The following is a 69,280-nucleotide window of genomic DNA, read 5'->3' as shown; positions in this document are numbered from 1 at the left end:
GCACCCCTCATGGGCGTCCTTGCCTCTGCCCCATGTGCCCGGCACAGGTCAGGCTCCGGGAGGCCCTGACGATGCTGACTGAACTCAATCTGAGTTCCAGGTCCCTGCAACAGGGCAGAGTGAGCGCTGACTTCTGGGTCCGATGTGGGCTTCCCCCGGCAACAGAATGCAGGCCCCCTGGCCAGATGCCCATCCCAGGACTGGGGCTGGGGGCCTTCAGCCCTGCCTCCGGCCTCCTGAGCAAGGCACTCTCCCTCTCTCAGCCTCAGTGTCCCTCTCTGTCCAGAGACAGGTCCAGAAGCTCTGCTGGGGAACCGAGGGGGAGCAGGAAGTAGAGCCTCCAGGATTTCGGCCTTCTGGAGGCCTCTTTAGAAAGTCCCCAGTGACCCTTGTCTCTCGAAACTCCCAGATACGGAGATTGTGGGGCAATAAATCTGCATGGAGTTTTGGTCAGGGCCTGATTTGGGGACTAATCAGAAGCAGCCCTGGGGTGCTGCCAGGCACACAGCTCCGTTGCCCTGCGATCCCGGGTTCTGGTGTGTGCGGGCTGCAGGGCCCTCAGCCATCGTCCTCACGGGTGAGCAGGACAGGAGTGTCACCTGCCTTAGAAAACAGAACCTGAGAAGGGACGAGCTCTGCCCGAGGTCCTGGAGCAACTTGGCATCAGAATCAGGACTCTGCCGCCTGACCAGCATGCCTGCGGTGGAAGTGACAGGCGCAGCCCCCCGCCCCGACTGCCCAGAGTGGGCTTCAGGAGAGGCTGGCTGCGTGCCGGACAGCTCCGTCCAGGTCAGTCACCCCTGATGCTGCTCGTGGATCTGGCCTGAGTGTGGGCAGAGCTGACAGGCAGGAGCGTTTGGAGTTGACGGCCAGGTAGGGGATGAATGGACGGGCAGCTAGGTGCATGGATGGATGGAGGACAGAAGGAAGAAACAGGGAGCAGGGCGGGAGGAAGGGAAGGAGCGCCTATCAGCTGAGCTCTTACTTGGTAGCAGACACGTGCAAGGTAATTTACAGCCGTGATCTCATCTAAGCCTTGGCGAGACCCTGTGAGGTGGATATTAGGGTACCCTGTTACAGATGAGGATGCTGAGGCCCAGAGACAAATGGAGATCCAGGATTTGAACCTGTACCTCCTCTTTCCTTGCCTCGGGTTACCTCACAGGATAGAGAGAACTCAGGCCAGGAGCTGGGGACACTCCCTGGTGGTAGTTCTGTTTGGGCCCCAGAAGGTAGAGTGAGAGGAGGGCGTCCTAGGAGCCCAGCAGAGTGCCAACCCTGGACTCGCCTGGGCCAACTGGGCTCTAGGCAGAGAGAAGGGGCGTGAGCAAGGCCGGGCCGTCTGGGAAAACGCACTGCTCTGAGGGGAGAGCAGAAAGACCCGTATGGCTCAAAGGGCAGGGCCGTGGAGACAAGGAGAAGGCCGTCGGCAATGTGGGGGCCTCACCACCCACGTCCAGCAGAGGGCTTCATCCTGAGGACAGAGGGGACCCGGGGTGGGTCTTAAGGGAAATGACAGAGTCAGGTCGGGGCAGGATAGGAGGCCTGGGCTGAGCTGGGGGAGAAACCAAGTCACCGAGAGAAAAGGCTGCCCAAGCCTCGCACTGCTTACAGCAAGGGGGTAGAGAGCAGGGGCTGTGGGAGGCCACCATGCTGTCTCAGGGGTGCCCAGCCCCTCCTCGGCCAGCCCGGGCTCTGGGCAGTGTCAGATGTCAGGAGAAGGCACTCCCTCGGGCCTAATCTCATCAGGAGGAGAGAGGCATTTTCTCAGCTCCCTCTGCCTCCATCTGTATTTCCTGTGGGCCTGCAGGGAGGCATCTGTGCTGGACCAGAAGGACCAGAGAGCTGGAGGAGGGGAGGCGGGCGGAGAGCCTGGAGACAGGCGGCTCGACTTCCCGCTGCAGGGGGCCTTCAGTGGCCTGTGCTGCTGGTAGGGGCTGGCGCTGGAGGCCTGCGGAGGGTCCCCGCCTTCCTGCTGGGGCCGTGCTGGTGTCGCACACCAAAGGGCTTCCCTGCCCTGCCTGCCCCCGCCCCACCAAGAGCCCCTGTCCCCTCAGCACAGGGCTGAGCTGGGCTGCTGGCCTCCCCCTGAAGAGCCCTGCCAGGGTCTTTTTTTTTTTTTTAATTATTTTATTGAGGTCATAATGGTTTATGACTTTGTGTAAATTTCAGGTGTACATCATTATATTTCAGTTTCTGTATAGACTGCATCGTGCTCACCACCACTAGTCTAGTTACCATCCATCACTATACACATGTGCCCTCTTACCCCTTTTCGCCCGCCCCGCCACTCCATCCCCTCTGGTGACCACTAATCTGCTCTCCTTGTCCGTGTGTGTGTTTATCTTCCACATATTAGTGAAATCATATGGTGTTTGTCTTTCTCTGTCTGACTTATTTCGCTCAGCAGAATACACAAGGTCCATCTGTATTGTTGCAAATGGCACAATTTCATCTTTTTATGGCTGAGTAGTGTTCCGTTGTGTATATTTATCCATCCATCAGTTGATGGGCACTTGGGTTGCCTCCAAGTCTTGGTTATTGTGCATAGTGCTGCAGTGAACATAGGGGTGCAAATATCTTTTCGAATTGGTGTTTCCATGTTCGCAAATACCCAGCGGTGGGGTAGCTGGACCACCTGGTAGTTCTGTTCTTCTTTTCTGAGGACTCTCCATACTGCTTTCCACAGCGGCTGCACCAGTTGGCACTGCCCCCAGCAGCGTATTCAGCTTCCTCTCCATCAGCAGGGCTCGAGGGTTAGCTTTTCACGTGTGCTGTGTGTTCCTTCTGTCGCTGCGCTGAGCGCTGGGCCAGAGCTCTGCGCCCAGCTGGCTGCTTTGCACTTTCTGGTTTGGGATTTTTACTCTGCTCCCCGAGATGCTGGGCCCTCGGCACCTACCTGTTATACACTGAATCAAATCGAGTGTCCTGTAAGCATTGAGACCCCAACAGTCCTAACAGCAAACGTTTTGTTGAACGCTAAGTATGCGCCCAGCAGGGCCCCATGTGCTGTGTGGATTATCCCATGTCATCGTCAGGGCAGCCCTGTGAGAGAGTGTGGACGCGGTACTAAACAGCTTGGCTTTGAATTCCACCTCGGTCACCTACTAGCGGTGTCATTTGGGGCAAGTTACTTAACCTGTCTGTGTCCCAGTTTTCTCCTCTGTAAAAATGGGGTGCTAATAATACTCACGGGATTGCTGTGAGGGTCATCAGTACATGAGACGTACTTCACACCTAGTAAGCAATGTAAGCGTTAGGTATAATTTGTTTGTTATTGTGTCTAATAGACACGGTAAGTAACGTGCCCAAAGTCACACAGGTAGGACGGACACGTTCTGCAATGACCTGTTTAATTGGGTACCAGTTGCTACATAGGGCTGTTGAGTACTTGAAATGTTGCTCGTGCGGCTGAAGAGCTGAATGTTACATTTTATTCCAGTTTAACTTTGATTTAGAAGCCGCATGTGACTCGTGGCCCGTGTTGGCCAGAGCTGGCGCCTGGGTCCAAGCCCAGCGATGGGATTTAAGTGACTCTCATGTGCGCCCGGAGCTGCAGACCCAGCCCTGTGCTTCCGCAGCCTGTCAGGCTGAGGCCAGCTGTCTCCCCTGCTCTCCACCGTTCCCCTGAGAAGTGTGAACACGTGGAGAGCAGTGACTGACCCGTCGTCTCTGGCCCCCGTCCCCACCCCAGTTGGGCCCGCACGGAGCTCGCACTGAGCCAGGACTCGTGGTCGCGGGCTGGTGACTGAGTTAAATCAGTCGCCTCTCTTTACAAACCCCCTTGGAGTCTTCTGCTTTGAAATGTTCTGTTCTCTGGTTCAGGATGTTGAGCTTTTAAAAAGTCCGTTCTAGAGCCTTCTCTCTCACAGGCAAGTTGTCAGAGTCAAGGGTACTGGTGACTTACAGTGGAATTGTTGCCTCTAAATCAGATAAAAGTTTTCTGGAGACACCTGTGGTGGGATGACCAACTTGTCCCTGTTTGCCTGGAACTTTCCCGATTTTAGCGCTGGAGGCCCTGCATCCCGGGGATACCGTCCCGGGGACAGTTGGTCGGTCTATTTCTGTGGAGAGTGACAGGGCCTCTTCTGACTTTGAAGGAGGGAAGAGAACTGAGCTTGTGGAGTGCCACTCTAAGGTCCCAGGGACCTGGGTCCCGTCCTGTCGCTCTAGACCCTGGTGCTGGCCTGTCAAAGACAAAACTAGAGACACCTTGGGCCAGGAAGTGACAGCTAAACTGGGGCCTGGCCTCAGATGAACAGAATCGACCGGACGAAATGCTTCCCAGGGAGGAGTGGCTGAGACCTGTGGTTTCTCCTTTGCAAAGCCTGGTGACACAGGAAGCTCCGTGGCAAGCGGCTAGTCGAGCAGAGACCTGCCCTGACCTCAGATGGCCTGGGTTCCCCAGCTAGATTCCCCACCCTCCAGGGGTGGTCAGAAGCCCAGTAAGGATTCAGGACGAATTAGAAGGAGCTTTCCTGGCAAGTTTGGGGTCAAGGCCAGAATCAGGATAAACTCTACATGGATAATAGTCGGTCCAGGATTGGAGGCCAGGTGAGGGGCCCCCCCGCCATGATCAGGTGTGTATTGTGTTAATTCCTGGACTTTGTAGGCCACCTTCAAATAGTGTCCTTTACTCTTACAGTAACCTTTTCTCATTTTTTAGAACTAGGAAACGTGATTCTAGTCTCTCTACTAACTGCGGCTGACACACGTGCGAGGGGTCTTACTCTCACAGGGCATGTAGGGGGGCAGCTCACTGACCACAAGATCAGGTTTTAAGAGAAAAAATAACACTGCAAATATGAGCTGTGGAACCACAGACTTTCAAAGGGACGGCGGTAGCCACAGCGCCAGCCTCCTGTGCGTCCTGCACGTCCAGGTCCAAGACTAAATCAGGTGGTTCCATTCTTCCCCGAGGCCAGGAACAGCACAATTAATGAATAACCTTTTATGCTGCTTTGGGCCACACCCGGTGTGCGTTTGGTTTCAGCCACCCTGCAGCTGACCCTTGGCCTGCAGTGATTCAGGGCTGGGCTGGGCTGGGAAGACGGCCTTTGAGGGCAGGAATGTCTCAGTGTCTCTCTGTCTCTGTCTCTGTCTCACACATCAGATAGGAGCCCGTGGCAGGAAGAGGGGCGTCTGGACCAGGTCTGGCTTCTGTCTCCCACCTCCACTGCTCCTACGGATATGATCTTGGTCAAGTCACTTCCTCTGCACCAAATGGGGACAACAATCTCCAGCAGAGTAAGGGATGGGACAGGCAGCAAGCCATTCCACTGTCAGACATTAAGAAATAAACACAATGGGATGTTAAACCCAGAGACAACTAAATGCTTTTCGGGGGCGGAGAATTCGCAGCCCTTGGAGCCCCATCCTGTGGCATCAGGCCCGCTAAGCATGCATGAGATCGCAGTAGAATCAATGCCACCCCCTGCTTTGTGCCCCAGCGGGCTGGCCCGCCACGCCTGAGAAGGCCTGCTGTGGCTTTGATGTGGGCCCAGACGTATGGGACCGGGCAGGATAGGACAAGTGACGGGGTAAACCTGGCCCAGCCCATGGGCGAGGGCCTCGCAGTGGTGAGGGCCCGCCGTGGTCTGCATTTCCAGGCAAGTGTCTGCTTGTGGGGAAAATATGACTCCCGTTCTCTGAACTACCAAGTCCTTAGACTCATGTGTGCACTGATAGACACATGCACACGTTCATGCACAGATGCAGTTAAACACCCAGATGCACGCGTGTGTGCACATCACAGCAGTGCATGGACACATATGGACACCCGATGAATGCAGTGCTCGTGCACAGATTTGCACACACAGTGCACTCGTTTGCACAAGCTTCACCCACATGTATGCGTGCACACTCCCACACCTGGGGCAAAGGGAGAAACGTGCCACCTGGCTTGGCGCCGCCCCCACCCCCACGTCTCTAACTTTCCCTTCACGGCAACAGGTCTGGAAGAACCTTGGCAGTGGAGATAAGGTGCTGGGGCGGGGCAGGGCGGAGAGACGAGTTTGGGAAGGAGGAGCAGAAGGTCATTGATGTTCATGCTGCTTCTCGCAAACTTCCTCAGTGGAGGCCAGCAGCCCCCTTTCCAGGGGGCGCCCACTTAGCTTCCTGAGCCTCGTTTTCCTTTTCTGTGAAGTGGGGGTGATAATGGTCTTGATACCTCCCCTTCGGGGCCGAGGTGGGATCCAGGTGAGATGGGTGTGAAGGAGCTTTCATCATCCTGGGCGTCATCTGCGGGAGCCTGGGGTGGGAAGCCCCTGAGACAGGGCTGGGTCAGCTCCCAGCTCCATCACCCCCCAGCTCTGTGACCTCAGGAGGTTTCTTTGCTTCTCTGCCTCAACCCTCCCTCTGGGATGGGGAGCAGGGCGGCGCCTGCCTGCCAAGTTCACACAAGGGAAGCGCTGGAATAATGCCTGGCACATAGCAGGCACCCCCAAACTGAGTTGTTTTTGCCATGGAGGTGACTGTGAGCTAAAGGAGAGTCGTCACCAGGCCTCTCGAGGCCCCCTGCTTCCTCCTGGGCCGAGAGCCGTCCCTTGTCCCTCAGGTGTGGGTCCAGGCCCCAGGCTGCGAAGGGAGAGTGCTGGGCGTGGCCAGAGGGGCCAGGACTGCTGATGAGAGTTGGGTCCTGTTGACTCAGCAGCCGTGGCTGTGACCAGTCCCCTCGCCCGACAGCCCACCATGGGCCCTCAGCCCCGAGGCTGGTTTGTCCCACCCCTTGGTTTTCACTCAACTGTCCCCTCCTCTCCATCCCCCCTGCCCTCCTTCAGCCCAGGTGACCATCAGATGCTCTCCTGTCCCACCCTTCCTTCTCTCAGCAGTCAGAGGAATCCACCAGAAAGGGAAACTCGCTCCTCTGGCCGCTTTAACCCCTGCAGCAGCTCCCTGCTGCCCTCAGAGGCCGAGCTCTGTTACGTGGCTCCTGAGGGGATCTGAGTGCTGCCTCCTCGCCCCGCTCTTCCGTGCTCTGGCCTCACCCAGCACGGGCAGCCATTCGTCAAATGACCTCTGGTTGTCTCTACGTGGGGCAATGTGTTCGTCACGACAGGTAGGCTGTGCTCTATAAGAAAAAGCCCCACCAGCTCGGTGGTTCGCTCTCAAGTTTATTTGTCTGTCACACTATCTATCCAACGTGAGTCAGTGGGGGATATGCTCCGCTCCACACTGTCCCCTGGGGACCCAGGATGGTGGAAGCTGCGCCATCTGGAACATGTGGCCTTTGCATCCCTTAGGCCAAAGGCAAGATTCTGGGGGGTCACAGTTCAGGTCACAGCCTTCTGCCCAGGATCCTCTGGTTAGAACTAGCACTGTGGGGGCCTGACCGCCAGGAGGCTGGATGTGGGAAGAGCAGTGGAGTAGCTGATGAGCGTTACCACTGGCCACGGACGGGGCCCCCGCCCCGCTGCTGCCCAAGGTGAAGCAGGGTTGGGGGGCCTGGAGCTGAGCCTGCTGACTTGCTCCCTACTTGCCCATCCCCAGCCCAGGCCACCTCATGGCCAAGACCCGAGGCAGGTCATTGTCCTCGCTCTTCTTTTCACTCAGGACCCGGCGCAGAGAAAAGCCGTGCTGCTCCTTAGCAAGGGGTGGCCTTCATCGTACAGACGCTGACTGAATCCCTTTCCAATTCTGTTTCCCTTGTCGAATTGACCACTGGGAAGCTCGGACCCAAGTCTGAGGTCCAGCTCCTCTGTGTGGAGGACCTGACAGCACACCTTCCGTGGTTAACTCCCCTGCTTTTCAGGGCTCTCTGTTTGTTCCTGTGTTTCCCCTCTGTCCCCATTTCCTCACGGTGCCTTTTCCGTTCCCTTCTGTCCTGGGTTCTCTATTCCCATAAGGCTTCTTACGTCCTTTCTAGGGTCAGATGGACATTAGTCAGTCGGTCCCTCCGTTCTGTGCTGCTTCCTGTAGCTCTGGCAAGTGCAGGCAGGGTTCTGGGCAAAGCTCCCCAACAGAATTGAGATACCTGGGCTTCATGGGGCAGACGGGCCCCACGAGGCCGACGGGCTCTCTGTGCTGGGTAAATGGCTGAGTGCTGTGACCGCTTGAGGTCAACAGCCAGACCCTGTGCCTTTGAACTGAACACAGAGAAGAGCCTCGAGGCCAGTCACCCGGGCTGGGCAAGCGCCATCTTTGTCCTGACCACGTGGGCGCCCAGCAGACGTGCCTTCCCTGGGAAGTGCCTGGGGCAGCGGCCGCGGCCAGTGTTCCCCTGCTGGGCATCCCTGGAGCGGAGCCCCAAGCCTTTCTTGAGGAGGCTGCAAGCTGGTAGAGAAGATGAGAACAGACGCAGACTCCCAATCAGGACAGTGTCGGGGACACGGGCAGGGGGAGACGGGAGAGCAAGGCCCTGGACTCGGGGTATCTAGGAAGGGGGGAGGGGGCTTGGCGCTGGGGGGCAGGGAGCACATTGGGACTTGTGGAGACGGGTACAGTGGGTAGGGAGCTAGAAGGGCAAGCCAAACAGAGGGAAGCGCAAGGGCAGAGGCCCAGAGGACTGGAACTGCAAGAGCAGGGATGGGGAAGCTGGGTGGTGATCTTTATCTGTAAGGTACCATTAGAAAATAAGCAAGAAAAAAGTGAATCTTGCAGTATGGGGTGGGACCCAGCCAGGAGGCCTTGACCCTGTAGGGCAGCAAAGAATGGGGAGCATCGAAGGGTGGGCTAAGGTGGTGAAGAATACAGCCAGGCTTGGTGTCCAGAAGGTCCCTCTGGCCCACATGGGCAGGTGGATGGGGGCAGTGGGGTCAGAGAGACTGGGGGCTGTAGAGTGACCTGAGCAGCGGCCGGCAAGAGGAGGCCACCTGATGTCGCGTGGTGTCCTGCGTTCAGCCACTGAAGAGGCGTACACCCTCTTCCAGACCGTTAGTCACCTGGCCCCGCTGAGCCTGGAGCTGTGTTCTCTTCACGCACATCGGCTGGTTTATGTCTTTGTGTGTGTGTACATTTCTTTCTTTCTAACATCTCCCAGCTGATCTTACTAAACAATATGTAGTTCCCCAAACATCCATACTTGCTTCTGTCTCAGGCCTCTGCTCAGGCTGTTTCATCTGCGTAGGACACCTTCCCCCAGCCCTCCCTTGTCCTGCCTGCCTGGCCAAGCCCTACTCATCCTTCAGATCACAGTTCACATGTCACTGCCTCTGGGAAGCCCTCCCTGACAGCCATGCACTAGCCTCCATTATTACCTATGGTACACTGGGTCCCAGTGGCCCAGACTCCCTAGTGGCCTCGCTCATAGGACTCCCCATTCCTGTAAGGCTGGGCTCAGGCTTGCTGGCTCTGAACCCCGGGGCCTGGCTCAGGGCCTAGTCACACGGTGGGGCTCAGTAAATATTGGGTGAACAAATACAAGGCTGGATGAGGAGCAAGGGAAGCTCGAGGTGTCTGGATGAGAAGAGTGGTAGTGATTATTACTGTTGATCAAGGGGTCTTAGCGTCTCGTCTAATTTAATCCTCATGACAAGTCTGTGAGACAGATACTTTCGTTGTCCCCATTTCACAGGGGAAATTCAGAAGTTAAGTCACTTGCCCACCCGGTTGCCAAGAGGCAGAGCTGGAATCGGAGCCAGGCGGGCTTGCTCCAGAGGACACGGTGTGACCGCGTGGCTGGGCCGCGCGGGGCGGGTGGCTGGGCTGTCTGGTGAGATGGTGGTAGGGAGGGAACGTGGTGAGCTCGCCATGGTTTTTCTGCCTTTTGGGGTGCAAGCTTGCAGAGATGAAAAGCAAACCGGTCAGCAGCAATTATACGCTGTCTCACTAGGTCCATGGAACTCACCGCAATTGTAGCATGTACACTTGGTTGCCCTTCACAGCATGTCGCTGTCCGTGTGGGACCAACTGCTGTCCTGTGTTCTCGAGGTGAGCTCCCCTGTGTCCCGCTGTCAGGGCAGCAAGCCTCACGCCTCTTTGTCCCATCTGTCCCCCGCAGATGTCATGGCACCCCCAGTACCGGAGCTCCAAGTTCCGCCACGTCTTTGGCAAACCTGCCAGCAAGGAGAACTGCTACGACTCGGTGCCCATCACCCGCAGCGTCCACGACAACCACTTCTGCGCCGTGAACCCCCAGTTCATTGCAGTCGTGACTGAGTGCGCTGGCGGGGGTGCCTTCCTTGTCATCCCCCTGCACCAGGTAAGGACGCCTCGGGCCCAGGCAGCCCTCTGCAGGCAGCACAGAAAGAGCCAGGTTTTTGGTCTCATACGTGGGGTCAAGTCCTAGCCCTACGTGTGACCAGCCACGTGACCTGAGTAAGTCATTCACCTCTGTGAGCCTCGCTTTCCTCACCGGGAAAAATATATCCTCCCGGGATTTCAGCTTCTAAGTGTTGCCTTGCTACTCCTAGGGCCTCCCCTCCACCCCACTGCAAAATGATTTACCTCTGATTAAAAAATAATTTTTAATGCATTGCTGAGCTCATAAGACATTGGGGAAATTTCCAAAGCCAGCTTCTCTCACCCAAAAAGGAAACAAACCTTGAGCCAAAATCTAAGTCAGAGCGGTAAGCAGTAAGAGAGCAGGAAGAAGAGGCTTGTTCTGCAGGCACGTGTGGACGGGGAAGGTGAGCCATCTGCATCTGCTGATGTTTAACTGTTTTCCACCTCCCTGAGGGTGGTTTCACATAGATTAACCTAGAAGCAGATCTTGTCTGGAGCCTGAGTCTCTGCTAAGGCAGAACCTCCTGAGGGACTAAAGGGACCCCAGGCTGGTGGTCCCAGCTTGCCTCTGGGTCACAGCAGGAGCAGGTATGAAGTCTCCCAGAGGAGAGTGTTCCCCACGTGGACAGGATTCCCACAGAGAAGATCAGGGAAATTCGTAAGCAGAGACCACCAAGCATGTGAGCCAGCTCGGGTCAGAGTCAGCTGAGACAGCAAACAGCAGACTGAGACCCCAAAAGGACTTTCAAAGTTAAAATCATAAAGACAAATTCGAATCTCATAGGCCAGGCTTTCTGATCCCAATGAAATTGAGTTAGAAATCAATAACAAAAAATAAATTTTAAATTCCCGTTCATTTAGAAATGTAAAAACACATTTCTGAATAACTTCTAGATCAGAAAAGAAATCAAAGTGGAAATTTAAAAATACTTGGAACAGAATGATAATGAAATCCATCACAAAACGTATGGGGTGGTGCTTCAGGGAGAATGTCCAGCGCTGGTGCTTGTTAGAAAAGAGGAAAGGCCGGAAATTAGCAACTAAACATTCAGCCTAAGAAGTTAGAAAAGGAACAACACAATAAACCCAAAGAAAGTTTGAGGAAGGAGCTAATAAAGAGCAGAAATCAGTGAAGGAGAATCTGAAGGTGGATTAGAGAAGCTCAGAAGAGCCGAAAGTTGGTTTCTAGGAAAGACTGACAGACGGAGAAATGGTCAAGAATAAAAGAGAGAAGGTGCAAATAGCGTAAGGAACACAAGAGGCGACACAGCGGCACAGAGTCAAAATAGAAGCCACTGATGGGAGCAGTTTCATGACAATCTATTTGAAAACGTTGACAATATGGACACATTCCTAAAAGAGATATCACTTGTTAGTACAGATTCAAGTAGAAATAGAAAGCCTGAATAGTCCTGTAGCTATTTTTAAAATTGAGTAATAAAAGTCTCTCTTAAAGAAAACAGCAGAAGGAAAAGGCAAGCCATGGAGTGTGAAAGGATATTTGCACAATAAATGTGACAAAGAGCTCATTTCCTGAATGTATAAAATGGACGGGGGGGAAAATATCCTGAACAGGTTTTTTTCATAGCAGAAAAAAACAAAGTGGTTACTAAACATTTGAAAAAGTGCCCAACCTCATTAGTGAACCAAAACGAGACACGACTGCAGCCACCAGATTGACAGAAATGGAAAAATCTAGTAATAGTAAGTGACGGGGAGGCTATGGAGCTGCGCAGACTCTCAGACACCCCTGGGGCGGGGTAGACCAGCACGTGGGTTTTGGAACAAAGTGTGACAGTTTCTATTGAAGAGGAAAATACACACCCGCTAAGGTCAGAGAGTCCGCTCTAGGTGCACACATGTGGACGGGATAATGGTGACCCCCAAAGAAGGGAAGGAGTTAGGATTGCGAGGCATCCCGTGGGGGCAGGGGGGTCTCCTTTGTGCTACTAATAGTTCGTGTCTTGACCTGGGAGGGTGGCAGTTACATGGGTAATTTATTTTCCAGCAATTCATTAAGCTGAACCTTTACATTTTAGGCACTTTTTGGGGTTATATTTCACACAAACACATACATAAGGATGACGCTACATCCGTGTGGGTTTATAGGCAATTTCCATGTAACTTTTTTTTTAACTTAAAGCTTTATTTATTTATTTGGTGAGGAAGATTGGCCCTGAGCTAACATCTCTGCCCATCTTCCTCAGTTTTATGTGGGACGCCGCCACAGCGTGGCTTGACAAGTGGTGCTAGGTCTGCGCCCAGGATCCGCACCCATGAACCCTGGGCTGCCAAAGTGAAGCGTGCAAACTTGACCACCACACCACCAGGCTGGCCCCTCCATGTAACATTCAAGGAACTGATTGTTCCAATCTTTTGCAAACACTTCCAGAAAACAGGAAAAGAGGGACTTCTCCCTCATTCTGTGAGGCCAAACCTGACAAGGACAGAGCAAGAAAGAAAAATTACAGGCCAGTCTCACTCAAGGTGTATCCAAAATGACTAGCAAACATTATCTAGTAGTGAATGAAAAAAAGATACATTCTGACCATGTTGGATTTATTCCAGAATCTAAGGATGGTTTAATGTTAGTAAATCTATAACTGGAGATCACTTTATTAACGGATGAAGGGAGAAGAACCATATGGTCATCTCCACAGATGCAGAAAAAGCATTTAATAAAGCACAATACCCATTCGTGATAAAAATTCTTAACCAACCAGAACAAGGGGATTTCACTAACACATAGGAAACAGAATTTTTAGAACTTTTTATTTTGAAAGAATCTCAACCATACATAAAATATACAAAAATAGTTGAATGAACTGATTTTTCTTCACCTGGATTCACCAGTTGTTAACATTCTGCCAAATTTACCTTTGATCTATGTTTCTCCCCCATCTATACGTGTGTGTGTGTGTGTGTGTGTATAGAAATTTTGTTTCTGTTCGAGAATCCAACTAGGGATTGTGCACTGTATTTGGTTGTCATATCTCTCAGTCTTCTTTGTTTCATGATACTGACATTTTTAAGTGGTAAAGGCCAGCTGTTTTGTAGAATGTTCCTAAATTTGGATTTCCCAAATTGTTTCCCTGTGGTTAGATTCATGTTGCGCATTTTGTCAAGAATTTTACACAGTGACGCTGCATCCTCAGTTCATTCCATCAGGCGACACGTGATGTCAGCAAACTCATCACTGGCGATATTGGTGACGTTTGACCTCTGTTAATTAGTGCAAACATCATTTATAAAGAAGGAATGTCAGAAACAGCCCTTTAAAATCAGCAATAAGATAAAAGGTCCAGTCCTGCACTGTAAGACTAGAAAAATAAGTTAAAGGTATAATGATTAAAAAGGAAGATGGGCTGGCCCCATGGTGTAGTGGTTAAGTTCAGCACATTCTGCTTCGGCAGCCTGGGTTTGCTTGTTTGGATCCCAGGCGTGGACCTACAGCACTCGTCAGCCATGCTGTGGCGGCAACCTGCATATAAAGTAGAGGAAGATTGACACAGATGTTAGCTCAGGGCCAATCTTCCTTAGCAAAAAAATAAGTAAATAAAATAAAATAAAAAGGAAGAAATAAGGACCAGCCTCATGGCCTAGTGGTTTCTGGGTACAGACCTATACCACTCGTCGGCAGCCATGCTGTGGTGGTGACCCACATACAAAATAGAGGAAGATTGACACAGATGTTAGCATAAGGTGAATCTTCCTCAGAAGAAAAAAAAAAAAGGAAGAAATAAAACTGCAATTCTTTACAGATCTGATTGTCTAAATAGAGATCCAAAAGAACATATAGTCTAATTATTGGAAAAATAAGAGTGTTTGGAAGGTAGCTGGATACAAAAATCCAAATACAAAACTGAATTGCATTTTTACATATCAAGAAGGCATAGAAAATATAAACATTTGCAATAGAATAAAAGAAAATTGAATACCTAGGAATAAACAAGCAAAACTTAGAAAGAGAAAATTACAGTGTTATTGAAAGAGTAATATTAAAGATGACCTAAGTAGAAATATGTATCATATTCATGAATAGCCACTTTTTCTCCCTCCCCCAAATTTGCACAGCGTTCTCCTGTGTAGGACATATTCCACAGCATATTCCTTTCTTCGGATACCATGCCCTGAGTACTGAATCAGACATGTGTGTCCCTCCGCCAGTACCTCCCAATGTACTTGGAATAGGAGGGAAAAAAGAGCCAGGACTTTCTTTACTATCCGTCACTTTGTGGGCATGCAGTCGGCGCTCATAAATTTTCATTACTGAACAAATTACCTAATAATTGTTCATCCAGATAAACAGGGAGAGCGTCATTGCCAAAGGGAACAGCACGAGCAAAGGCATGGCAGTGGGACCGTATGTGAATCTTCAGAGAACAGTGCAGAGAGCAAGCTGTGAACAGGAGGAAGGAAATACCCTGGGGACGTGGATGGGGGCCGGATGAGAAAGGCCTTGAATGCCGGGGGTGAGAAGTGTGAACTGTATTCTAGAGAGAGGGAATTTTTCAAGCTGGGGTGGGGCAAGTGTAAAATGCGATTTACGGAAAGACTTGCAGGTCAGCGCTGGAAGGACCCCTAGACATGGCCCCGTTGGGCTCCTTGTTGCTCCCAGGCTCTGGGTGCATTTAAAAGATTCTGTCCACCAAAAAAACTGCATTCTTAAATAATTAACGTGTTTTCCTGATTTTTATTACTCAGGCTCTTTCAGGACTGTCACAGTTTCCAACTCACATGAACTACTCAGTATAAATAGGTACTAACAGCTGATATTAAGAAAATAAATTGGTTTGATGTGATGGAGTGAGACCTGGGTGGAGAGAGGGGACCTAGTTTAGAGAGGCTGATCAGAGAAGGCCTTTCTGGGGAGGTGACATTAGAGCACAGAGCCACTTGAAGCTCCAGGGGCAGAGTGGTCAGGCAGCATGAATAGCACGTGCAAAGGCCCTGAGGTGGGAATGGGTTTGGTATGTTTGAGAAACAAACTGTTGCGTTGTCACAGGGGCGGGGAAGTGGGAGCTGAGGTCAGAGAGAGGAGCAGGGCGGGCACTGTGAAGGCCTTGGAGGCCAGGGAAGGAGTCTGGCTCCATTCTGAGTCCAATGGGAAGCCACTGGAGGGTTGAAACTCAGTTGTCCTGTGCAGCCTGATCCTGGGTAAAATGTGCGATTCCTTTGGGCTTTCTGAAATGTCATAAATAGCTCGAGGACACATGTTAATGGCTACCATCATCACAGGCTCCTAGTAATTCAGCCACAACAGGAGCTGGAAGCCACTAATCAGGACTCACACCTGAGCATCGCAACACAGATTCTGACTCGGCAGGTCTGAGTGGGCCGGAGAGCCTGCCTTCCCACAAGCTCCAGATAAAATACGGGATGCCTGGTGAAATCTGAATTTCCGATAAACACCAAGTAACTTTTTTTGCTTATTTTTTTCTTTCTAATTAAACTTTTTGTTTTGAGGTCATTGTAGACGCAATTGTTAGACATCATGCTGGGGGCTCCTGGCTGCCCTTCACCCAGTTTCCCCCAGTAGTAACATCTACGAGACTGTAGGACGATATTGAAACCGGGATGTCGGCATCGCTCCAGTCAGGATGCAGAACACTGCGTCGTCAGAGACCCCTGTGACAGCCACCGCCACTCCCTGTACCCCCACCCTCTCCTTAACCCCGGACCCCGCTCACCTGTGCTCCATTCCTATACTTTTGCCATTTTAAGAAAGTCATGTAAATGGAACCGTCCAGTGTGTCACCTGGGCTTGACTTTCCGCTCAGCCTGGTTCTCTGGAGATCACCCCAGTCAGTGCGTGTATTGATAACCCACTGCTTTCTATGGCTGAGTGGTATTCCGCGGTGTGGACACACACAGCTTGTCTAACCACTCATGCCGTGAAGGCCATCAGGATTGTTTCCAGTTTGGGGCTTTTACTGGAAAAGCTGCTATAAACGTTGGTGGACAGGTTTTTGAGTGAACATAAGTCAGTCTCCGTTTCTCTGGGATAAATGCCCAGAGAGCAATCGCTGGGTCGTAAGTAGTTACAGGTTTCGTTTTTTAAGAAACTGCCACTCTTTTCCCAAATAATTTTTTAATATAAGTAAAATATTGCATGGAACATACACCAACGAAATTATTTGTTGTTTATCTGAAATTCAGATTTTACTGGGCATCCTGTATTTTTATTTGCTGAGTCTGGCATCTCTGCCCCTGGGCAGTGTGACGCTGTTGGTTTGTAATCTGCATTTCCAGAAGCTGGCTCTGATCGAGTTCTTTTCATAATTATGAAAGGATTTCAAACACAAAATATAATGAACTCTTCTACACCCAGATTCTAGAATTTTCAAGAGTTTACTACTCTTGCTGTGTCCATCCCTTTTTTTTCCTGAAGTATTTTAAAGCGAATCCTGGATGTTTTGTCATTTTTACACAAACTTCAATATGCAATTCTAAAAAATAGGGACATTTATGGCAGAACCACAATGCCAGGATCACGGCGTCGACAGTAAGTCCTGGGTCACCTGGTTCCCAGCCCATGTGGAAATGTCCCTGATTGCGCCATCAGTACTTCTTGTGTTTGGTTTGTTTGGGGTCCAGAAAGGCCCACGCATGGCATTTGATTGATACTTTCTTAAGTTACCAGATCCAGTGTGCTGGAGCAAGGACGAGGGGTGGAGAGAAGGGACCACATGCTGGCCCCTCCTGCAGCGCTCCCCCTGGGCAGGCGGACAGGCCTGCGGGACCTTTTCATGTCACCACCAGGGCCACTGTTGTGCTGATGCCTTCGTTAACCCATCTGGTGGGGAGTGTGGCCCCACTGTACAGACGAGGATGCCGAGGCTCAGAGAGGTGGCTTCCCGGAGGACCCTGAACAGTAAGGATGAGCACCCCAGTGTGGCCCAGACCTGGGGCCTCCCTCTCGTGCCCACCCGCAGCGCCTGAGGCAGCTCTGGGTTCCATGGCTCCTGCTCCGTTACCGGGGTTACGTGCCCTCCGGGCAGAGGTGTGAGGAGGGAGGCAGGAGCTGGCTGATCTTTAATGGAGTGTGTGCAGGCGCGCGGGGGCGGACGCGCCTGCCTCGCCACAGCGTCCAGGAAGTTCCTCTCGAAGGGCCAGCTGTCCCCGGTGGTGTCAGGTGTCCCTAAGGGAGTGTCTCCGCAGTCAGGGCCCTTCCTCCTGCGCTGTGACCAGGGTGAGCCCGTGGGAGGGAGGTGCCCGCAGCCCTGGCAGCCAGCCCAGCTGTGCTCGGAACAAAGGCCCTGAGAAGGTCTGCACAGGCCCTCCCTGAGCCTGGGGCCCGGCCTGGCCTGTGCAGAGCCGCCCGGGGTAGGAGCGTGGACTTTGCCTTGAGGTGTGGAGGGTGGGGAGGAAGGAAGGAAGGGCAGGCAGAGCCCTGGGGCAGACCCTGGAACACTGCTGGGAGTGACCAGGCCAGAGGGGGGCCTCGGGCCTAGGAGCCAAACCAATGCCATGGTGGCCATGGGAGAAGGGGGGCCTTCACTGCTGTGCCCCCAGAGGCAGGCGGCCCTGACCCAAGCCTGTGTCTGACCATATCACTCCCCTGCCCAGACGCCTTCCCAGGCTCCCCAGGGTCTGACCGGGAAACCCTGCCTTCCTTGTTGGAGGCCTCCATCACCCGGCCAATGGCTTCTGTTTTTGAGTCTCTTCCAGGTCAGCCTGGAAAAGAACATACTCAGGAATGGGCCTCTGCCTTCAGATATCCAAGGAGCTGGCCTGGGACAAGGGAGAAGGTGGCTCTGGAGTCCCAGAGGACAGAGCCAGGACCAGGGGCGGAGAGCGAGGGGCGGCAGGGCCGTGGGGGCCTGCGGGGCGAAGCAGGAGGCGCTTTCTGTCTGTGAGGGCTGACGAAGGCGGAAGAAACCAGCTGGGGAGAAAGGGAGCGCCCTCTGCAGGGGGACCAGCCCATCACCAGCCGCCCTCCGGGTTCACCGTTTCCCGTGCGGGGTGCAGTTTCTCCCGTGGCCCCCTCAGGCCCCTCTGTGGGCTAGGAGGGGGCACTGAGGAGGGACACTCGGCCGTCCTCCTGGAGGCGGGATATGTGCATTTTAGCGGCAGGTGTGTCCCAGGGTCGGGGAGCACTCTTAGCATCCTTCCCTCTGCTCAGCTCCCAGCCTCCTCCTCCGGGCGGCCCTCCTGCAGTCTCACCCCCTCCAGTCAGGATGCGACTCCTCTGTCCCGGTGTCCATCTCCCCACAGGGTCCAGCCATGGACCGTGTGCCAGATGACTGTCCCCTGCCCGCTGCCTCACCCTCTTGTCTGGCCTCCTCTCCCCTGTCATATTCCAGTCTACCTTCCCTGCAGGCTGCTTCAGGCTCCTCCCCACTGAACACCTACCTGTGGCACTGCCTTTCTGGCTTGAAATGCCGCCCCCCCACCCTAGCCTGGTCAAAGACTTTTCTCTTTAAGGCCCAATTCAAAAGCCTTTTCCTCCAGGAAGCCTTCTCTGGTTGATCCCCAAGCCCCAAGTACCTCGTTTTCTGCCACTACTTGCACAGAGTGAGACCTGGCACATAGTAGGTCCTGAAAGAAAGGCCCGCTTGATGCCAGTGATAACTATGGTGTGAGGACGGCAAGAAGCAGACAGGCAGTGAGAGGAAGCAGTGCCAGCTCTGGCCCCACGGCCCTAGCCCGTGATTGTCCTCCAGCGGCCTCAGCGGCTGTGCTGTGGTGGGGATGGCTGTACTGCTTGCTGGGGTGTCAGAGCTGAATCAGACAAGAGAGCAGTGCCCCTGGCGCAGAAATGACTCCCAAGTTACGGTTCCTAAAGAGAAGCATTTGCAGCCACGTTCCTCATGGACCTGAGTGTGCTCCGGTCCCTCCCTGGGAATGCCGTGGAGGCATCGTGCACTCCCTGAGGCAGCCTGGAGCCACTGCCCCCGGGCCAGGAGGGAAGCGATGGCGGCCCCTGGGAGCAGCTCGGCCTGGCCCTGGGGGGCGTCCCGAGTGGCCCCTGATCAGGCCCCCTGCGTCCTCTGAGGAGCTCCATGAGCTTCCCCCCGTACCAGGCCCTGCCCCAGCCTTTACTGCCCTCATCCTTCATCCTCACCCCCCTCCCATGTCCTGCTACTGTTGCCATTTTGTGGATGAGGAAATTCCGGCCGCAGTTGGCACATAGTAGGTGCTGCCGCAGAGATTCGAGCTCAGGAAGCCGGCCAGCCCGCCGCCTGGCCTCTCCTGCGCTGTGCGGTGCACCCTGCAGTCCCCGAGGGCGCCCGCGGCCACGGCACCGCTGCGGTGGGACAGGCCGCGCCAGCGCCCCTCCCAGTGCCGGCTCTGCCTTCTGGGCCTTGTTGGCCCACCGCGGAGGGGCAGGTGGCAGCACTGCAGGCCAGGCTCCGGCTCCTGCACCAGGTCCAGGGTGCTCCACGCGCGGGGAGCAGAGCAGACGATCTCCTGAGTTCGGGCCTGTGTCCCCGTAGCGCAGAGCCTGTTGCTGGCCGGCGGCTGCCTGATGGACCAAAGGGCGGCGGTGGCCCCCTGACTCCACGTGTCCCTGGCCTGGTTGGGCTGTGTGTGGCCTGTGAGCCGCCCACCAGACTGGCTAGTGTGTTGGTGTGGGGCCTGCGCAGCCGCAACCGCCCCGAGACAGCTGTGCCTGCAGCAGAGGACGAGGACAAGGACGAGGGGCGGCTGTCTAGGCGCCGCGGACCCTGCGGACCTGGGACCACGCTGGCCTCCGGCCCCGAGGGGCTGCCCTCCCAAGCCGCCAGGCCCGAAGCCCCGTCTCTGGCTGGCAGAGCTGGGAGGGGAGGCGGAGGCGGGAGGGGCCCCTGGGCTGTGTGCTCCCTTCCGGCCTGACAGTTGGCTCTTGAGAAGCCTCAGGGCAGGAACGGGTGCGGCCCTGGGCCCAAGTGGAGGGAAGGGCCCTGGAGGAGACTGGGTGTGCCGGGCAAAGCCAGCCCTGCTCAGGCCGTGGGCCCAGGAAGTGATCCAGAGAAGGGAAAGCCCGTGTTCTGCATGGACACTGACTCAGAGCGGGCTGGAGCTCCCGCAGAGCACAGTTCAGTCCCCCGCAGGCTCACATTTGGGAGCCAGAGCCCTGGCTCCCGCCCTGCCCCTTCCCCCGCCCCCTCCCCACCCCACCCCCAACCCAGTGACCCTGGGCAAGCCCCTCCTCCGCTCTGGGGCCGCCATCCATTAGTGGGAGCCATTAGTGATGCGTGCCACGGGTGCCGGATGAGAGGGCTCTCCTGTGTGCTCACCATCGTGGCCTTAGAGCCCTGCAAGCTCTGCAGTCTTATGACAAATTTTTGGAATCCTGGAAAGACCCATCTTTTCTGAAAGCCTGGAGTTCTGTTCTTAAGTACCTTTTTTATGGCAAAACTTACACAGTTTTTATAGAAAGTTTGGGAAATTTTTAAAAAATGCAGAATTTGATAAAAGCCACTAATTTGTCCCACCATCTGGAGATAACCACGCTTAACATTTTGGGGCATTTTGATATGCACATGGACGTGTGTGTGCACACCTGTGTGCATAGAATCATAGCTGCTCGTTTGAGCACTTACTACAGGTCATCACTGGAGAGCGTTTCAGGCACAGCGTCTCGTTTTACTCTCATACGATCCTGCAAGGAGGGGGTTATTCACTCTACAGATGAGGGAAAGGCCTGCAAAGTCTGAGCAGGTGCATGACACAGTCGGATTTCAGGTTTTGAAAGCTCACCTGACGACAGCGTGCCAGTGGCCTGGAGGCTGGGCCAAAGGTCTGAGCTGGCCGTAGGCGTGGTGTGCTCCCTCCAAGGCCCCGGCTCAGGGGCTGCCCGGCCGCAGGGGGCAGGCAGTGTGTCCTCTCTTCCCTGTCCAGGGGCTCATTGTTTGCAGCCACGGAGGAGGCAGAACCAGCTGCAAGAAATGGAGCTGGTCCCAGCTCCCCATGTACCACTGGGAAACGGCGCACGTCCACATTCTTTCTTTTCTTTTTCTCTCTCTTTCTGACTGTATGTGAGGGTGTAATTATTTTTTCTGAACCCTTCGAGAGTTCAGGACGTCTTTGTCCTTTCTCCCTAAATCCTGGAGTGTTTCCTAAAAAGAAGAATATTCTCTTACATAACCACTGTACCTTATCAACTCCACTGAGTTTAACATTGCAACAATACTTTAATCTGACGTTCATGTTCCAGTTTATCAAATAATGTCCTCCATAGGGTTCCCTCCTCCAGTACGGGATCCGGGGTGGGGCGAGGCGTCTAACAACCTTTCCTGAGGGGTGAGAGCTGATCTGGGGAGAGTGTATCTGAAGGGGAGCCCAGGGTGGGGGGTGTGGACGAAGCCTGCGTTGGCAGGCAGAGGGCCCGGTTCCTGGCCCCTGTTCTGCCAGGACCATGCAGTGGGACGTGTAAAATGAATGTGTTGGTCCCTGCCAGCTCCGCGTTTCTGTGACTGAACCGGTGTGGTTGCCGCATGACCCGGGAAATCCAAGTCTCCCTGTGCAGTTGGAGAGACCAGCTTCAGGGCTGTCGGCATGGGCTGTGGGCCCTATGTGTCACCCGGCACCTCATGGGGATTCTCAGCAGGAAAGAGGGAAAGGGAAGGAAGTGCCTTTTCTTTCTAATTGAAATAGAATTCACATACTATAAGATTCACCCTTTAAAGTGTACAATTCGGTGGGTTTTAATATATTCACACGGTTGGTTGTGCAACATCACCACTATCTAATTTCAAAAATAATTTCATCACTCCAAAAGGAAACCCCAGACCCACGAGCAGCCACTCCCCCTTGCCCCCTCCCCCAGCCCTAGGCAGCCACCAGTCTGCTTCCAGTCTCTCTGGATTTACTTATTCGGGATTTTTCATATCATCCGTCAGGGTTCTGAACGCCAGGGACCAGGGAGTGTGTTAATTTGCTCAAGCAGTGAAACCACATCTGGTACCTCATCTAAGTGGAGTCACGCAGTATCTGGTGGCTTTTCATGTCTGCCTTCTTTCACTTAGCATAACGTTCTCAAGGGTCATCCATGTTGTAACATGTATCAGTACTTCCTTCCTTTTTTGGCTGAGTGATATTTCATTGTGTGAATATCCTACGTTTGTCTATCCAGTCGTCCGTTTGGCTGTTTCCACCTTGTGGCCATTATGAGAAACGCTGCTGTGAACACTGGTGCACGCGCTTTTTGTGGAGCCGTGTTGTCAGTTCTCTTGGGGATGTACCTGGGAGTGGAACTGCTGGGTCACGGGGCGCCTCTGCGTTCAGCCTTTTGATGAGCGGCCAGCCTGTTTCCCAAAGTGGCTGCACCGTGTTGCATTCCCGCCAGCAGTGTCTGGGGAAGGTCTTTTCACTGAACACCTGCACTGCGCTCGGCCCTTTGCACACCTCCTCTCCTGCGCTCCTCACACGAACCGTGTGAAACACCCATTGCTGCCTCCGTTTCACCGAGGAGGACACTGAGGCTCCCAGAAGTGATGTGACACCCCCAGGGTCACACAGGGAGCAATGGCAAGTGCTAGATTCACCCCAGTTCTGTCCCGTGCATTTTCCAGTCTGCTCGGGGATTGTTGACTGCCCGAGTGACTGTCCGGATGCTAACGTGGAGGTAGCCGCCTCCCTGCCCCAACCTGCCTGGGCCCTGTTTTGCAGACGGGAAAGTTGGACCCCCACTACCCGAAGGTCTGCGGGCACAGAGGGAACGTCTTAGACATCAAATGGAACCCTTTTGATGATTTTGAGATCGCCTCCTGTTCTGAAGATGCCACGGTGAGTCAGGCGTGGGCCGCCTTTCCCGAGAGGGGGGCGGGGGCAGGGGGAGATGGGATCGTGTCCGTCCTCGGTTCTGATGCTCCTGACTCCTTCATCCTTCGTGAGGTGAGCTCCCTGTGTGGGGCGGGGTGACTTAGATGGAGGAGGAGAAGTTCTGGGCCCCGTGGCATTGGGGCACCCCCCCCTACTCTCTGTGGGCCTCAGTTCCCCCACCTGTAAAATGGGCATAATAGCTCCCAACCATCCAGTGAAGACCCAGTGAGAGCCATATTCCAGCGGGAAAGCCCAGCTTTTGGGGAACTATAAAATGCTGCAGGGCATTTTCACTGTGGCCGGAAAACATTATGCCACTTAATTTCACAGACAGTGGGGACGGGAGCTTTAAAAGGACAGGAGTGGGAGCCTCCTGCAAATATGGACACCAACACCATCCCAAAAGCTTCAGTCGCATCCCCTTTTTTGAGTCCCTGTTCTGTACCAGGGCTGTGGTCCCTACCCCCACAACATTCAGTGTTATTTATTCATAGTTTATTCTGTACCCTGTCCTAAAACAAGGTGGGTATGGCTTAAAACAAAATACATGGATGTGATCAGACGATTAAAATCAGGATAAAAGTCATGGGTACCATTTCTTGTGAGCCACTGTTCCTGACTCTCCTTCCGGTATCATTTCACTCAGTCTTCCCAGCAGCCCCACCAGGTGGGATATTTTTCTGATGGGGAAGCCGAGGATCTGAGAGGTGCAGCACTCTGTCTGAGGCCACACAGAGCCAGGCTTCACACTGAGGCTTGATTCCAGAGCCCAGTCCGTTTCCATTGAGCTGTGCCACTTCCCTAAAGAGCAGCAGCCACAGATGGAGGAAGTGAGGAAATAATACTAGAAACGTTAGCTGTGGAGGGTTGTAGCTGTTGAATTCCAAGTGTAGCTCTGAGCTGCCTGGCAGCCAAGGCAAAAAGGGAAACAGACTGTATTGCAGAACCCTCGCTGTCTGATCAAAGGAAAGAGACCAGTTCGTCAGGAGAAGCAGCTAGAAAATTCTAAGAGGACTTGTGTCAGTTTCCATATAGGGGATTTAGGAACACAGGACAATGTCTGCCGAGGTGGCTTCACTGAAGTGGCAGTCAGCCCCTGTAAGAATTGGCCTCATCTCCAATGAGTTCAGGGCTTCTGACGGGGTGTTGAATATCTGCTTCTTTCCCCACTCCCGGAACACCTACCCCTTCAGGCCTGCTTTGAAGGCTCCTTTCAAGGTCTTTTATTAAATTTCTAGCTAGCTCAATTGCCTGTCACTGTCCCTTCCCAGGTGCCCCAGGGGCAGGATGAGTGGACACCACTATTGGGGGTGGCAGCGTCTAACCCTGACCCCAGGGCCTGTGGGGCAGGGACGAGCCTCTAGTCTCAGGAGTGTTGGGGACGGGCTCTGCACCTCCCAGACGGAGCTGCACAGAGTCCATCCTCCAGCGAGTTCAGTTCTGTGCGGAAACAGCCCGCCCTGGACTCCTATCTCTGGAGCCTGGCATGCTCTCGTGGGGTTGGCTTTATGGTTTTAAGTCCAAGACAACCAGGAAATAAATATTGGCTGAACTGAAAGCAAAGTCTACCTGACAACCTGTGCATCTCTAAGGGAAGGGGGCGTACAATCCCGTGGGGACCGGAGGAGCACCAAGTCAGCACCATCCCCAGCTGCATCGCCTCTGCAGCGGCCCTCTGTCCTCCGCTTGTATGCCTCCGTGGCGGGGAGCTTACTTTCTAGGGTGGAAGCGCCTTCCATCCTCAACAATACTGCTCTAGGGGGGAAGCCCCAGCCCCCCTACCAGGCCCTCGCTGTGGAGTACAGGCCTGTGACTCCATCCAGCCTGGCCCTCTGGCCTTCAGGCTTTCCTCTTCCCGGCCATCCAAGGGGGCCCTCCAAAGGAAAGAGCATGTCCTGCTCCAGAGACTGCGATGGCTCCTTAGTGCCCTGCGGATGATCATGAACCCGTTCTCCTGGCATTTGAAGCTCTGCCCTCGGCCTTTGGGCTGAGGAGGGGGTAGAGAACTTTGAGGGATATGCTAGGCTGGGAGGCAGATCTGCTCTCACATCCAGCCTGGGAGCCAGCCTGTGGCCCAGCTGCCCCTTGGCTGCCTCAGGTCATTAGAACAGCAAAGATAACCAGGGGCCATTTGGAGGCCCGGGGTCATCTCTGGTCAATGCCAACCCCTGCTTGGGCTGGAGGACCTTGGCAAAGCCCCTGTCCCTCTGAGGGACGCCAGCTGCCCCTCCACTGAGTGAGAGGTGGACAGAGAGAGAGATCCCCCAGCCCTTCTGCTGGGCACTGCCAGCTCTGTGGCTCAGGGTGGCGGAGGTGCTGGGGTGACCCTGGCTAACACTCCCCCCGACCGTGTCTCCCCTGACAGATTAAGATCTGGGACATCCCCAAGCAACTACTGACAAAGAACCTCACGGGCTGCAGGAAGGAGCTGGTGGGCCACGCGCGCCGAGTGGGCCTGGTGGAGTGGCATCCCACGGCCGCCAACATCCTCTTCAGCTCCGGCTATGACTACAAGGTGGGTCTGCCTATTCGTTTCCTGGGGCTGCCTTATCAAATGGGCAACCCCGGGTGGTTTAAGACAGCAGAACTTTATTCTCGCACAGTTGTGGAAATCCAAAACCGAGGTGTTGGGAGGGCCCTGCTTCCTCCAGAGGCTCCCGAGAGGGGCCCTTCTGTGCCTCTTCTGGCTTCTAGTGGCTCCCGGCCTTCCTTGGCTTGGAGCTGCCTCACCCCAGCCTGCGTCCGTGTTCCCGTGGCCTGCTCTGTGTGTGTCTGCACGTCCTCTCCTCCTCCTATAAGGATGCCCATCGTCGGCTTTAGGGCCCACCCTAATCCAGTATGAGCTCATTGTAACTAATTCCAGCTACAAAGACCCTATGTTCAATTAGGGTCACGTTCCAGGTGGACATGAGTTTTGGGGGGACACTATTCAACTGGTAAGTCTGCCTGGAGGGCACGGGCTGCACCCCACCCAGGGGAGCTTCCCCTGCTCCGAAGACTGCCAGCTGGCTGGCTATGGGCCCTGTGGACTGGGGGGTTCACAGTAGAGGAGACCATGGTTCTATTTCGACTCGGTCTCTGACTTGCATGGTGACCTGGGAAAACCCCGTGTCTTCTCTGGGCCTCACTGTCTCAATCTGTACACAAATAGGGTTGATGTGACCCTAGCCATGGCTTTTGAACTCTTCCCTTCGCAACTCTGTAGGGCTTCACTCGCCTCGGGGGCCCACGGGCCTTGTACCCCCTTCAGAAGGGAAAGGATCAAGTGCTCTTTCACCGGTGGGTGGCAGGTGTCTTCCGGCTCCTGCTTCCCTTGAGCAGAGTATTCTGTATACAACTCCAGGGGTGCTATTCACACCATAGGCCACGGGAGGGGATTGCCCTGACGGCGGGCAGTGCCCAGCCTGTGCAGCTGAACATGGCAGCCTGTTGGTCTGTGTGAGGTGGGAACTGCTGCTAGGCTGTTTGAGCCCGCGGGACTCCTGGGGCCTGCCCGGCGTGGACGTCCTGTTGCTCCAGGGCAGATGGTGTTCTCTTTTCACTGCCAGACAGCCTGACCCCTGGCTTCCCCTCCTGCTGTGTGACAGCTTCAGCAGCAGATCCCTTCTCCCACCCGAGGCCCCGGGGCCAGACTGCCATCTGGGCTTCCCTGCTGGGGATACCGTGTTTCCCCGCAGCCTGGCGGCGTGTGGCTGTGGGGGGGGGGGGGGGGGTGGCCACGTGCTCAGCGCCCGCTCTCTGCTGTGCAGGTGATGGTCTGGAACCTGGACACAAAGGAGTCTGTAATCACCAGCCCCGTGAGGACAATTGACTGTCACCAGGACGTGATCCTCTCCATGTCCTTCAACACCAGCGGCAGCCTGCTGGCCACCACCTGTAAGGACCGCAAGATCCGGATTCTCGACCCTCGAGCCGGGACCGTCCTCCAGGTGGGTGCCGGGCTGGGCTCTGGGTGGGGTCAGAGGAGCAAGGAAAGGAGCAGGCTCGGGGGAGGCTCCTGAGGACAGGGCAGTGACGCTGTCGGCGTTCTGGCCGTGCCTTCACACGGGCTGGCCCTGTCTGTTGAGCCGTAGGACATGTCATCCCCATTTTTCAGAAGAGAAAACTGAGGCGAACATAGGCCAAGCGACTGGCCCACACCGAAAGCCAGGACGTGAACCTGGTCTAATTCCAGAGTTTGGCGGTGCACCTCGGCTCTGGCAGGAGGTGTGACCTGGGGTCAGAGCCCTTGGGACACCCCTGTCCATCCACTGTGGGCCTTAGGCCAGCTCCCGGAGCCTCTGTTCCCTCCTCTGCAGCATAGGCCCTTGGTGTTTCTTAGTTCTTCCTCTTGGAGGATTAAATAAGATAACCCAGGTGCCAGAGCACGCCTGGCCCCATGCCTTGCATACAGTGGGTGCTCAGTAATCTTTCAGCAAGAGCAGGAGCTGGGCAGAAGTTTGCCACTGTCCTAGCCCAGAAAAACAACTCTCAACCAAAACAGTGGGAGAACCTCCATGTGGGTGGGAGAGACCCAGGAAGGCTTCCTAGCGGTGGTGCCCCCAGAAGGCTTCTCCAGGAAGAGCTGGGGTGAGAAAGGCAGGCATTCCGGGTGGAGCAGCAGCATAAGCCAAGGCAGGGAGTCCCTGATGGCACATGTCCCTCCAGGAAGCCAGCTACAAGGGGCACCGGGCCAACAAAGTGCTGTTTCTGGGGAACCTGAAGAAGCTGCTGTCCACGGGCACATCCCGATGGAACAACCGGCAGGTGGCCCTGTGGGACCAGGTGAGTCTCCCACACAACTCTGCCAATGCCCCCCGCCATCACTCCTCAGCTGAGTGCTGGCTTCATTCATTCATTCATTCATTCATTCATTCATTCATTGAATTGACTGACGAATAACAGGGAGATGCCAACAACCGAAGCTGCTAGCTCAGACCTTGTGATCTTGTCGTTCAAGGGGGGAGAGCCTGGACCCAGGAGAGGCCCGGGTGGTGGGGAGGGGACCAGGACTGGGGGACAGGGAGAAGGAGAGGGCCTTGGGCAGAGGGCACAGCTGGAGCAAGGGCTCTGAATGACAGCCCAAGGCACGTGGGCAGGAGGAGCTGCTGTCAAGGTAGCTGAGTGTGGGGTGGGGGCAAGGGCCAGGCCAAGCAGTGTTGACTCGAAGGAGCTGTTGGCCCGAGTTTCAAAGACTGGACAGGTTGCCTCCTCTCTGAATCTCCCTCCTCGTTTATTACAGTGAATAATAAAACAGGAGGGGAGGGCTGGAGAGAGCAGGTGTGTGAGAAGTGATTCCTTCAAGGCAGGATGCTGGCATGATCAAAGGTGCTGGTCTCTCTCTCACACACACACAAACAGCCTCTTGCACATGCACACGTACACACATCCAGAGCCCCAGGACAGGGATTCTTAGCTCAGAGAGCACCACTGAGGGCCCCATGTGTGACCCGCAGGCCTTGCTGGTCTCCCTTCCCTTGCAGGACGACCTCTCTGTGCCTCTCACAGAGGAGGACCTAGATGGCTCCTCCGGTGTGCTGTTTCCCTTCTATGACGTGGATACCAACATGCTCTACGTGGTGGGGAAGGTGAGCCTGGCACAGGAGGGAGGTGGCTGCCTGGACCCCTGAGGCAGGAGGCAGAACTACCCCAGGCCTCGTCCCACTGGTGGCCAGACAGCAGCCTGTGGCCCTTGGGGTGCAGGGCAGGGACTGACCAGAGTCACTGAGCCCTCTCCAGCGTGGTGAGCCCAGCGCCACGTGGCCTCCTTCCCAGCTCCCGGGAGCCCCTGGGCCCGCGTGCTGGCAGCTGAGCTGGGCTGGTCCCTCCCCCTCCGGACCCAGGTGAGGAGGGGCCAGGGGTGTTTCTCAACGGGGCCGCCTTCAAATCAGGGCAGAGCAGGGCTTCCTTGGGGGGGACTGTCCGGCTGTGGCACCCCTGGCCCCTGCTCCCCAGTGCCAGCAGCAGCACCCCACCCTGCCCCGCCCCATCATTATGACGGTGACAACTAGAAATGCCCCCCTGAAGGGTCAGACCCCCGGATGGCCTCAGGACACACCACCTGTGACCTCTGTGTGCGGCCTCCGCTCCCGGGGCTGGGCCTTGGAGGCACAGGGGTGGGCTTGGGTCATGGTGGGGGGACTGAGCGTTCAAGTGAGGGCCCCTTCTGCCTTGGTGACAGGTCCCTGGTGTTCGCTCACCGAACGCCAGGATTCTGCTGCCTGGCGGTGGGGGCCGGGCGGGGCCTGATGGGCAGCTGCTCTGAATCCACCTCCTCCCCTGCAGGGAGATGGCAACATCCGCTACTACGAAGTGAGCGCCGACAAACCGTACCTGAACTACCTGACCGAGTACCGCTCCTACAACCCACAGAAGGGGATCGGTGAGTGTGGGACACCCAGGCCGCTTGGGTGGGATGAGACAGGGGTGAGTGGGGTGTGGGCCCTGCCCTGGAGGGGCCTCATTCGAGAGGGGAGACGGCGGGCCAACACTCTGCCTCGGTGGGAGCTCTAGTTGAGGTGTGCACGAGGCTCTCCGGGAACACAGAGGAGGAAGTCAGGGAAGGCTTCCCGGAGGAGGCAACACTTGAGGAGCTGAAAGAGGAAGCAGAGCACAGCATGGGGAGAGAATGAAGGTGTTCTAGGTCAAGGTTAAGCAGTACAGTAGCAAGGAGACGGGAGAGACCTAAGAGAGCCCCAGGGAGCAGACTTCACCTACTTTTTAAGTGTGTTTGGGATTAAAAAAACAAAAAGGAACTAACTACAGGTTGTCTAAGAAACCTGCTTAAACATAGAGACACAGCTAGATTAAAAGGAAGGATGGGGAAAGATAGCAGCCAACACGAATGGAAGGGGAGCAGAGCAGCTCTGTGGCGAGCCTCGGGGCCGAGCTGGGGCTGGGCCGCAGGGCCTGGAGCAGAGCACACGCCTGTGAATGTCTAGCTGAAGACGTGTAAGTCCCTGAAGGTGGGGACGGGTCTGATCCCTTGGGCCCCATCGCCCCAGCTCTGCAGGGCCCGGGGAGGTGGCTGTGGGGGCGGGACGCTGCGAGAGGCGTCTGTGTCAGTCCAGAGCGCAGCCAGGCTTGGCCACACCCCTGGGCCCCGTGGCCCCGCCCAGCGAACCCCTGGGCCCTCACTGGCCCTCTGCCCGCAGGTGTCATGCCAAAGAGAGGTCTCAACGTGTCCTCCTGTGAGATCTTCCGCTTCTACAAGCTGATTACGACCAAAAGCCTCATCGAGCCCGTGTCCATGATTGTGCCCCGGCGGGTGAGGCTGCTGGGGCTGTCTGGGCGGGAGGCGGGGCGCCCCTCCTGGAGCCGTGGCCCAGCCCCGGGCAGCCGCAGGGAGGCCTTTCTTGCGGTCAGCGCCGCGTCCCTGACCCCGAGAGCTGGGAGCCCTGAGTCTCAGCTGTCTCTGCTCTTGAGTTGCTGTGTGACCCGGACCACATCCCTTTGCCCTCTGGGCCTCGGTTCCCTCCACTCACAGGGGTTGGCAGAGTCTGGCCCCACCCTCTAAGGGCCCTCCCGGTCTGGCAGCCTGTGCTCCGACCCGGCCCTCACTGTCCTGACTTCTCCTACAGTCAGAGTCCTACCAAGAGGACATCTACCCGCCCACGGCAGGGGCCCAGCCCTCGCTGTCGGCCCACGAGTGGCTCAGTGGCATGAACAAAGGTGAGGAGGGCTAGCAAAGGCCTCGGGCCAAGGTGGGGGGAAGGGAGTGTCCAGTGGCCCCAAATAGCTGAGAGGGGTTTGGCCTGTGTCTGTGTCCTTCCGTAACCTGGGAGGGCTGCCCCTTGACAGTCAGTCCCCAGTGGCTAAGACGGTCACATAAGGTTCCAGGAAGGGAGAGGCTGGTCACAAATGGCTCAGGAAACTCCCTCCAAATCAAGGGTTTTGCCCCGTGAAAACTTCTTTGAACTTGGGCTGTGCAGAGTGACTGGGTCGTCCCCGGCGGACACCTGTTGCCCATCTGCCCTCCACAATTACTCTTTGACCCGAGACACCCCCTGGGCAGCAGCCCCCACCCAGGCCCATCTGCCCGCTCTGCCTGCCCTGAGTCAGCCTCCCTGTCCTGTGAACACAGGGGCCACCCCAGGGGGAGGTGGTGTGTGATCCCCGCTCCCTGACCCGAGCAGCTGCCTCTGCCATTGGGATCCCTCTCCCTTTAACCCCCTTTTTTTGTATAACCCTGAGACAGTCTCGCGCCTCTCTGGGCCTCAGTTTCCCGTCTGTGTCGGTGATGCCTGCCTCCCCTGCTTCTGGGGGCACTGGGAGAACTCATGAGCCGGCAGAGGGCGGCGCGCAGCGTGGGGGGCGCTGTCCGTACACGGCCAGGCAGGCTGTGCTGGAGGAGCTCGGGTTTGGGGGTGGCCCCAGGACAGGAACCGGCCGCTCCTACAGACAGGCCTCCTCAGAAGCCTCCCGCGAGGAGCTTTGCGCTCCCGTGGCCCCAGTTCGTGGGCTGTGCCTGTCTGCGTGTGGCCGTATCTCCCGCATGTGTCGCGTGTGCCCGTGTGCCTGCGTGCCCGTGTGTGTCAGTGCCCCCCTTGCCATCTGCTCCCGGGCACTCAGTCCTCACACGGTCCCTTGTTTCCCTCCCAGGGCCAGTCCTGGTGTCCCTCAGGCCCGGCTCCCAGCTGCTGAGCCACCAGCCTCTGTTTCCAGAGAGACCCCTCTCCAATTCCATGGCCCCCGCCTCCCCCCGGCTCTCCAGCCAGACAGGACAGCTGGCTGCGGAGGATGCGCGGAGGCCCCGCTCCCTGCTGGAGGAGAAGGCGACGCGGCGGGCGGCAGAACAGAGGCTGGAGGAGAAGAAAACCTGGTTCTCAAATGGCTTTGACATCTTCGAATGCCCCCCGCCGAAGACGGAGAATGAGGTGTGAGCCTGGGTGGGGCAGGGGCCTCGGGGCGGGGGCAGCTGCCAGGGGGAGGAGAACACGAGGGGCGAGGCCCGGCCCCTTCACTAGCTCTGTTAATTCGTTCAGCAGACAGGCCGTGAGCACCGTCTGTAGGCCCAGCTGGTGGGTTTCCGTACAGATGGTGGGGAACCACCTGCGAAGTGGAGAGGGCTTGGCCTGGTGGCTGTCCAGTCCCTTCCAGTTCTGACCCTCTAGGATTTTCTGTGCTTTCGGAGGCAGCGTTTATCAAGTGCTGCTGTGCGGCAGGTCCTGGGGCAGGCACTCAGATATGTCGTCGGATTGAATTCCCTCAACTGCCCCGGGAGTCAGTATGTCGTCGCTGAAAACACGAGGGCTGGCATCCACAGTGGAATTCTGATCCTGGCTCTCCAGAGCGCTAACTGTAGGGCCTCGGACCTGGGGGCTGAGTCTCTCTGAGCCTCAGTTTCCACTGTGGTAAAGTGGGGGTACTAATACTACCACCCTTGTAGGGATGTTGTGAGCATCAGTGGAATAACAAAGGTCCTCCAGGGGTGCGCCCAACATCTAGTACCCTTCCATACAGCAGCAGCAGTTAGGATAATGCTGAGGTGAGTTTTCTCACCCCCAGTTCCCAGAGGAGGAAACTGAAGCTCAGAGAGGGTAAGTAACTTGCCCGAGGTCACACAGTTTAGTGGTGGTGAAAACTCTAATCTCGAGACTTCAGAGCCAAGTATCCTTTCCTCCATCCCATGGGGGATCCAAGGAGGCAAAAATGTCTGAAGCATCAATTCTTTTGGAATTTCATTTATTGGGTGAAGAAAACAAGATTTTTGTAAAAGATTTATGCAATGGCTGCCCCTTCAGGCCTCAGCCGCATTAACTGAATCACATCCACCTTGCTGAGTCAGAAAGCGGCAGTGTCTTATCCCTTCTGCTGGAGTCCTGCCCCTGCGCCCGGGACACCCCGGTGAGCTCTCCTCTGTTCTCTGCTTTCCCAGCTGCTACAGATGTTCTACCGGCAGCAGGAGGAGATCCGCAGGCTCCGCGAGCTGCTGGCCCAGCGCGAGGTCCAGGCCAAGCAGCTGGAACTGGAGATCAAAAACTTGCGCGTGGGCTCGGAGGGGTTCTGAGCTGAGACCTCTGCCCAGTGCCCTCAGGGACACCACTCAGCTCCACGGGGAGGTCTGGGATCCAGCCACAAGGCCCCCAAGGACAACCGCTATTTCTGTCGTTTTTACCAGAAAACGAAACTCTGGGTCGCTGAGAGATTCCAGTGGGACGTGGTGCCGTTTTTCTATTTGCCTTCTCGAAACAAGTGTCTGAACTGACTCTTTTTAGATGAACTTGCCTTCTGTTTAATCTGTTTTTAAGGGTCCATGATGAGCTATAACTTCTCAAGAAGAAAGAACGTTGTAGAAAGTTAGAGCTGGAAGGACCGAGGAGGTGACCCAGCTTAATGATTTTCAAACGGTGGTCCGTGGGATAGGGGAGGCTAGGTAGACGGGCTGTGTCCCCACTGCCGCTTTCCGACCAGACGGCTCTTCTGTTTTATATATTGGCTTCTATGGAATACATAATTCTGCTACTTAAAAGAAAATTTAGAAGTTTAAAAACCAGTGATCGGCCCAACTCCCTCATTTTACTGGTGGGGAAACTGAGGCCCAGAGACAGGCAAGTGATCAAGGTCCCCAGAGAGTTCAAGGCAGGGCCAGGCTGAGCTCCTCATCGCCTGGTCTGCCTTTGCTGTTTCTGGGCTGATACAGATCTCAGCCCACAGGGCAGGAGTCCGTTGGTTCCGGCCTCAGCTGAGTCCGGACTCACTGACGTCCCGCAGGCCCTTCCTCTGCCCCACCTCCAGTCTCAATTCCTCCATTGGAACAAGGGGGATCCTGGAATAAGCTCCCCTCTGCAGCATCTGCCCCTCGAGATGAGAAACTTTGGCCTTGACTTGGGGAAACGATCTGGGTTTGCTGCAGGAATTCACAAGACATTGGCACAAGGACAGAGGGAATTTAACTTCAAGGAACAAAGTCAGGGTCCAGCCCAGTTCTAGAACACAGACAGGAGGCCAAAAGCATCCTCTCTTCTTCAACCAGAATCAGCCGGATGTGGGCAGACATTATCCCCTGTGTGAGACGCAGACATGAGAGCGGTGCGGCCGACCACTGACTGACACCACCAAAGCCCTCAGGTCACAGAGCCTGCCTCCCCCGGGAGGATGTAGGCAGATTTCAGCCATAACAGAGAGGCTCCCAGGAGGGAGGGAGCCCCAGCACCGGAAGTCACAGGCAGAGCCCTCGGGAGGGCTCCTGGAGAAAGATGACTGCACTGGCAGGGCAGCAGGACCACGTGGCCCTGAGGCTCCCTTCCAGCCTGAGAGCTTTCCATGTCCCTCCTTTGTGAATCTGTGTTCTGAGCCCTTCTCGAAGGTTCTCTTTCTCAGTGGTCAATACAGCCGCCCAGCTAGAGATGGAGAATGTTGGAAGGAGGTCTAGACAGTGAGTTTTGCCCACTGATCCAGGAGCTAGGATGGGGACTGCAGGAGGCCACCTGGCCCGGTAGGTTTCAACCCAGGCTGTACATCAGAATCCCCTTGGGAGCGTTCAGGAAATACAGATGCCCAGGCCCAACCTCGGACCACTTGAAGCTGAATCTCCGAGTAGGGCCTAGCCTCGTGTATGTTTTTATAAGCTCCCAGGTGATTCTGCAATACAGCGAGGATGAAGACCCCCCGGGTTAGTCCATCGGCACCTGTTTGCGGTCAAGATGAGGCAGACAGGGAGTGCCAGACAGGAGCTGGGACTCTAGCCCTGTCCTCTCAGTCCTGGCTGGAGGCTCCTAAAATCAGGAAGCATTGTCCCGAGCCCTCACTCAGGTCTCTCTGGGCCCCCTCCCTGGCCGCAGCGTGATGGGGGCTCTGTGCTCCCGATGGCCCCCTTCCCCATGGCTGAGGCCCCCTGTCTCCTGTGCACGCCAGACACCCATGTTCCTTCTTTTATCCCCTATTTACTCAGTCGCTGGGGCTCGCCAGGCTTGCCAAAGGCCAAATCCCAGGTATTGTCAGGGAAGCAGAGCTCTGCTGGATGGGGTTACCTCTCCCACCTCTTTGTGGTCCGCACTTCACAGTTTACACAGCCTCCCACCTCCGCTCACAGACACTTCCTCTCCAGCACCGCCAGGCAGGCATCAGTATCCCCCTGATCAGAAGAGGGGACGCAGCCTCAGAGCATGAACCAGCATGTCCGGGGCGCTGCTGCAAAGCGCTGGAGGCGGGGCTGAGTCTGGGGAGTTTCCCAGCAGCCCCCTCTGCACAGAGCCATCCCTTCTCCAGCTCTCCCCACCCCCAGGGGGGCCCAGACCTCATGCTTGGAAACAATATGAAGGCATCCATGAACAAACTTTTTTTTTTTAACATCTAGAATAAATTATTTAAATTATTTCACAGCAAGGGAGAGGGATAGGTAATTTTTATCAGATATTTTTTTAAGCCATTTTTTAAAATTACGTTTTTGTTTGTGTTCTTGACTGATGACGTGAGCTTGCCAGGCACTGGCAGAGCCAGGCTCCAGGCTCAGGGCAGGCAGAACGCGCGCTCATCTCCCTGCTCCGTCTCCTGGGGGCCGACTGTTGACTCAGGAACTTTCCGAGGATGAAGACCGCACGGGGACATGAGCCTTGAGGTGGACCCACCTTAGCTCTGCATTAATTGTTCTTCCTGGAACAAACCTTGAGATTGTATCATAGAGGGAAGCAGGAAGTCGGAAATCGATCTATGCTCTTAATATGAAACCGTGCCTGAAACAGTTTGAATGATTGTTTTAATGTTGTTTCTGAAATTCCTTGTACCTTTGTAAAAAAAAAAAATAAAAGTGAAGATAAATAGATGTGGAATCGTGCAATGGAAAGAATGTAACAAAATAATAAACACCTGCCTAGACATTTTAATACACGGAGCGTTCCTTTTCTTGATTTGTTCCACAAATACCATTAAGAACCTACTGTTGGGGCCAGGCACCAGGCTGGGAAACAGGTGAGACAGACTTGGTCCCTGCCCTCTGAAGAGGTTTCATCATGCTTAGGGGAAAGGAGAGGGAAAGGATAGGGGAAGGGCATGCTGCTCTGGGAAGAGCAGCAGGGAAGTCTTCCTGGAGGAGGTGATATTTAGGCAGACACCTGAAGGATAGATAGGAGTAAGCAGGGCAAAGTGCACTTCTGGAAAAGAGTGTTCCAAGCAGAGAAAACTGCCTATTCTCTTGTCGGAAAACAAGCAAAGGGTGGAGCATAGACAGGGTAGGCATCAAGGGATTGAGAGAAGAGCCAGGAGCCTTGTAGTGGGAGCTGAGACTTTTTTCCAGCTTTGTTGAGGTATGGACTGACAAAAATTGTATATGTTGTATGTGATTGGGGTTTTTTAAGGACAGCCCTTTTTTTTTCTTGCTGAGAAAGATTTGCCCTGAGCTAACATCTATTGCCAATCTTCCTCTTTTCTTTTTCTCCTCAAAGCCCCAGTACATAGTTGTATATTCTAGTTGTAGGTCCCTCTGTTTTTTTCTTTTTTGTGTGTGAGGAGGATTCGCCCTGAGCTAACATCTGTGCTAGTCTTCCTCTACTTTGTATGTGGGATGCCTCCACAGTGTGGCTGATGAGTAGGTCTGCAGCTGGGATCCAAACCTGCAAACCCGGGCTGCTGAAGCAAAGGGCACAGAACTTTAACCACTTGGTCACAGGGCCTGCCCCCTTGTAGGTTCTTCTATGTGAGCCGCCACCACAGCATGGCTACTGACCGATGAGTGGTGTGGTTCCGCGGCTGGGAACCAAACCTGGGCAGTCAAAGCAGAATACGCCCAACTTTAACGGCTGGGCCATCAGGACTGGCTCTGCATGTGATTCTTTAAGGTGTACACTGTGTTATATATGTATACACTGTGAAATGATTGCCACAACTGCTTCACAGTTGGGTTTGTGTGAGATCTACTCTCGGCAAATTTCAGGTATACAGTATAGTTCTGTTAACCACAGTCACCGTGCTGTTCGTTAAATTCCTAGAACTTAGGATTCTTATAACTGAATCCTTTTCCCCCAGCCCTCAGCCCCAGCAACCACCTTTCTACTCCTTTTCTATGAGTTCAACTTCGTTTTTAGATTTCACATCATAGTGATACCACAGAGTGTTTACCCTTCTCCGTTTGTTATCTCACTTAGCATGTTGTCTTCTGGGTTCATCCATGTTGCAAATGGCTGGATTTCCTTTTTTAGGGCTGAATGACATTTCACTGCATATACATACACTACATCTTCTTTATCCATTCATCCTTCCAAGGACACTTAGGTTGTTTCCATGTCTTGGCTGTTGTGACTAATGCTGCAATGAACACAGGAGCGCAGATACCTCTTGGAGATCCTGATTTCATATTCTTTGGATATATTCTCAGAAGTAGGATTGCTGGATCACATAGTAGTTCTATTTTTAATTTTTGGAGGAAATCCCATACCATTTTCCATGGTTTACAGTCAATGGGAGCTGAGACTTTAGCCTGGGGGCAATTGGTGTTTCTACGGTGTTTCTTACAATTGTGGCAACGGTTGGTTCTCCTGGGGAAACAGCAAGAGAGAATCAAGGGTAAGTGAAAAGTGTAGGCAACGCACAGTATCTGGAAGGCCACAGCCAACCTCGGCCATCTGCAGGACTGCAGTTTTCTGAGCACGACTGGACTAGCTTCACTAAGCAGGGATCCCACCCCCTTCCAGTTAGCCCGTTAGGAGTGTCGACCTTAAAAATAAGATAGCCAGTTATTTTACCAGCAAAATGGGTTTATTCGGCACTAGCAAAGGAATTGCAATTTCTGACTACCAAGCTATAGCAAAAGCCATAGGCAAGTCCAGCAAACAAAGGAGAGGAAGTTATTTTATAGAGAAAAAGGAAGTTCGGAAGGATAGTTTCAAAGGAAAGCCTGTCAGTGGAACACAGGAGTTCAGTGTGGTGACGGTTTCTCCCTGGCTGAGTGGCTGGGGTAGTCGATTTCAAGTTGGGGACACACCGTACCTCTCCTCCTGCTGGGGTCTGTAAATGACGGTTCTTGTAATTGACGTGGAGTCGTGGCGTGTCAGAGCTCCCCCTTCTGGCGTCCCAGCTCAATTTAAAAAGAGGGTTTCTTAACTTAAAAGCAAATTTACCTATTTTACCCTCAAAATGAGTTTATTCTAGAATAGCCAAAAGAATTACAATTCCTGACGTGTGCACTACGGCAAACCACAGGCAAATAAGAGCCGCTTTTATAGAGAAAAAGGGGGAGTCGGGAGAGGCTGTTCTAAGTGAAAGTCGATTGGGGGAAAATAACAGTTCAGGGCAGCAACCGCTTCTCATTGGCTGCGCTGTCGCCGGGTCGGGAGAGAAATCTTCCTTCGCCAATAAAGCCGCTGCGCTTCCTCTCCACGATGCGAGCAGTCTCTTCGTAACTGACGTGTGCGCCAGGGCGTGAGGGCTCCCCTACAGGCCTTCCCGACCTCAATTTAGTGGAAGTTTCTTTCATTAATTTCCACACTGTATTGCGTTCGCAGGAGCGCGCCCCCGTTTCTGCTGCGGCCACCTCGGGCCAGACTGAGCTGGCTGCAGGGGCCTGCGCCCTCGCGGGGGCTGAGACGTGCTGCGGCAGGCGGGGCTGAGAGCACCCTGCTGCTCCGAGGGTGACGATGCTGCCGCTACCCGCCCCTCCCCAGTCTGCGCTTCCTGCCCTCCTGCCACCGAGCTGGGCTGGCCCGCGGCCGCCCCGCCCCACCCCACCGCTGAGGTTTCGATTCCCCAGGGGAGCCTCTCTCCGCTCTGGCGCGGCCCGAAACTGTGCGCACGAATGGCGGGCGCCGCGGCGCTCAGCCCGACGCCTGGGGGGCCCGAGGACGCGTGCCGCTGGCGCTGCCCGGAGCACGGCGACCGCGCGGCCGAGCTCTTCTGTCGCCGCTGCCGCCGCTGCGTGTGCGCGCTTTGCCCGGTGCTGGGCGCGCACCGCGGCCACCCGGTGGGCCTGGCGCTGGAGGAGGCGGCGCACGTGCAGGTGGGGACGCGGGCGGTGCGCGGGGCGGGGGGGCGAGCCGGGAGCAACGGACGGGGAGGGGCGTGCCCAGGGCCGCGCTGCCAGTTCCCCGTCAGGACCTGGAGCCCCAAGGCGGCCCAGAGGTCGTCTAGGCTGTCTCTGTCGACCTGTCATTCAGAACGAGAGACTCAGGCCCAAGGAAGGGCAAAGGCGAGCCAAGGCCGTTCGTTAACCTTCGGAAGAGGTGGGTTTGCGAGTGAGAACTTGGAGCCCCGGCAGGTACCCCATGTCCCAGAGCTCGTCCACTATGGCAGATCCACCACACTGCCCTTGGGCTGGAAGAAAATCTGCCTTTAACAGAGAGGAACGTCACTCCTTTAGAGAACAGCCGTGTCACCCCGGAAAGCCACACAACCATCTCCTCTGCTTCTCTCCCTGGAGTTCCCTGGAGGGGGCCGTGGACTGCCCGAGGGCCCGAGAGCAGACCCAAAGGCCCCTCTGACCACCCCGGCCCGCCCCTCCCCCTCCACACGCGCTCCAGTTCCACGCCTAACAGCCTGGCGAGCTAGGACGGCCATTTGATCCATAAGAAAAAGAAGACTCTGGAGGCGGAGGGGGGCCTTGAACCCAGCTGGACTGCCTCCCCGGGGCCCATTCTCACCTCGGAGCCCTCACCCATGCTTAATCCTAAGAGTGGCCAAGGCCTCCAGACTCTTGTTCCAGCCTTGTGGGCGACCCGTTCTGTGGCTCTGGTCAAATCCCTCGCCTCTCTGGGCTAGGCAGGCCCTCCTGTCTTTGATAGCCGTTGATGCTACCACTTCTACTGCCAAGAAGTCTTTCCGTTATTCACCCAGACCACAAGGACCTTTCCCCTACAAGGCATGATTTAGCACCATCACGTGGTGACAACCTTGGAGCTCCAAAGTAAAGATGGGCCCTGTAGGGGCCAGTCAAGCTAGTGGAGTCCTGGGTTCAAGGCCTGCCTCTAAGATCTTCCTTTTCTTATCTATAAAATGGCTGTAATAATAATGGCTCTGCAAAAGGCTGTTTTTCAGAGTTAATAAGGCTGCTTTCCAGAGATATGGCCAGTGGATCTCACAGGTAGGTCGGTTCACCCACTAGCCTATGCATACCCATTTTGCATCAGCATACCCACCCACTTATCTGTTTATCAATCATCCATCCATTCATTCATCCATCGTTCATTCATCAAACATCCATTCAGCACATACCTTGTGCCATGAGTCAAGGAATAGATCAATTCTTCCCTGACCTGGAGGAGTTCCCTGGCTGGTGGGGGGAGAACAAACAGTGACAATACACTGTGATAAGTGTTGTAACTGGGACCCAGAGAGAAGACAATGTGAACCAGGAACAGGAAGCCCAGGAAGACTTCCTAGAGGAGGTGCCATTGGAAGTGGCCTTGAAGGATGGGTAGGATTTTACCAGGTACCAAGACAGGAGAAGCACCTTGTGACTGGAGGGCACAGGCACCAGGAGGCTGGATTATTCTTGGGTGATAGACAGGAGCTAGACTTGAAAGCTTAGAAATCACAGTGGAGTAAGGATGTGCTCCTGAAAGTTGAGGCTATGGCTTATACCTGGGTTACTATCGTGTCCCTACCCCCACTCCTGCCTAGAATAAAACTGTGCTGGGGCCACCCCATGGCATAGTGGTTGAGTTCAGCAGGCTCTGCTTTGGCAGCCTGGGTTCATAGGTTCAGTTCCCGGGCACTGACCTACACCACTTGTTAGCCATGCTGTGGCAGTGACCCACACATACAAACGACAGGAAGATTGGCATAGATGTTAGCTCAGGGTGAATCTTCCTCAACAAAAAAAGAAAGAAAGAAAAGACAACTGTGCACACAGTAGCAAATGCTTGTTGGATGTTGAAATGACATCCATCTATTGAGCACTTACTGTCTGCCAAGCACTACACTTTGTGTACTGGTCAAGAGTAACATCAGAGCTCACAGGTCACCATGACAAATATGATAATAAGGAAAAAGTTTGAAATATTGCAAGGATTACCAAAATGTGACACAGACACAAAGTGAGCGAATGCTGTTGGAAAAATGGTGCTGACAGACTTGCCTGACGCAGGGTTGCCACAAACCTTCAATTTGTAAAGAACGCAATGTCTGCAAAGCGCAATATGAGGTATGCCTGTACCTCTCATTCTCTACAGCAGCCCTATGGGGTTATCCCCCTATTTACAGCTGAGGACACTGAGGTTTAAAGAGGTGAGTTCACTTGCCCAGGTCGCGTGGAAGTAGGGACGCAGACCCAGGAGGTCTCATGTGACTCTAGGGCTTGTGCTCATAACAACTTGCTCTCTACTTGAAGTTGGCAGCCCTTGTCACTCTGTTCAATTCAGCAGACACTTCTGGGTCACCCCTGGTCCTTATGGGGGAGCCAGGAATGGAGCAGGCCTGCCCTCAGGAAGATCCCAGTCGGCCCAGCGGCTGACCGTAAGGCCAGCCATAAAAAGGCTAAGATGGAGCTAAGGTCACAGCTGTCGGGGAGAGGGACACAGAGCAGGCCTTTGGGAAAATGGCAATTGCAAAGAGCAGAGATAGGAAAGGGAGCTGTTTCAGTTGGTTGGGAGAGGGGACCGTGACCCACAGGCCTCTCACACACGCAGGTCTTCTGGACACCTCCAAAGGGCCGCAGGCTCCTGCAATGCAAGTTCCCTGAGGGCAGCTCCTAGAACAGGGCCCAGGGTGTGTTCACGCTGTGAGCAAATGCCCTTGCCCTGACCACAAGCGGCTTGCCTCAAGGCCCTCTTTGAGGGACTGGAAAAGCAGGTCATACGCAGGATGGTCCTAGAAAGAAAGGGGGCATCCAGGTTGGGAGAATACCTGCTGTGGGCCTCTGGTTCCTGGTCACCCTCCAGCTTGCCTCCTGACTCTGGGCGAGTCGGCTGCCTTCTGGGGACACCTCAGCTGAGACAAAACGCGGGGTGCCCCGGGGGCCTGGTGATCTCGGAAGTGACCGTGTTGACTTTTTCCCTTACTCCTTCGCATACAGAAACTCACCCAAGAATGTCTACAGCAGTTGGCGACCAAGAAGCAGCAGCAGGTTGGCAACATAAACCAGATTGAGGACACGGCCGGGAGGCTCCAGGCAAGTCCCCGGCGTGTCTGGTTGACACGTTGCTCCCCCGCCACGAGGCTGTCCGCGTGCGGGGCCCGGGAGAGCCGACCGCCAGCCTCGGGGGCGCTCAGGCTCGCGGAGCCTGGGGCTTCTGTAATTCAGGGGGCTCTTCTCGAGAAAAAGAATGCAAAATGAGGGGCGAGACCCTGAAGGGACCCGCAGGGGAGGGGCCTGCGGGCGGGTCGGGTCGCTTCGCGGTGACCAGCCTCCGCGGAGCCGGGGACACCGCACCGAGCGCAGTCCGCGCGGAGAGACCGGTGCCCGCGCCCGCAGCCGCCTTAAACGAGCCAAATGCGTGTCAGGAACGCGCAAATGGCTCTGAGGTCTCTGCCAAGGCGAAAGTAGATGGAGTAGAAACGTATTCCATAAACACGCACTTTCTCCAGGCATCTCCTTTCATAACGATGTTTATTTAAAAGGATTTCTTGGTGGGTTTTAAATGGGAAGCTGGGGCTGACCCTAGTGTGAGCTGCTGTTTAGACTGTGAAAAAGTCGTGTCTTTAGGGCTTTATACATGAACTTGGCTGTTCCCTTCCCCTCTCAGCCTCAGCCGCCCCCTCGTGGAAGTGAGTCCCTGTGAGAGCCCCATGACCCCCTGCTGACCCCCTCAGGTCAGCCGGGGAGACCAGCTCCGCCCGTGGGACTAGCTGGCCCCTGGTCTTCCTGAGGCCGGCCCGAAGCCCAGGGAGGCAGGCGGGCCACACGATGGGCCCCTGATTGCCCAGCATCCGTGAGCTGTAAGGGGACTCCATCCATGCCCCTGTTTGCTGGGGACAATTGTGGTTTACATCTGTAGCCCTGGGTTAATTATTAATAATGTCATGAGCAGGACTCCGGGGCTCAGATGGATAAATCAGGTCAAAAGGATTTGGGAACTGAAAGTTGGCACACCCAAGGGAATGGGAGGTGCTTGGGCTGTGGAGCCGGAAGGACAGAGTCGGGGCACAGGTTCACCGTCGGCAGATCTGGGTGGGGGTCCCCAAGGGGAGAGTTAGGACCCACATGGAGAGCCTAGGAGGGCGGGCTTCAGCTTACCCTAAGGAGTGTTTTTCCTTCTTTTAACCCTCTCCTCAACACCTAAACTTTCTAATTTGACCTAATTACAGATTCACAGGACGTTGGGACGGTGGTACAGAGGAGTTTTTGTGCCTTTCACCTAGTTGACCCCAAGGGTTACGTCTTACATAACTGTAGTAAATATCAAAACCGGAAAATTGACAGTGTGTGTGTATGGTTCTGTCAACTTATCACGTGTGTAGATTCAGGTAACCGCCACCGCAATCAAAACAGAACTATTCCATCAGCACCGAGGTGTCCCTCATGCCGCCCCTCCCCCACAATCCCTTACTTCTGGCCATCACTAACTTGTCCTCTGTGTCTATTATGAGGGCATCTGAGAATGTCAGAAAAATGGAATCATGTGGCTGTGACCTTTTGAGATTTTTTTCACTCAACATAATGCCCTTGAGATTCATCCAAGTTGTTGCGTGTGTGGACAGTTCATTCCTTTGTATTGTTAAATAATATTCCAGCAATCCAGTAGTATGGATATACCCCTTTTCTTTAACCGATCACCTATTTTAGGACATTTTAGTTGTTTCCCATTTGAGGCTATTACAAATGAAGCTGCTTTGAACGATTGTGTACAGTTTCCGTGTGGCTATAAGTTTCTGCTTCTCTGGGGTGAATCCTGAGTGCTAATGCTGGGTAGTGTGGTGCTTGCATGTTTAGTTTTTTAAGAAACTACCAAACTGTTTTCCAGAGTGGCTGGGCCATTTTACATTCCCACTAGCTATATCTGAGAGATCCTGTTTCTCCAAATCCTTGCCAACATTTGGTCTTTTTTAGCCATCCCGATAGGTGTGTAGTGGTGTCTCATTGTGGTCTTCATTTGCATTTCCTCAGCAGCTAGTGATGTTGGCATCTTTCCATGCGCTGGTTTGCCATCTGTCTATCCACTCTGCCAGGAGGTCTCCTCGTGCCTCTTGCCGTTTCCTGATCCCATTGTTTGTTTTCTTTCTGTTTTTTCTTTTTCTTTTTCTCCCCAAAGCCCCAGCACATAGTTGTCTATCCTGGCTGTAAGTCCTTTTAGTTCTTCTTTGTGAGACGCCAGCACAGCATGGCCTGATGAGTGGTGTGTAGGTCTGTACCCAGGATCTGAACCAGCGAACCTCAGGCTGCCACAGCAGAGCACGCAAATTTAATGACTATGCCACCGGGCCGGCCCCTGTGTATTTTCTGACTGCTCAGTTTTGAGAGTTGTCTACACACAGTCATGCCTTGTGTAACGATGGGGATGGGTTCTGAGAAACCCATCGTTGGGTGATTTCGTCACTGTGCAAACATCAAAGAGTGTACTTATACACAAACCCGATGGTATAGCCTGCTGCCCACCTAGACTCTACGGTGCTAAGATTTTGGGACCACCACTGTCTATGTGGTCGGTTGTTGACTGAAACGTCATGTGGCACGTGACTGTATCTGGATAGGAGTCCTTTGTCAGACACGTGGTTTGCGAATGCTTTCTCCCCGTCTGTAGCTTGTCTTTTCATTGTCTTAACGGGTTCTTATGCAGAGTGAAAGGTTTTAATTTTGATGAAGTCCAGTTGGTCAGTTTTTTCCTCTTATGGATTGTGCTCTCGGGGTCATGTTAAAGAACTCTTTCCCTAACCCTAGGTCCCAAAGATTTCCTCCTTTTTTTTCCCTAAAAGTTTTATAATTTTACGTTTAAGTCCATGATTCATTTTGAATTAACTTTTGTATAAGGTTGAGGTTTTTTCTTTTATCTATGGATGTCCAGTTACTCTAACGCCATTTGTTGAAAAGACTGTGCTTTCTCTATTGAGTTGCTCTTGTCAAAAATCAACTGGCCATACTTGGGTGGGGCTGTTTCTGGATTCCCTGTTCCTTCCAGTGATCTGTGAGTCTGTCCCTCTGTCAGTGCCAAACAGGCTTGATTACTGTAGCTGAAAATAAGCCTTGAAATAATTGATGCCTCCCACTTGATTCTTTTTCAGAATTATTTTAGTATTTTAATTCCTTTGCCTTACCATTTAAGTCTTAGAATAATCTTGTCTATATCTACAAAAAGTAAACTTTGTGGGATTTTGGTAGGAATTATGTTAAGCCTATGTATCAAATTAGAGAGAATTGACATCTTTACTATGTTATCTTCCAACCCATGAACACAGTCTGTCTCTTCGTGCATGTAGATCTCTGTTTTCTTTCATCAGCATTTTGTAGTTTTCACCGTACAAATTCTATACATGTTTTCTCAGTCTTACACCTCAGTGGCCCTCAGAAGACAGTAAGAAAAATAGAATTAGTGGTTAGCATTTTAAAGTTGAGGTGTTTGTATAAAAATTTAGATGTAGAAAAGGAGGAAGGAAGATGTGGCCACCCTAGGCTTCCATCCCCAGATGGGAGCTGTGGGAGCTGAGCGACGGACACCCCATGAGAAATGCATTTCTCCCAGGCCCCCCCTGCCCACTGCCCCGCTGTGTTACCAGCCCGGCTCCTGTGAGCATTTACCTTTCAATTCCTGGTCAAGAAGCAGATTTTTAAAAATTCAGCCATAATCCTGCCACTTCAAGCCAGCCACTCTTCCCATTCTGAGATTGTTTTTCCGTGCATGGATATGCTTGTACACAGTTTGAGATATACTCTGTATATAGTTCTCACGTCACCTCCCGGCTGGAGGTGAGGCCTGCTGGTTCATTTCCTTGTGTGATTTGTCACTTGTATCATCATCTTGTCTTGGTAGGTATTTTCCGTGGTGCTCCGTTTGCCCTGGGTTGTGAGAGTGCCCCTGCAGAGCACTGTGGCATGACATCTGTGCAAGGCTCTGTGACTTCCAGTACTTCCAGCCCATTTTTGTATGAATTTTTCGTTTTGAGGTTCCATGAGCCTGGACTCCAAGCCTTCTCAGTCCAAGCCTGATGTCTGGCTGGTTTGTTTTGCTGGTGACTCTTTTCGCCCATGACCCTGGGGGGGATGACAGGATTCCTTGCCCCTTCCCCAGGCCGGTGGGTGGGGTTGTTCTGGGGCCTCGTTCATGGATGGAGTGGCTCCCTGTGACCTGGCCTGATGCAGCGGTCCCTTTCCCCGTTCCCAGCTGCAATGGGCCAGGTGCCCAGTGCCCCTCCTAGATGATCAGGCCCCGTGTGGGTGGTTGTCACACATACCTCCACCCCTGACCTCCTGGGGTCACTCAGCTCAGCTTCTGCCCATGGCTCTGCCGCCAAGTTGCCTCTTTGGTTTTGGCACCTGAAGATTTTCTCTTTATTGTCGTTGTTGCTTTGGTGAGGAAGATTGTTGCTGAGCTAACATCTGTGCCAATCTTCCTCTATTTTTTGTATGTGGGATGCTGCCACAGCATGGCTTGGTGAGCAGTGTGTATGTCTGTGCCCAGGATCCAAACCCCGTGAACCTGGGCTGCTGAAGTGGAGCACACGAACTTAACCACTATGCCACCGGGCTGGCCTCTTTTGTTTGATTGTGTGTTTGTTTCTGAGCTTGGTCATATAACTTTACAATCTGCTCATTTAAAATCAGCATTTCCACGTGTTTGAAGTAGGAAGCGAGATTTTCCATGCAAACTCCTTCTCCTTTACTGACCAAAACTATATGTCACTTTCTGTGTGGGGTTTTTGTTGTTGCTGGTTTAAGATCATGACACTTACCTGTGTCGTTAAAAGTTGTTTACTAATGTCAGTATGAGAGGTTGTATATTCCATTATATGGATCTACCATGATCCGTTAGGCCATTTTCCTAATGTTGAATATTTAGATTATTTCCAGTGTTTCAATTTAGTGTAAAAGAACACTGCAGGGAACATTTTTGGCACCTTGCTTTGTTTCCTTCAGGACACACTCCTAGAAGTGACTCGTCTGGCTCAGCAGGCACAAGTGTTGGTGAGGACTCTCATGCATTCTGCCGAACTGTGGCACAGAGGTCTGGGGCCACCATGCTGCCCAGACTTCTTCCATAGAGGCAGTCCTGGGAAGAGGCTGTTCGCCTGGAAATTGACCCATGAGCTAGATTTGTAAACAAATTAAAAGCAATAAAGTTCATATATGGTCCAAAGTCTGCTGTTCAGAAGTCAAAGACCAGGCCTAACTAACTCCTTTCCAGCAAACAGTCAAGAAGGACCTGGTCGTTAATCCCTAACCAACACCCGTGAAATGGTTTCCCTGACATCCTTGCTAATAGGCTGTTTGCTTCCCCATCCTGGCTCCTCAGGGGACCAACACATGCAGGTGGAGGGAAAATTCAGCACTGGCCCGCTGCTCTTCACTCGGACGGGAGGAGGTGACAGTGTGCAGCATGGTTAGGTTCTTCTTTCTGAATCTTCCGAGTTTTCCACAGTGAGCTTTTGATACTTTTATAAATGAAAAGTATATAAATATATATATTATATAAATAAATATATATTCAGATGGTCCCTGACTTACAATGGTTCCAATTAAGATTTTTCAAATGTACAATAGTGCAAGAGCAATGCGCATTCAGTAGAAACTGTACTTTGGTTTTAATTTTGATCTTTTCCCAGGTGTAGGGATCCTCTTTCCCGATGCTGGGCAGGGGCCGAGAGCCGCAGCTGCCGCTCACCACGCGACCACGAGGGTGAGCAGCCGACACACTGACACCCATTCTGCACCCAGACAGCAGTTCTGTTTGTCACTCTCAGTTCAGTCTTCAATAAATTACATGAGATACTCAACACTTTATTATAAACTAGGCCTCATATTAGATGCTTTTGCCCAACTGTGGGCTAACGTAAGTGTCCTGAGCACATTTAAGGGAGGCTGGGCCAAGCCAGGATGTTTGGTAGGTTAGGTGTATTAAATGCATTTTTGACTCAAGATATCAACTTACAATGAGTTTATCAGGACGTAACCCCTTGGTAAGTCCAGGAAGATCTGTGTGTAGGCATGTATACGTGTGTCTGTATGATATGTGTATGTATATATAAGGTGGTTACTGTCTGCTGAATGCAGACCTAGATAGGGATTTAGAATGCTCGGGCTGTCAGAGCTGAAAGGCCCTTGGAGATGTGGGCACCCAGGAAGAAGAAATAACCTGTTGCTGGTCACATAGGAAGGCACAGGTGGACCTGGGACCACAGCTGTATCCTTCATGGTCCACCCAGGAAGACAGAAACCACTTTGAGGGTTTGGGACAGCGGGGACGAATGCTGGGAAGGCTGACACAGCGTGGAAGAGGCAGAGAAGCCAGCCAGCGGGAGGCGAGGCAGCTGGCACCAGCAGGCAGCACCTTCATGCCTGACCGGCCGGGACAAAGAAAGGAGGTGGTATTAGCAGAGTGCAGGGGCCCCGGCCACCCAGGCAGGAGCTAGAAGCCTAACGGGCCTGTCCTGTGGGAGCTGGAGGATGGGGGGCTCGGGGATGCAGCCACTCGTGGAGATACTGGTGGGAGGGAGGCCCTGGCTGCTTCCTTCCTCTCACCTCGGACCTCCCTCTAATTCCTCCTCCCATTGACCAAACCCAGCCTGAAGGAGGATCCTGGAAATTGGGCCCGCAGGAGTCAGCCCCTCTGCCCTGCGGAGCAGAGCCGGTGAAGAGCAGGATGTGGACCTGAGGTGAAGGGGCCTAGACGGGCGCCTCCTCAGCCGGACTGTCAGGCCCTCACCCAGACCGGTTCAGTCTGGGATCCAGTTGCATTTTGAACCAGTGTGGCCCAAACCAAGCAGCATACTTCCTTGTTTCATTGCCAGAACTCTTTTTTAACTGTATTGCGGAATCAGCCTATCTGCTTACACTTTAAGTTTTCTTGTGGATGTTTCTGAACAGTTATTCCTGAGAGTTTTTACCATGTATGGTGTCGTGAAGCTTATTTTGTATATTCTTTACGAGGCGGATCTGTAGAAACTGCTTGGTTGGGAGGATATTTGCTGTCTTGGTTTCTATAGAAAGAATTGCATTTACATTTACATTAATTCCATTTACATACACTGCCTCCGAAACGCATTCATAAATCAAGGGTTTGGAACACCTTTTCTTTCCTTCATTTGGTCATTAAACAGAGAGATATTTGCGTCCAGGTTCACGGACCCATGGAAACCATGTTAAGTGTAGACTAATTCCCAGGCTAGCCCAAAGCCAGTTCAATCTGTCAGGCACGTGGTGGTATAAGCCAGTCTCAGCCCAACCACACTGCCTGGAACGTTGTGTGGGAAACGCAGGCTTCAGGAACCCGTCCCCTAGATCCTGCCAAACCACACGTTCCTGCCCCACTGAGAAGAGAGCCTTGCGTCACGGGGGAGCCTGCCGGGTACCAGGGGTCATTCCGCCGCGTGGGCTGTACAGATGTTTGGGCTGGGCAAAGAGGCTGGCCTAGGTTTTGTGTGTTTTTCCAAATGATTTTTGGCTTTATAATTGTTCTAGTAATACATGAACACGTGCCCATTTTAAATATTTAAATAGTGTATTAGAATATAGTATGGAACTATACATGTACAAAGTAAGAGTTTCTCTTCACCATCCCCTCAACCCCACATCTCCTCCCAAACATGATCACAACCAACAGACATTTAAATGCACCTGCAAACATACAGATGCATATATCCATGTATAGTTGTTGTTCTGTTATCTTTTACATAAATGGGATCATCCTGTATGTATGATTGTGCAACTTGCTTTCTCCACATGGTGTCTTGGAGAGCTTTCTATGCCACGACATATAGGTCCGCTGCGTTTGTGTGTGTGTGTGTGTTAAAATATACATAACAAGAAATTACCATTTTTACCATATTGAAGTGTGCAATTCAGTGGCACTGATTACATGTGCAATGTTGTACAACCATCGCCACTGTTTCCAAAACTTTTCCATCACCCCAAACATAACCTGTAACCATTAAGTAATTACTTCCCATTCTCCCGTCCCACCACCCCTGGTAACCTCTAATCTACTTCCTGTCTCTCTGAATTTCCCTGTTCTAGATAGTTCATAAACGTGGAATCAAACAATATTTGTCCTTTTATGTCTGGCTTATTTCAGTAGCATGATGTCTTCCAGATTTATCCATATTACAGCATGTATCAGAACGCTGCATTCTTTTTTTTTTAAAGATTTTATTTTTTTCCTTTTTCTCCCCAAAGCCCCCCGGTACATGGTTGTATATTCTTCGTTGTGGGTCCTTCTAATTGTGGCATGTGGGACGCCGCCTCAGCGTGGTCTGATGAGCAGTGCCATGTCCGCGCCCAGGATTCGAACCAACGAAACACTGGGCCGCCTGCAGCAGAGCGCGCAAACTTAATCACTCGGCCACGGGGCCAGCCCCTCAGAATGCTGCATTCTTTTTAATCACTATGTATTATTTCATTGTATGAATGCAGCATAATTTATATGATAAATATATGTATATACTTCCCATATTGAAAATTTTGCCCATTTTTCTCTATCACCAGCACTGCTATAGTGAACATCTTGGTACACAAATCTTCATGCCCACGTGAAAACATTTTCTAGGATCAATTCCTGCAAGAGGAAATGCTGCATCAAAGGCCACATGCATTTAAGGTTTTGGTGCTGTCAGACTGCCCGCTAAAAGTGCAGCCCCAATAGACACCACCACTGCAGTGTGCGAGTGTCGTTCCACGCGCCCTCACAGACCCCAGTATCGTCCATCGGTTCAGACTCTTCAGTCGGACAGCCACAATCTATTTCCTGGTTACACTGCTCGCTGTCTTGGTTGCTGGGGAGGCTGAGGGGCCTCTTCGTACATCTGTTGGCACTTGCCTGTCTTTAGCCCATGTCTGAATTCAGTGACTTCTTTCTGTCCCATGTGTTATGGACAGTAAACTTGGCACCGTTTGTTACCTGTTGTGTAGCTTTATTCACAGCGCTTTCCCTTTAGGGAAAAGTTCCATTTTTTATGTGAGCAAACCTGTCACGGCTCCCGTTTAATAACCATCTGGGTTTTGGGTTTCTCTCACAGAGGTCTTCCCTTCCCAAAGTTTTGGAAATAAAATTGTTTTGTATTTCATTCTAATAGGTTTATTATTTGGTTTTTTAAAATGTGTAGTGCTTTAATCTATTTGGATTTCTTTTTTTGTTTGTTTACCTTTTATTGTGGAAAACGTCAAGTATATGCACATATTTAGGTGCAAATCCCAGACATATCACTTCATCTGTAAAAGTTTCAGCATATTATGGGGCTGGCCCCGTGGCTGAGTGGTTAAGGTCGCACGCTCCACTGCAGGCGGCCCAGTGTTTCGTTGGTTCGAATCCTGGGCGCGGACATGGCACTGCTCATCAAACCACGCTGAGGCAGCGTCCCACATGCCACAACTAGAAGGACCCACAACGAAGAATATACAACTATATACCGGGGGGGCTTTGGGGAGAAAAAGGAAAAAAATAAAAAAATAAAATCTTTAGAAAAAAGTTTCAGCATATTATCTCTACAAGATAAGGACTCATTTTTTAAAACACATAACAACAGTATCATCATCACACCTATGAAAATTAACAGTAGTTCCTTGATATCATCAAACATCCAATCAGTGGTCACTTTCCCAATTGTCTTATAAATGTCACATCTATTTGTTTGAATTAGGAGTGAAGTAAAGTTTTCAAGTTGCAGTTGGTTGATGCATTTCTTAAGTTGATGGTTCTCGTATTCCTCTGCTGCCTGTCTGTCCTCTAAATGGAACCTTTAAGGCAGATTTAGAGGCCTGATCAGACGCGAATTTGCGTTTTTTGGCAAGACTACTTCGTAGGTGAGGTTCTGTCTGAATTTATTTTTATATGTGGTATAAGATAAGGATATGACTTAAAATATTTTTCAAATACATGGTTAATTGTCTGTGTACCCATACCATTTATTGAATACTCCAGTCTTTCTTCCTAATAATTTGAAATGCCACCATTATCACACACACACATGTATTTTTCAGTTCTTTCCTAAACTTTTTATTCTATGCCCTTGATCTTTTTGTCTGTCCCTAACCCACATGGTTTTAAGTCCTTTAGCTTTGCAGTTTGATGTTTAATAAGGCAGCTCATCCTTCACAGAACTTTTTAAAGCAATTTTTGGCTTTTCTTGTGCTTTATTCTTCCTCATGATAATTGAATATTTGTTTAATCTGCATGTTAAGACTTTTGGATTGCATTGACTTTATGGACTAATTTGGAAACAAATACTGTCTTTATAGTAATGAATTTTCCCAGCCAGGGATGTCTTTTTCTTCCACACATTCAGAGTTTTTAAAAATGTTTTTCAGTACAATTTTATTTTATTTATTATTATTATCTTTTTTAAAGATTGGCACCTGAGCTAACAACTGTTGCCAATCTTTTTTTTTTTTTTTCCTCCTTCTTCTCCCCAAAGCCCCCCAGTACATGGTTGTATATTCTAATTGTGAGTGCCTCTGGTTGTGCTATGTGGGACGCCGCCTCAGCGTGGCCTGATGAGCGGTGCCATGTCCGCGCCTGGGATCCGAACCGCTGAAACCCTGGGCAGCCGAAACAGATCACACTAACTTAACCACTCGGCCAGGGTCAGCCCCTCAGTACAATTTTATACTTTTCTTTATCTAGGTCTTTACAGTTTTTGTTAGGTTTATTTTTACATACTTTGTATTTTTTTCTGCTATTTTAAAAAGGATCTTTATTTCTCCAATTTGTTTCTCCAATTTTCCCATTGGTTATAGCTGGTACTTAGAAAAACTGGAGTTTTTGTTTGTTAATTTTTTTATTGTGGTCTAAATAGTTCATAACATTGTGAAATTTCAGTTGTACATTAATATTTGTCAGACACCATATAAATGTGCCCCTGCACCCCTGTGCCCACCCTCCTCCCCTTCCCCCTGGTAACCACTAAATTATTCTCTTTGTCCGTAAGTTTGTTTATATTCCACATATGAGTAAAATCATACGGTGTTTGTCTTTCTCTGTCTGATTTATTTTGCTTAACATGATACCCTCAAGGTCCAGCCACGTGGCTGCGAAAGAACGATTATGTCTTTTTTTATGGCTGAGTAGTATTCCATTGTATATATACACCACATCTTCTTTATCCAATCATCAGTCTATGGGCACTTGGGTTGCTTCCACGTGTTGGCTATTGTGAATAATGCTGCAATGAAGACAGGGGTGCATAAGTCTCTTTGTAGCATTGATTTCAAATTCTTTGGATAAATATCCAGTGGTGGGATAGCTGGGTCATATGGTAATTCTATTTTTAATTTTCTGAGAAATGACCATACTGTTTTCCACAGTGGCTGCACCAGTTTGCATTCCCACCAGCAGTGTATGAGGGTTCCCTTTTCTCCACAACCTCTCAAAAAAACATTTATTATTTTTTGTCTTGGTGATTATAGCCATTTTAATGGGCATAAGATGATATCTAAGTGTAGTTTTGATTTGCATTTCCCTGATGATCAGTGATGTTGAGCATCTTTTCATCCGCCTATTGGCCATCTGTATATCTTCTTTGGAAAAATGTCTGTTCATATCCTCTGCCCACTTTTTGATTGGGTTGTTTATTTTTTTGTAGTTCAGCTGTGTTACTTCTTTATATATTGTGGAGATTAACCCCTTATCAGATATATGATTTGCAAATATTTTTTCCCAGATGTTGGGTTGTATTTTCATTTTGATCTTGGTTTCCTTTGCCTTCCACAAGCTCTTTAATCTGATGAAGTCCCACTCGTTTATTTTTTCTTTTATTTCCCTTGTCTGAGTATTTGTAAAGATCCTTTTAAGGCTGATGTCAAAGAGTGTACTGCCTGTATTTCCTTCCAGAAGTTTTATGGTTTCAGGTCTTACCTTCAAGTCTTTGATCCATTTTGATCTATTTTTGTGTATGGAGAAAGATAATGATCTACAGGAAAGCTGGAGTTTTTATAAGTTGATCTTACACTTGACTTGCCACCTTGCTGAACTCACTTTTTAGAGGTCGTAATAATTTTTTTCATGTTGATTTTTCTGGACTTCCTGGTTGGCAATCATATCATCTGCAACTGGTTTTCTTTTTTAGGCTCATGCAGAGTCAAGTAAAACCTGGCTGACTGAAAAATTCAGTGAACTCAGATTACTTCTTGATGAAGAGGAAGTGCTGGCCAAGAAATTCATTGATAAAAACACGCAGCTTGCCCTCCAGCGGTACAGGGAGCAAATCAAGTCTTGTGGGGAGCAAATCGACGTCATGAACGATCTCTCCAACAGGGTGTGGAGCATCAGCCAGGAGCCCAACCCCGTACAGCTGCTGCAGGTAATAAGCCTGGGTTTCTGCCCTCACGGCCCACACCTGCCACCAGCATTGCCTCTCGGTTACAGTGGCATTGAACATGGCATTTACACACTGAGTAAATATGCAGAGAATCCCCTTGTCAGCATGGAGACTTCCTTACCCCCACGCGTGGTCAGAAAATATACACTGTTAGGAAGATAATACATACCTTGCACTAATTCATTCACATCGACAGCCACCATTTTGAGGACCTCTGTCTTCCACACACTTTATGTGTTTTAGCTTAAATATTCAAAAGAACTCTGCAAAGTGGATATTCTCCCCCATTTTACGAATGAGAAATTGAGGCTCAGGGAGGTGAAGTGATTTGTCCGAGGTCACACAGCTGGGAGGTGGCAGAGTGGTGATCAGAACCCAGGTCTGTCCAACTCTAAAGCCATGAGGCAGCCTTGCCCGGCCCTCTGCCTCTACAGTCCGAGTTGAGACACCCCTTCTGGAAAGGAAGGTGTCCCTTCAGCTCTGGAGCAGGCTCCAGAGCTGATCACAAAGGGGAGAGAAGGATGGCACTCCTTGGCCACTGGGCTCTGTCGGAGGCTGTTAGCTTATGCTGAGGAAGCGTCTAAGAAATGCCCATGTGAGATTTGTCGCTGTTTTAGTGAAAGCGTGTTGTTGAGAGCAGTGTTCCTGTCTTCAAGGACCCCTGGAAGAAACTCCTCCCTCGTGCCCGTACTCCTGTGCACTTGGATTGCCTTTCTACTCATGTAACTCTTCCTGTTTCCTTCTTTGCCATGGCTTCTGGGAAGCTCAGAGCCGAATGTGTTTCAATAGCTGGGCTGAGACTTTGTGGCGTACATTTTGTGCCTCATCTCCCTCTGGCTTCCTGCTTGCATTCTTATCCGAGAGTTGTCTTTGCTCCATTTTTCTCGCTGTACAGGAACATCTTGCAGTATTAGACAACCTTTGTGCTTTAAAGGCTTGTGGGACAAGGCAGGGTACAACTAAATAAAGGTGGCACTGAGTCTAACCACAGATTAGCATAGGCTGTGGCTGGGAAATAAGATACACAAATAAATCAGTCACTGCGAAACCAGTCAAGCCAGTCCCTGGTGGGTATTTCCACTCATGTGCCTTTATGTGGCCTTGGTCAATTCAGCCTGTGTTTCATTGTTTAGCTAAGAAAAAATAAACCTAACAAAAAGTTCTGGGCGAGGTACTCTCCTAGGCACAAAGGATATTGTACTTTAATAGGGGCAAGAGGCACAGAGGGGTACATCTGTTTGTTTCTTCTAAAAGAATGGTACTTTTTAGGGATAGCTAATACAAAAGGACTCTTCCATGGAGGAGAAGGTTCTTCTTCCATCATAGGTACAGTTTTAGGGCTGTGGCATCCTCTTTTTTTATTCTCTGGTGCCAGAGCTGCTGACGTCCATCATCCATCAGTCCTTCCTTGCATTTGCTTGTCCATGTATTCATCAGCTATGTGCTCAGCACCAGGCCCCTGCTTGACACGAGGAGCTCCTGGGTGGGGATACACGCTCAGAGTGATGTACAACACAGCTCAAGCAAGCTAGCCAAAGTGTGTCCGGGAGATGTCCAACTCTGTATGGGGGGTCAGGGAAGACTTAGGAGGAGGAGCTGGGTCTGGGATGTGGAGTATATTCCACTCACTGGGTATCTCGGAGAGACGGAGCAGAGAGGACATCCCGGGCAGACGGGAACCACATGCACGCTGAGAGCTTGGCAGGCTGGAGAGCCGCCTGGGTTCAGCCTGGCTGGAGGCAGGGCAGGGGTAAAAGGGAGGGGTGTGCAGAGCTGCTGCTGGCTTGGGAGGCCAGGGTTGGTTGATGAAGGGCCTTCTGTGCCTGGCCATGGAGGTTAGCCCTTGTCCTGTAGAGATGGGAGCCAGGCGAGGGTCCTGAAGCAAGAAATGACACGGTCAGTTTAATGCTTTAGAAAGGTCACTTTGGTGACAGGGTGGAAGATTCACTGAGGGGGCCAGGACTGGAGGCTGGAAGGGAAGTTGGGAGGAGACCCCAGCATCCAGGGGAGAGATGATGGGGGCCTGGACCAGTGAAGGGGCGGTGGGGATCGGGAGAAGCAGGCAGGTCTGAGAAAGTCAACAGGATTGGTGATTGGAAGTGGAGGGAATCCAAGATGATGGCCAGTCTCTGGCTGGAGATGGGTGGCTGGGGGCTGTTCTCTGGGTCTGCAAAGCCAGGAGCAGACGCACTCCGTTTCATTCACTCATTTATTCCATCATCGGTATTTACTGAGAACCTACTGTGTGCCAGGCCCTTTGCTAGATGCTAGAGTTACCAGGTGGTGGCATTTGTCCTTCATCCCCCTCCCCAGCCCCACACCCCACTCATCTGCCTTCTGGGCCAACCACCTGCCACCCCGGAGCCGGATGGGGCTTGGAGACCATCCCATAGCCCCCTCCCAAGGTCCAGCATCCTGCCTGGTGGGCCTGCCTCTGCCGACAGCTGAATCCTAGCGCCCCCCACCCCGAGGTGTCCATCCCTCCATCCCGGCGTGGGCAGCACTGCCCACCAGCCAGGACCTGCTCACCCGCTGTCTTTTAAATCCTGCCTGGGACAGACCTTCAGAAAGTGCAGACAGGGTTCTTAATGGCAAACAGTTACGAGAGTCCACTGGAACTGTTTTAAGCACGAAACGAGGTTATGAGAGTATCAGGCAGCTCACAGGGTCTCCAGGAGAGCCAGAAAGCCAGGACGCAGGCCAGGCCACACACAGGATTGCTCCCTTGCAGACCTACTGCTGCTCCTCTAGGCAAGAAGTCACAGCCACACCACTGACCCAGGGCACCGGTGCCGGAGCCTCCATCGCCGCTGTCCCCAAGCTCCACCTGTTGTCAATACCTCAGCCTCCCTTCCATATCCAGATCCTAGGTGGGAGGTGCCTTGTCCCCTGCCTGCACCTTGGGCGCGAAGGGGGCTGGGAGCATGCATTTTTCTCACTTCTACTTAGCAAAGCCGCACCTAACACAGGCAGTGTATTTAAAGGTGATGTCCAGGCAGAAAACAGGACAGTCCCCACTGTGGTGGCCACACCCCTCAGTCAGTCTTCCAGCTGCACTTCTCGGCCCTTGGCTTTCCTTTTGGGCTGTGGTTTCTGGCTCCCCCTTTTGGACATGCCCTGGGGTCCTTCCCCAGGGAAACCAGTCCCTCACTCTTTCTGTCCCCCTGTACCTCAGGCAGACCCCTGGCACAGGGCCCCTTGCGAGGTGGGCACCCAGCCTGCCTCCTCCCCCTGCCGCTGTGCCTGCACAGAGAGGGCCTGGGTGCACTGGCCGGCAGGAGCCTGCAGGGCCAGCAGGAGCCCTGGACCCACCCAACCTGCAGCCCGGGGCCCTCCTCCAGCCCAGCCACTGGGCCGTCTCTCCAGGCCTCTGCTCCCAGGGGCACAGCCTGGTGGGGGGCGGGGGGCTGTGCCCCAGGCCTGGGTTTGTTACGGGGGCAGTGGAGGGGCTGGGACAGGGGCTGACCCCGCCTGCCCTCGCAGGAGTACACGGCCGCGGAGCAGGAGATGCAGCGGCACATGAGCCTGGGGGAGCTGTGCCACCCGGTGCCCCTCTCCTTCGAGCCCGTCAAGAGCTTCTTTAAGGGCCTCATGGAAGCCATGCAGGGCGTGTTACAGACGCCACTGGACGTTCGCCTTAAGGAAAGTAAGTTGCTGTGTGACTAACCTCATGTCCTTTACTCCCCTGGTGCTTTTTAGCCCAGAGACAACTGCAAAGGTCACCACCCCACTCATGCCCTTCCCACACAGAGGCCCTTGGCCAGGCCGTCCCGGGCTCCTGGGCCTGGGCCCAGCCCACCCTTCTGACTCCCCCTCCTGCGACCACGTCCTGCCTCTCGAAGCCACTGCCCTGCTTCTGCCCCTCAATTGCTCCCGGGACTCTGCCACACCACGTCTTTGTCTGCTCTGGTCTCCGGGCTGGGATGGCCAACTTCCCCCACCTTCCTCTGCCTGGTCAAGTCCCACCGTCCCTGTGGGGCCAACACAGCTGTGCTCACCTGGAAAGCCCTTCCACGCCACCCTGGGCGTGCTCCCTCTCCTGGCTGTCTCCGCTTCCCCGCTGCCCCATCTCATGCCTGGGGGTGGTCACAGGCTGGATACATGGACCCCCTCCCTGCCTCTCGTAAGTGCCTGGAGGGCAAGAACCAATTGGGGTCCAGCTCTGAGGTCCCCACAGGGCGTGACACAAAGCAGGTGCTCAGAAACATCTGTTCAATCTTTCATTCACTCACTCATTCATTCGTCTCTGCTGTCATGATTCATTCAGAACATTGCTGAGACCCTGTTGAGGGCCAAGCACGGCAAGGTACAAAGCAGAGCTCCTGCCTCCGTGCTCACCCTCTTGGGGGAAGACAGACCACAGAAGAGTAGACGTCAGCGATGAGAGGTGCTCTGGGGAAAATAAAGCAGGATGAGGAGAACGGGGTGGCCCGGGGAGGAGCTGTCAGACAGGGCAGTGGGTAGGCCTCTCTGAGCGGACCTGAGGAAGCCTTCTGCGATCCCTGTGGGTCAGAAGGGCCGGAGAGCGTCGTGGCCACAGGCGGGGACTCTGGAGCCAGAGTGCCAGCTTCTCCCCCAGCCACCACTTCCTAACCCTGCCTTCTCGGGCCAGGCACCTACCTTGTCTCTGCTTGTTTCCACGTCCATAAAGTGGGGATGATGGTGTAGTGTCCTCTCCGGGGGCTGTTGCAAGGACTAAACGGGCTCTGACGTGCAAGGTGCCAGGCAGAGTGAGCCCTCTGTGAGCCTTAGCTGCTGCTGCTGCTGTCGTTACATCTGCAGGCAGGGCACTCGCCTGGTGCCAGGCATCGTTGCAGCCCTTCACACAGATCCGTCCAGCAGCTCCTCACAGCACCCTGTGTGGTGGGCGCCTCGCTAGCCCCATCTTACAGATAAGCAAGCTGAGGCTCAGAGACGTTAACTGACTTGCCCTAGGTTATACAGCTGGTGGGGGTAGAGGCAGAATTCAAACAGACTCTGGGCCCAGAGTCTGTGTTCTGACCCCTAGACTCCCAGGCCCTCACACCTCCCCTGCCTCCACGTGAGGCCATCATTCTCATGATCACAGGTGCTGACCCCCAGGAAGGACCCAAGGAGATGGGGGTCTCGCAGCGCCACTCCCTCCCGACCTGTGTGCTCCACAGAACTGCAGGCTCAGCAGGCCCAAAGGGATCCTGCATCTTCTCCCAAGCTGCTGCTGCTTGACTCCCAGTAAAGGGCTGTAGGGGAGGAAGAGAATTTCCCTACCCTCTGGGTCCTTCTGGCTGGTCTACAAATTAAATTGACATGAGACAGAATGACAGGAGAAAATCAAACAAAGCTTTACAACATGTATATATAGGAGAAACCCAGGAAAACTGGGTAACTCAGCCCAAATGGCCAAAGCTGCCACCTTAAATACCATCTTCAGCTAAAGACAGAGGAGGGTGTTGGGAGTCGGGGGAGTCGGTTATGGGAAATTACCAGGAAAACACAGAAAACAAGAGTACGCTTATTATGCAGATTTCAGTCCTTGCCTTCTGCGTTGATGAGAGTTTCTAGAGACAAGGTCAGCCCCTCTTCCTGGTACAGAGAGGGAGACACCTTTACAGACGGAGATTTCCCTTACAAATGTAAGTGTCTCTTAGAAAGGGTAACTTCTACTTGGTTTTCAGGGCTTTTCCCATGTCTGCAGTTTTTTAAAAAAATAACCAGCCAAAAATAATCCTTATGCCAGAGAGATACATCTGGAGGTGGCAAATTCTGATCCCCCACAGCGTTAAGTCCTGGCCCTTCTGCCACTGTGGCATTTCCTCAACCTGGCTTTTCCATCCCTGCTGCCCAGTTCCTGCTAGAGCCTCCGCAGGCCTCTGCCTCTGCTCTCACCTGCCCCATCATTCCCCACCAGAGAGAGCTTTGGAAATTTTTCTGCTCATGTCTAGCCTCAATCAGACACCTCCCATGGCTCCCCACTGCTTACATGCCACTCCTAACCCCCTGCCCTTCATGTTTTCGTTCCCGCTGTACCCTTTGTTGGGAAAGCCTCCCATCCTTGATTCTTGGTGTCCAAATCTTCCCCATCCCTTAAGGGCCAGCTGAGGGGCTTCCTCCTCCATGAAGCCTTCCCTGACCCCTCCAAGCCCCAGAGCCCTTCACCTCTCTTCTCTGTGACCTGGAGCACTCTCTGCCTCCGATGGTGGCTCAAGTGAGCCCCTTTCTCACCTGATTTACCTGACTGAGCTGTTGAAGACAAGGACCATGACTTGGGTCTCCCCTGACTCCCTCTCACCTGAGCGAGACCTGACCTTCTGAGGACTCAGCTTTAATTTCGTGCTTTCCATCTTTGTCCTGGCATTTGCCTTTCTGCCATGAGGTTGCTCCCCTCCTTGGCTGTGGATACACACCTGGAGCCTACTGTCTCCTCCCCAGTCCAGGGCTCACTCACACAGCCTACCACTGCCGAACTCACTTCTGACCTGGAAAGTGCGCTTCTTCCTGGATCTGAGCCTGTCTGCGAGTTTTCCTGTGGCTGTGAATATGCATTCCGTACTTAAATTTGCATGCGATTCTTGGGGAGAGATTATGCAAATCTCCAGTTTTGTGTCATTTTTAGTATGTTTTACAGTTTGCGCTCCTTGCGTGAGCCAGGCGCTCATTTCTTGCAATTCGTTACAGACATGAACTGCCAGCTCTCGGGCTCCTCCAGCACCAAGCCAGGCTCCTTGTTGAAAACAAGCCCCTCACCAGAGCGATCCCTCTTCTTAAAATGTAAGACCCCCAGGGCGGAGGGCAGGGTGCACAGTGGGGGGCGGGTCACGGAAATGGAGGCCCCCCTTTTTTTCCTAAGAGAGCCAACTTGGGTTTTTTAACCTTTATTATTAGTTTTTTAATACAGAAATAATCCATGTTCATTGTAGAAAAATTAGAAAACAAAGAAAAGCATAAATTAAAAGAAAATCACTCATAAATCACTGGAGAGCTTTAGAAATTCTGCTCATGTCTACCCTAGTAGACATGTAGTAGTCGATAACTACCGTGATTTGCCCTTTAGCTTTCTTTGGCATATCTATATACACACACAATGATAAATATTTAATATATCTTTTTTAAGCAAACGTGGTGTCATACTATATATACTGTTTTGTAATCTGTTTTCATTTACTGATATATTGTGAACATCTTTGTTCCCATTAAGAAATTATATAGCGAATGATGCTTCTTGTAGAAAATTAGAAATTACATATATACAAAATAAAACAATTGCCTCCTCCAGACGTAAATGCTGCTAATATTTTGGCATATATTTTTTCAGATATTTTAAAGGCATATATGTGCACAGATTTTTAAAAACAGGATCATATTATAGATATTTTTGTAAGTTGTTTTTATTTAACAATATGGCTTGAGCAATCTTCAGCTGCTGGATATACGGTCATTATACAAAAATCAATTGTATTTCCATATATTGGCAATAAACAATTAGAAAGTGAAATTTTAAAATCACATTATTTTCAGTAATATTTTTTAAAAACTAGGAATAAATCTAACAAAAGATATACAAAACCTCTCCACAGAAAACTCCAAAACATTACTGAGAAACTTTTTGGCAGTATCTACTAAAGCCGAACACCCACACACCCTATGATCTAGACTTTTTAAAAATTTCTTGTCTAGTATGTGGCATGATGCAACAGGAACTAGCTTTGGGAGTTTAAATCGCTGCCACCTTTCTGGAGGGCACTTGGGCAATATTTACCAAAAGCGTTGAAAACCACCATCCCCATTGACCCAGGAAGTCCTCTTTTAGAAATATATCCTAAAGAAATAATCAGATACTAAAGATGTAATAATATTAGTGTTTTTGAAAGCTTTTAGAAATGCCTATTTTCTTTCAGTGGGAGGGATAGGTTAAATTGTAATGCATCCATACGTCAAAATCTTAGGGTCGTCATTAAAATGCTCTTATAAAAGAATATTATTTGATGTGGTAAAATGTTCATAATACATTAATAAATTTTAAAAAGCAGATTACCCAAGAGCATGTCTGGTATGATACCAATGTTAAGAAAAACTGTAAAGCATCAAGTAAAAAGACAATTGGAAGGCTATACACCCGACTGTGATCAATGACAGGATTATTTCAATTACTTTTTCAGAGGTTGGCAATGAAGTCCACGGTACAAAATTCAAACGGTACACTGGGTGTACAGTAAATTTTCTCTCTTCCCGTGTCGCCCCAGCACCTCTCCAGAGGCGTTCGGGGTTAAAAGGGTGGCACTCCATCTCTCCGTGGGGCATGCCCGGAGTTTTCCCGTTTCCTGGGGTGGGCGCGCGCGCGGGGGTGGGGGGGGGGGGGGGGGGGGGGCGGTCCCGGGGGGCGGGGCGCCGCGCTGGCCCCGCCCACAGGCGTGGCCCGTGTCCCGCCCCCGCAGACGCGCGGACGCCCTCGCTGGACCCGGACACGATGCACGCGCGCCTGCGCCTCTCGGCCGACCGCCTGACGGTGCGCTGCGCGCTGCTGGGCCGCCTGGGGCCGGCGCCCGCGGCGCGCTTCGACGCGCTGTGGCAGGTGCTGGGCCGCGACTGCTTCGCCGCGGGCCGCCACTACTGGGAGGTGGACGTGCAGGAGGCGGGCGCCGGCTGGTGGGCGGGCGCGGCCTACGCCTCGCTGCGGCGCCGCGGGGCCTCGGCCGCCGCCCGCCTGGGCTGCAACCGCCAGTCGTGGTGCCTGAAGCGCTACGACCTGGAGTACTGGGCCTTCCACGACGGCCAGCGCAGCCGCCTGCGGCCCCGCGGCGACCCCGAGCGGCTCGGCGTCTTCCTGGACTACGAGGCCGGCGTGCTCGCCTTCTACGACGTGACGGGCGGCATGAGCCACCTACACACCTTCCGCGCCGCCTTCCAGGAGCCGCTCTACCCGGCCCTGCGGCTCTGGGAGGGCGCCATCAGCATCCCGCGGCTGCCCTAGGCCGAGCCCCGAGAGGCCGCCCTGGGTCCCGGCGGCTCCGGCCTCCCCCAACCCAGCCCGGGCTGGGCAGCCGCCTACTCTTAAGCACCCTCTCCCCACCAGCCAGGCCCTGTGCTTTGAAGAGTTCCTCTGCTGGGCTGGGTTCACATGCGCCCTACACACAGGCCCTCTGCCGCTGCTCTCTCCCCAGGCCTCCCCCCCGCCACCAGGACACCCATACTGCACTCCTTTCAGTCCAGGCGCCTGAAAGCACACCCCACAGGGAGCCGTGGCAGAAGGCACTATCCTCAGCCTCCCACCTCCTCGTGCAGCACCCAGAACGCCTGCCACATAGTAGGCACACAGTAAATATGTGAATGAATGGGAGTCACCCAGCCCTGACTCTTTATCCCTTGACGGTCCGTTGGGTCTGCCTCCTCTTCACTCTACAGCTTGTCCATGTCACCTCCTGGCCTGACCATCCTCCTCGTCCACCCTAAGCCAGAGGGCTCTCACACCTCACTGCACTGCTTAGAGCTATCAAGAGGTTCCCAAGGACTACAGGGGAGAAAACGAGCACTTTACCTTAGCATTCAAGGCTTTTCTAGTCTGACCCAAACGACTTATCCTCATGGAGTTCCTGCAGCTATTTTCAGTGGCTCTTCGCTCCAGAAGGGTGTCACACAGCCCCACCTCTACACTTTGCTGCTGTCCTCCCCGGGACCCCATACACACACAGGCAAGTCCTTTCTTCCTCCCTCTGCCTGTCTCAGTCTTCCCCGGGCTTAGCTGCCCCGGGAGGTCCCCCCAAGCCACAAGAACCTCTCTTACTGTCAGGGCCACGAATCTGCGACCTGTCTTTGCAACTAGATTGGAGGCTAAGAGCAGTTACGTCCTCATACCCTGCCACCCTCCCAGGCAGTGAGTGAAGGGCCAGCTGGCTATCGTTGAAGGGCAGGATAGCTCAGCTGGGAGGGCCTCACAGATCGCCCAGCCTGACCTCACTACATTTGGGGAGATTAAGGTCCTGAAAGAAAGTTGCTTCAAGTCCCCCGTGGTGATTAAGAGCTGGGCCACCCCAACCCCCAGGCAAGTGTCTGACTTGCCCCCTGGCCCAGACCTTCAGGCCCAGCTCTCAACCTGGGAGATTTTACTGCTCATTCATTTCTCAGGGGATGTTAAGAAAGCAGCAGGTGACCGTTGCTAAACAACCGCAGGCAGTTTTCTCAACTGTCATGGAATCCAAAGGAGAGGAGCTACAGTGGAGGTTGGGCGGCCGGCCCCGACAACCCCTTGCTCCTCAGATCCCGATGTTGCCAAGGAAACCCAGAGAGCCCCGCTTTCCAGAAGGAAGTGACGGCATCAAGAAGGCCAGCTCCTCCAGCAGGGAGGGAACAGCCTCTTTCCAGGGTCTGTGCCTCAGTCCTGAAGGCTCAGCGTCCTGATTTGTCAAGTTCCCCGGGGGGTTTTAAAGTTATATTGTGTTAAGTATCTTCTTAGGCGCTTGGCAGGAGGCCAGCAGTCAGGCGCGGAAATGCACACTGAATCTCCCTCCTGGTTTAACAGACTCTTGGTGCATTAATTGGTTTGAACCATATAAAAGTGCCAATTTCCAAGTTTTTGACCTAAAAATGGTACTTTCATATGGGGCAATGTAATACAAGTAGAAGGAACCTCAAAAGTGCCTTTAGTTCTAACCAAATCATTTAAAGCTGTAGCTCAGACAGCTGTCTAAGCACTCTGCTCCAGGAATCCTGAGGAAAGGGAACTTGATTCTCCCGGGGCGCCCGGAGCTGGATTCTGACAGGAGAGGGCATCCTGACAGAAGCCGATGGGTACACGTGACCCACATCCCTGCCAACCAAGGCTGCCCCAGGCCCCCGCCACGGGGCCGGGCACTGGCAGCACGTGCGAGTTTGTCAGCGCTGTTCTAATGCTTTGCTATTCACTCACTCGATCCTCGCATCATCCCTAGGAGGTAGAAAGTTACCCCAGTTCTACATATGGCAAAACTGAGGCCCTGAGGAGTAACTTTACCAAGGTCACACAGCTCACGGTGGCGCTGGACTCTGTGCTCAGGTCTGCAGGCCGTACGCCGTCTCTGGCGCCACCTGTCCTCTGGCCCCTCCCTTGTCGGGCCTTTGACACTTCGATTCGCCTGGTTACTCCGAGGGACTAGAGTCCACCTTTGGGTTACCTTCCTTGGGCTCTGAGAGGAGGTCTTACACCCAAAGGGGGATTTGAGAGTTTGCATTCATGTAGCAGAAACAGAGCTGGGATGAGACTGTAAAGGATGACAACTGGCTTTTATCACCCCCCGCTCTGGGCCAAGGCCTGTGCTAGTCAGGAAACTGCAGTTTTGGTCCACAATCAATTGTGACCTCTGCCCAGTCATTTTTACTTCTTAGAGCATCATGTGTAAAGTGGGGGTAATGACTCCACCTACCAGTGCTGTGCGGCTCAAATGAGCCATAGAGTATGAACCTGCCTTCCAAACCGCCCCGTGCTGCACACACCAGGCCTCTGAGCACCCCGGTGGAGCTCCGCTGTGCCTGACACGGTGCCGAGACAGCTGATGCTCCCCGTGGAAGGGTACTGATCACCTGTTCTCTTTCAGATTTGAATCTGTACAAATTTCTTTATTGATACAGCAAATGGCTTGCAGATATTTTCAAATGACGGCAATTTTCTAATATGTGGTTTGTTTTAATAAAATATGAATACTGTCCCTTTTAAGCATGTTCTTCGTTGGGAGTTCATGTTGCTTGAGTACGCAGCACCAAGGCCTGGACGCGGCCGTGCTCATCTGCCGCTCCCTCCACAACTTTCTTGTAGTAGTCGGTGGGTCCCTGATTGACCGTCTCCAGTGATGGGGAGTTCACTGCTTCTGATGCCTCACTAAGTTCTTGCTTATATGGCAACAAACCTTGCCTCCCGCTCTTCCTATCCGACATAGTATTACGTGGCTTTGGCATATTTGTGATGGTCCTTTAGCAACACTGAAGCCATTTGTGGTCACTTACTAATTCTTAGAGATTTCAGGGGCCCTTCCTTGCCTACTGCATCATCTCTTCCATTTCTGCAATTCCTCTTTGCCAGGGAGCAGGGGATGGTGATGTCAGTCTAGTGGGGGCACTGCCTAGCAGAGGACACACAGAGGTGGCCCTGCAGAGCCAGGGCCTGGTGGCAGGAGTGCGTGCTAGGAGGAGGGGACAGCCTGCCCAAGAAGCAAGCTGCTTATGGGGAGGGGCAAGCATGAGAGCAGGGCCCAGGTGTGACTCCACTGAGTCCTGCTCAGAAGCCTCCACGGCTCTCCATTGACCATAGAACAAAGTCCAGACTCAGCAAGACTTAAGCCCTGGCTTCCCTCCTCTCCACGTGGCCATTCCATGCCACACCATTACCTGCTCGTCCCTGGACATCGTGGGCACTTCCCAAGCCTGTGCCCCCAATCCCATGATCTTCCCTCAGTCACTTCTCAACTTGCAAGTTTGAACTAAAGTGCCACCTCCTCCAGGAGGCCTTCCCTGCCACACCACCTCTCCCATCACCACTCCCATGGCTCTTGGAAAACTTATCAGTGAAAGAGATTTTCACATACTGAGGTACATGGGGTAACTTCTGGTTCCAAATGGATTCGGCCTGAAGAGAAGCCTGATTTATGGCCCGTCAGACATCGCGCCTCCGCTTTACTCTGAGGTGAGACCCACACCTCCCCTCCCGCCCTATCGGTGCTGCCCAAATTACTCCCTTTCCCAGCATCAGGGTCATGTGGACCTGCCAATTTGGAACCGAATACCGCTTTGAAACTTTGAGGAATGTGTATCCGGGGCATGTTTAATGTATGTTCTTTGTTCTAAAAAGGTATGAGTGTGCTGAAACCACGCTTCTCCAGAATGCTTCCTTCCTTTGTGGAAACTGTCTCCCCAGGTTATAACCCTCAATTTGGCTCAAGTAAAACTCACCTCTCTATCTATGGAATGGTTATTGGTTATTTTGTGTCCACATCAACACTTCATACCTGCAGGGTGCTATTTGTGGAGGTAGCTGCACCTGACAGGCCACGAACTCTGACAGGACCGTCTGCCGCCTCACTGTGGGCCCAGTACTGTCTCTGACCTGGCGGGCGCTCAGCGATGTCTTCTAGACCGAGCTTCCCAACCTGAGCGGGCCAGTGGCGTGCCCAGACATCAGTCCTTTCGCCCTCAGGGCAGCCTGAGGTGGCCAGCTGCTGCTGGCACAGGCAGGCCCGGAGGTGACCCACACCTACCACACAGGTGGTATGCTCTGCATGCTCTGATGGGAAGCGTGTCCAGGACAATGGCCCCCCTTCACAATCCTCTCCAACACATCACACAGTCCTCTACACAAAAGGCACAGGTTAAGACTTGTGACCTCAGTGGCTCTTCCAACTCTGCGCCTCACTGATCCCTGCCCTCTGAGGGACATTCCAGAGCAGACTGGGCCCTTCTAACACCTAGTCTGACAGGACCTGGACGCAACTGCCGGCCTGCCTGTTGAAACCACTGCCTGCTCACTCCCAGCTAGAGCCAGGCAGGCCCTGCCCGCTCCAGATCCACGCCCCCCACCAGCATCCTAGGTCTCTTGTGAGGAAGTCTCAGATGTTTGCTTAAATGCCACTTCTCTGCTGTTGTAGAATCAGCATGGCCACAGAATCGGAAATTTTCATTGTCTGCTCAGGATCTGTTTATAGGGAGAAATAAAAGGGAGTAAAAACCAGCCGGAAATGGATACAATCAGACTTCAGTTTTAGCCCATCAGCCTTACTGGTTCTCTTTCACACGAATACAACCCAGGATTCCCATCCCGCCCCACCCCACACACGAGCGCCTTTCCCGAAACTGTGGGATCCGCAGGTGAGGGAGGGCCTGAACTCAGAAGTAAAGAAACTTCAAAAGGATAACGCATGCATTTGAAGAGACTCAGTGGAGTCTCTGCGGAGGGTTCACGCTGCTGTTCAAGGCGGCGGAGCAGAGACGCGCGTCTGTTAGTGGGGTTTGTAATTTCACCATGATTAAGGAAGGGCGGCTTTCAGCGTCATCACCACGTTTAAAAGTCGCCACAAGCTGCAGAGACACCAAGCCCGGCACTGTGTCTCCATTCTCCCTCACGTGCCTGTTCCCCCATCACACACATCACCTTCTAACACGCTGCCATCTGCTCACCGTGCTCACCTGTCCCCACCTGAATGGGAGCTCCACGAGGAAGCGATGTGGGCTGTGCCCTGCTGTATGCTTGGGACCTAGAGCAGGGCCCGGCACGGCAGCCCTCCGTGTTTGCTGGAAGAAGGAATGAAGGCCACTTCCCTCTCTGCTCAGGGACAGGAGTGCTCTGGGCACTTCTCCGCCTGCAAGACCCTTTGATCCCTTCTCTTCTGCTGAGTAACTGGACACAGAGTGCCAGGGTGGGCAGGGCATGAGGGCAGTGGGGAGGGCAGCTGGAGGTCTGGAAGGAGGGGAGATTTCAGGTCACTTGGGTTGGCTTTGCGGGCAGGAAGAATGAAGGCCTACAGAAGAGGACCCGTACTTGTCCCTCTTGCACCCACCCAGCCCCGGGAGGGTGACGACCTGCTTCTGAGCTCCTCCCCTCCGGCCGGCCCGGCTGAAGCAGAGATGCCGCATGTGCTCTCTGCACCCCTCCTATGGGCCTGGCCCAAGTGTCTGTGTCTTGGGGAGCAGATGAAAGCCAGGTCTCTGGAGACCTGCACCCCAGCCCCTCGTCACCCCGACGCTCCCAACAGTACCAGAAGGCACCCAGAATTCAGAGAACAGCACTTTATTTTTTAAGACTTGACTTTTTTGCCATGATTTTCCACCGATTCTTCCAGGATGGTGTCGTCTTCTTCAACAGTGACCAGGACCTTCTTGCCCACCAGACTAAAGATGTCTTCAGGAGGGTAGCCTTTGGGCTCACCCACCTTCACGGTGAGCATGTCCAGCGTCAGAATGGTGCCTTCTGGAATTTTCACCTTGGCCACCACAGACTTGCCCAGCTGTGAAGAGAATTAAGACTCAGTGCCGGCCCCCCAGAAATATAGAGTCAGACGACTATAAGGATTAGTAATAATATATGTAATCGATCTAAACATAGATGCTCCTGATAAAATTATGATTACTTTTG

General features: G+C 52.8%; 3 protein-coding genes across 4 annotated transcripts in view; 2 read left to right on the top strand and 1 right to left on the bottom strand.

The window, feature by feature from the left end:
- Positions 1 to 9,756: 9,756 nt before the first annotated feature.
- CORO2A (coronin 2A) lies at positions 9,757 to 35,718 on the top strand. The gene is made up of 11 exons (XM_046644755.1): positions 9,757 to 10,138; positions 22,759 to 22,875; positions 25,277 to 25,426; positions 26,661 to 26,840; positions 27,559 to 27,675; positions 28,374 to 28,478; positions 29,176 to 29,272; positions 30,045 to 30,157; positions 30,471 to 30,561; positions 31,492 to 31,766; positions 32,768 to 35,718. Exons 1-11 carry the CDS (start codon positions 9,938 to 9,940, stop codon positions 32,897 to 32,899), a joined length of 1,578 nt encoding a protein of 525 aa, XP_046500711.1. The 5' UTR covers positions 9,757 to 9,937; the 3' UTR covers positions 32,900 to 35,718.
- Positions 35,719 to 38,583: 2,865 nt separating this feature from the next.
- Positions 38,584 to 65,867, top strand: TRIM14 (tripartite motif containing 14). Of its 2 annotated transcripts, none has more exons than XM_046673190.1 (6): positions 38,584 to 38,818; positions 41,831 to 41,926; positions 53,962 to 54,195; positions 57,697 to 57,859; positions 60,868 to 60,960; positions 62,625 to 65,867. In XM_046673190.1, the coding sequence occupies exons 1-6, from the start codon at positions 38,618 to 38,620 to the stop codon at positions 63,158 to 63,160; spliced, it is 1,323 nt and encodes a 440-aa protein (XP_046529146.1). In that variant the 5' UTR covers positions 38,584 to 38,617; the 3' UTR covers positions 63,161 to 65,867. The 2 variants fall into 2 exon arrangements, with proteins under 2 accessions (XP_046529146.1, XP_046529156.1); XM_046673200.1 differs by lacking the exon at positions 38,584 to 38,818 and adding an exon at positions 40,666 to 41,043.
- A 3,052-nt stretch (positions 65,868 to 68,919) lies between these two features.
- The window catches only part of NANS (N-acetylneuraminate synthase), a 19,648-nt gene continuing 19,287 nt past the window's right edge, over positions 68,920 to 69,280 (bottom strand). The window contains exon 6 of the mRNA XM_046673213.1: positions 68,920 to 69,152. Coding sequence (XP_046529169.1) covers positions 68,943 to 69,152 — 210 coding nt within the window. The 3' untranslated portion in view covers positions 68,920 to 68,942. The remainder of the gene's footprint in view (positions 69,153 to 69,280) is intronic.

This window comes from Equus quagga, chromosome 1 (genome assembly GCF_021613505.1).
Source record: "Equus quagga isolate Etosha38 chromosome 1, UCLA_HA_Equagga_1.0, whole genome shotgun sequence".
NCBI classification, from domain to species: domain Eukaryota; kingdom Metazoa; phylum Chordata; class Mammalia; order Perissodactyla; family Equidae; genus Equus; species Equus quagga.
Note: the sequence above shows the minus strand (reverse complement) of the source record. Positions and strands in the feature narration are given on the sequence as shown.

What these genes read in the sequence shown, in the direction of transcription:
- TRIM14 (XM_046673190.1), top strand. Translation starts at nt 38,618, where the DNA reads ATGGCGGGCGCCGCGGCGCTCAGCCCGACGCCTGGGGGGCCCGAGGAC. An exon ending in ACACGGCCGGGAGGCTCCAG is followed by an intron (nt 41,927 to 53,961) that starts GCAAGTCCCCGG and finishes TTTCTTTTTTAG; the next exon opens with GCTCATGCAGAGTCAAGTAA. An exon ending in ACCCCGTACAGCTGCTGCAG is followed by an intron (nt 54,196 to 57,696) that starts GTAATAAGCCTG and finishes CTGCCCTCGCAG; the next exon opens with GAGTACACGGCCGCGGAGCA.
- CORO2A (XM_046644755.1), top strand. Translation starts at nt 9,938, where the DNA reads ATGTCATGGCACCCCCAGTACCGGAGCTCCAAGTTCCGCCACGTCTTT. An exon ending in GAGCCGGGACCGTCCTCCAG is followed by an intron (nt 26,841 to 27,558) that starts GTGGGTGCCGGG and finishes ATGTCCCTCCAG; the next exon opens with GAAGCCAGCTACAAGGGGCA. An exon ending in GCTCAGTGGCATGAACAAAG is followed by an intron (nt 30,562 to 31,491) that starts GTGAGGAGGGCT and finishes TTTCCCTCCCAG; the next exon opens with GGCCAGTCCTGGTGTCCCTC.